The 72,089-nt window shown below is 43.8% G+C and overlaps 2 long non-coding RNA genes across 13 annotated transcripts; both read left to right on the top strand.

Annotated features, from left to right (window-relative positions):
• Positions 1-35,064: 35,064 nt before the first annotated feature.
• On the top strand, positions 35,065-36,693 carry LOC147975334 (uncharacterized). Its single transcript, XR_015602026.1, has 3 exons — positions 35,065-35,246; positions 35,330-35,557; positions 36,617-36,693. It is a non-coding gene; the product is annotated as an uncharacterized LOC147975334 (long non-coding RNA).
• A 7,814-nt stretch (positions 36,694-44,507) lies between these two features.
• LOC125551300 (uncharacterized) lies at positions 44,508-48,977 on the top strand. 12 transcript variants are annotated; one of them, XR_007302401.2, is made up of 8 exons: positions 44,508-44,731; positions 44,831-44,903; positions 45,004-45,112; positions 45,222-45,328; positions 46,326-47,147; positions 47,432-47,528; positions 48,345-48,497; positions 48,591-48,977. It is a non-coding gene; the product is annotated as an uncharacterized LOC125551300 (long non-coding RNA). The 12 variants fall into 12 exon arrangements; XR_007302392.2 differs by having other exon boundaries at positions 45,222-47,147; XR_007302395.2 differs by having other exon boundaries at positions 45,004-45,328.
• The last annotated feature ends 23,112 nt before the right edge of the window (positions 48,978-72,089 follow it).

Below are 72,089 nucleotides of genomic sequence, written 5' to 3'. Positions count from 1 at the left end.
TTTGTAGTTTGGATTTGAATTATGGACATTAAATGCCTAGAAAACTCAATTAATGAATAAAAAAGGTCAAACGGACCCTGAATAATTTCAAAGTTCAGCGTGAATCTCCCATTGTTCCATGTCGTGTGTAGAAGAAAATACGAGGCTAGAAGAGGGAGTGATTACCGTTTGGCCCACAAGGGGACACGTTTCCCTATCGAAACCACGAGGGTTCTTGCGACAGGCTGCAGTTTGTAAGAGGTTTGTAATAAAGCTTGGCCAAAATTGGCAATTTTTGTACTACGACATATATGTTCCATGACGTGACACCATGCCACCTCTGATGACTTTCTGGTGAGTTTTGGATTTATGGGGACTTAAAAACCGAGATTCGAAATGTTTAAGGACGAGTCAGGACATCGGTACGGTTGTAATTCCTTCCCATTCCTGGCATGGGACCTAAACATGCACCCAAGGACACATGTATAATTTTTCTAGCCATTTTGGTGAACTGGAGCATGTATTTGTAGTTTAGGTTTAAATTATGGACATTAAATGCCTCGGAAACTCAATTAGTGTATAAAAGGCCAAACGAACCCTGAATAAGTTTAAATTTCAGCACGGATATCATGTCGTTCCATGTTGCTTGTGGAAGAAAATACAAGGCGAAAAGAAGCAGTGAGTACATTTTGCCCACAAGGGGAACATGTTTCCCTATCGGAACCACAAGGCTTCTTTGAGGGAAGCTCAGGTTTTTGCAAGAGGTTTGTAATAAAGCTTGGCCCAAAGTAGACAATGTTTTTACCACGACATATATGTGCCATGACGTGACACCATGCCACCTTTGATGACTTTCTGGTGAGTTTAGGATTTACGGGGATTTAAAAACCGAGATTCCAAATGTTTGAGGACAAGCTCGGACGTGGGTACAGTTGTAATTCGTTCCCATTCCTAGCATGGGACCTAAACATGCACCCAAGGACACATGTATAAATTTTCTAGCCATTTTGGTGAACTGGAGCATGTATTTGAAGTTTAGATTTGAATTATGGACATTAAATGCCTAGGAAACTCAATTAGTGTATAAAAAGGCCAAACAAACCCTGAATAAGTTTAAATTTCAGCACGGATATCTTGTCGTTCCATGTTGCCCGTAGAAGAAAATACAAGGCGAAAAGAGGCAGTGATTACGTTTCGCCCACAAGGGGAACACGTTTCCCTATCGGAACCACGAGGCTTCTTTGAGAGAAGCTTCGGTTTTTGTAAGATGTTTGTAATAAAGCTTGGCCCAAATTGGACAATGTTTTTACCACGACATATATGTCCCATGACGTGACACCATGCCACCTTTGATGACTTTCTGGTGAGTTTAGGATTTACGGGGACTTAAAATCGAGATTCCAAATGTTTGAGGACGAGCCAGGACGCGGGTACAGTTGTAATTTGTTCCCATTCCTGGCATGGGACCTAAACATGCACCCAAGGACACATGTATAAATTTTCTAGCCATTTTGGTGAACTGGAGCATGTATTTGAAGTTTAGATTTGAATTATGGACATTAAATGCCTTGGAAACTCAATTAGTGTATAAATAGGCCAAACGAACCCTGAATAAGTTTAAATTTCAGCACGGATATCCTGTCGTTCCATGTTGCCCATAGAAGAAAATACAAGGTGGAAAGAGGCAGTGATTACGTTTCGCCCACAAGGGGGACATGTTTCCCTATCGGAACCACGAGCTTTGAGAGAAGCTCCGGTTTGTAAGAGACTTGTAATAAAACTTGCGCCACAATGGACAAAAAAAATTCCTCGACATATAAGTTCCATGTCGTGACACCATGCTTGGTTTCACGATTTTTGGCCTAGTTTTGGATTTACGGGGATTTAAAAACCGAGATTCTTCTCACAAAATGTTTTCAAATAGCACATGGTTCACTCACAAAAGCCGGCATTCAATGAAAACTTCGTGGAAACCATATTTTAAAGTTTCGTAAAAATCTGAAAAAAATGTGGGATGTTAAGAAGGTGATGTTTTATTGCGACACAAAATTTCAAGTTGAAAAAATTACGAGATGTGAGCTATGAAAAAGAAAAATTCAGCCCTGAATAGTGACATTACTATTCGGCACTATTGAACAATGATTTTTTCTTTTTCATAGCTCACATCTCGTAATGTGTTTCAACTTGAAATTTTGTGTGGCAATAAAACATCATCCTCTTAACATCCCGCATTTTTTTAATTTTTTTTGAAACTTCAAAACTTCTTTTTCTCGTGGTTTTCACTGGTTTCCACCGAATGTTGGTTTTCGTATGATATTCTTCCCCCTGCTACGCACGCGATCTGAGTCGTGCATTCTGATTGGCCAGAACTCAAACCCCACGGATCGTACGTGTGCACCGTTGGATGCTCCCAGATCGAACGGTAACCCTGAGCCCTTTCGACAGCACATGCAGTACATGGGTAAGCACTGTGCGCATGCACCGTGCTAGCTCACGCTTCCTTCTCTACTAGGTTTTCAAAACAGGCCACCGTTTCTTGCCACTCCTCACATCAGTTTCTCGCCTCTTCTTCCATCGTTTCCGCTACCATTGTCAGTGCTCATTGAAGGTTTGAGTCATATATGCATGATGTAGATGTTCATTTAATTCTGATAGTTCATCTCATCCAAAATCAATTAGTTTTATAAAAAAATCTATTTTAAGATTCATTGAATTGTGCATTGTAAAGGTCAAAACAAAATGTGACAATTCATTTAGAAAAAAAAGTTTGGGCAATTAAGATATGGAAGATTCTAGAGAAGAAAGGAGAAGTACTTCTGTTTTGAGGTTTGTGCATTATGCTTAAGTTCAACCATGGAGTCTTCCAGATTGTGCATGTGGCAGAATCTGGTGGAATGTAGATGATATCCAATGGCCAGTAGTACTCGGATTTGCCATCTCTATACCGTTGGATTGGCTTCATCCAACAACCAACTTTCAAAGTTATTCGCACACTATATAGGTGCATAGATGTATAGATATATATATGTGTCCCATGCTAGACCAAATAAAGTTTGAGAGCATGCGTGGGATGACCCCCTCGGCCGCCGCCTCGAAGTTGGGAAACTGACATCGTACGTATTGAACCAGGCTTGGAGTCAGGTACAGTGTTCGATTTGTAATGTAGTTGGTGTTGGAAATATGCCCTAGAGGCAATAATAAAAGCATTATTATTATATTTCCTTATTCATGATAATTGTCTTTATTCATGCTATAATTGTGTTATCCGAAAATCGTAATACATGTGTGAATAATAGACACCAACATGTCCCTAGTAAGCCTCTAGGTAACTAGCTCGTTGATCAACAGATAGTCATGGTTTCCTGACTATGGACATTGGATGTCATTGATAACGAGATCACATCATTAGGAGAATGATGTGATGGACAAGACCCAATCCTAAACATAGCACAAGATCGTATAGTTCGTTTGCTAGAGTTTTCCAATGTCAAGTATCTTTTCCTTAGACCATGAGATCGTGTAACTCCCGGATACCGTAGGAGTGCTTTGGGTGTACCAAACGTCACAACGTAACTGGGTGACTATAAAGGTATACTACGGGTATCTCCGAAAGTGTCTGTTGGGTTGACACGGATCAAGACTGGGATTTGTCACTCCGTATGACGGAGAGATATCACTGGGCCCACTCGGTAATGCATCATCATAATGAGCTCAAAGTGACCAAGTGTCTGGTCACGGGATCATGCATTACGGTACGAGTAAAGTGACTTGACGGTAACGATATTGAACGAGGTATTGGGATACCGACGATCGAATCTCGGGCAAGTAACATACCGATTGACAAAGGGAATTGTATACGGGGTTGCTTGAATCCTCGACATCGTGGTTCATCCGATGAGATCATCGAGGAGCATGTGGGAGCCAACATGGGTATCCAGATCCCGCTGTTGATTATTGACCGGAGAGTCGTCTCGGTCATGTCTACATGTCTCCCGAACCCGTAGGGTCTACACACTTAAGGTTCGGTGACGCTAGGGTTGTAGGGATATGTATATGCAGTAACCCAAATGTTGTTCGGAGTCCCGGATGAGATCCCGGACATCACGAGGAGTTCCGGAATGGTCCGGAGGTAAAGAATTATATATAGGAAGTGCTATTTCGGCCATCGGGACAAGTTTCGGGGTCACCGGGACCACCGGAAGGGTCCCGGGGGTCCACCGGGTGGGGCCACCTGCCCCGGGGGGCCACATGGGCTGTAGGGGGTGCGCCTTGGCCTATATGGGCCAAGGGCACCAGTCCCAAGAGGCCCATGCGCCTAGGGTTCAAGGAAGGGAAGAGTCCCAAAGGGGAAAGGCACCTCCTAGGTGCCTTGGGGAGGAGGGATTCCTCCCTTGGCCGCACCCCCCTAGGAGATTGGATCTCCTAGGGCTGGCGCCCCCCCTTGGACTCCCTATATATAGTGGGGGAAGGAGGGCCTCTCATAACACATCTTTGGTGCCTCCCTCTCCCTCTCCAACACATCCTCCTCCTCCATAGTGCTTGGCGAAGCCCTGCCGGAGTACTGCAGCTCCATCAACACCACGCCGTCGTGCTGCTGCTGGAGCCATCTTCCTCAACCTCTCCTTCCCCTTGCTGGATCAAGAAGAAGGAGACGTTACGCTGACCGTACGTGTGTTGAACGCGGAGGTGCCGTCCGTTCGGCGCTAGGATCTCCGGTGATTTGGATCACGTCGAGTACGCCTTCCTCATCCCCGTTCTTTGAACGCTTCCGCGCGTGATCTACAAAGGTATGTAGATGCAATCCGATCACTCGTTGCTAGATGAACTCCTAGATGGATCTTGGTGAAACCGTAGGAAAATTTTTGTTTTTCTGCAACGTTCCCCAACAGTGGCATCATGAGCTAGGTCTATGCGTAGTTCTCTTGCACGAGTAGAACACAATTTGTTGTGGGCGTTGATGTTGTCAACTTTTTTGCCGCTACTAGTCTTATCTTGCTTCAACGGTATTGTGGGATGAAGCGGCCCGGACCAACCTTACACGTACGCTTACGTGAGACCGGTTCCACTGACTAACATGCACAAGTTGCATAAGGTGGCTGGCGGGTGTCTGTCTCTCCCACTTTAGTTGGAGCGGATTCGATGAAAAGGGTCCTTATGAAGGGTAAATAGAAGTTGACAAATCACATTGTGGCTTTCACGTAGGTAAGAAAACGTTCTTGCTAGAACCCTACTTCAGCCATGTAAAACTTGCAACAACAATTAGAGGACGTCTAACTTGTTTTTGCAGCAAGTGCTTTGTGATATGATATGGCCAAAGTTGTGATGAATGATGAATGATCTATATGTGATGTATGAGATGTTCATGCTATTGTAATAGGAATCACGACTTGCATGTCGATGAGTATGACAACCGGCAGGAGCCATAGGAGTTGTCTTTATTTTTTGTATGACCTGCGTGTCATTGAAAAACGCCATGTAAATTACTTTACTTTATTGCTAAACGCGTTAGCCGTAGTAGTAGAAGTAATAGTTGGCGAGCAACTTCATGGAGACACGATGATGGAGATCATGATGATGGAGATCATGGTGTCATGCCGGTGACAAGATGATCATGGAGCCCCAAGATGGAGATCAAAGGAGCTATGTGATATTGGCCATATCATGTCACTATTATTGTTTGATTGCATGTGATGTTTATCATGTTTCTGCATCTTGTTTACTTAGAACAACGGTAGTGAATAAGATGATCCCTCATAATAATTTCAAGAAAGTGTTCCCCCTAACTGTGCACCGTTGCGACAGTTCATTGTTTCGAAGCACCACGTGATGATCGGGTGTTAGATTCTAACGTTCACATACAACGGGTGTAAGACAGATTTACACATGCAAACACTTAGGTTGACTTGACGAGCCTAGCATGTACAGACATGGCCTTGGAACACAGAAGACCGAAAGGTCGAGCATGAGTCGTATAGAAGATACGATCAACATGAAGATGTTCACCGACGTTGGCTGGTCCGTCTCACGTGATGATCGGACACGGCCTAGTTAACTCGGATCATGTTATACTTAGATTACAGGAGGGATGTTTATCTAAGTGGGAGTTCATTGAATAATTTGATTAGATGAACTTAATTATCATGAACTTAGTCTAAAATTTTACAATATGTCTTGTAGATCAAATGGCCAACGTAGTCCTCAACTTCAACGCGTTCCTAGAGAAAACCAAGCTGAAAGACGATGGCAGCAACTACACGGACTGGGTCCGGAACCTGAGGATCATCCTCATAGCTGCCAAGAAAGATTATGTCCTACAAGCACCGCTAGGTGACGCACCTGTTCTCCCTGCAGAACAAGACGTTATGAACGCTTGGCAGGCACGTACCGATGACTACTCCCTCGTTCAGTGCGGCATGCTTTACAGCTTAGAGCCGGGGCTCCAAAAACGTTTTGAGAGACACGGAGCATATGAGATGTTCGAAGAGCTGAAAATGGTTTTCCAAGCTCATGCCCGGGTCGAGAGATATCAAGTCTCTGACAAGTTCTTCAGCTGTAAGATGGAGGAAAACAATTCTGTCAGTGAGCACATACTCACTATGTCTGGGTTGCATAACCGCTTGACTCAGCTGGGAGTTAATCTCCCGGATGACGCGGTCAGTGACAGAATCCTTCAGTCGCTTCCACCGAGCTACAAGAGCTTTGTGATGAACTTCAATATGCAGGGGATGGAAAAGACCATTCCTGAAGTATTTGCAATGCTGAAATCAGCAGAGGTAGAAGTCAAAAAGGAACATCAAGTGTTGATGGTGAATAAAACCACTAAGTTCAAGAAGGGCAAGGGAAAGAAAGCCTTCAAGAAGGACGGCAAGGGAGTTGCCGCGCCCGGCAAGCAAGCTGCCGGGAAGAAGCCAAAGAATGGACCCAAGCCCGAGACTGAGTGCTTTTATTGCAAGGAAAGTGGTCACCGGAAGCGGAACTGCCCCAAATACTTAGCGGACAAGAAGGCCGGCAAAACAAAAGGTATATGTGATATACATGTAATTGATGTGTACCTTACCAGTACTCGTAGTAGCTCCTGGGTATTTGATACCGGTGCAGTTGCTCACATTTGTAACTCAAAACAAGAGCTGCAGAATAAGCGGAGACTGGCGAAGGACGAGGTGACGATGCGCGTCGGGAATGGTTCCAAGGTCAATGTGATCGCCGTCGGCACGCTACCTCTACATTTACCTTCGGGATTTTAAACCTTAATAATTGTTATTTAGTGCCAGCTTTGAGCATGAACATTGTATCAGGATCTCATTTAATTCGAGATGGCTACTCATTTAAATCCGAGAATAATGGTTGTTCTATTTATATGAGAGATATGTTTTATGGTCATGCTCCGATGGTGAATGGTTTATTCTTAATGAATCTCGAGCGTAATGCTACACATGTTCATAGTGTGAGTACCAAAAGATGTAAGATTAATAGTGATAGTCCCACATACTTGTGGCACTGCCGCCTTGGTCACATAGGTGTCAAACGCATGAAGAAGCTCCATGCTGATGGACTTTTAGAGTCTCTTGATTACGAATCATTCACGTGCGAACCATGCCTCATGGGTAAAATGACCAAGACTCCGTTCTCAGGAACAATGGAGCGAGCAACCAACTTATTGGAAATCATACATACTGATGTGTGCGGTCCAATGAGTGTTGAGGCTCGCGGTGGCTATCGTTATGTTCTCACCATCACTGATGACTTGAGTAGATATGGGTATGTCTAATTAATGAAACACAAGTCTGAGACCTTTGAAAAGTTTAAGGAATTTCAGAGTGAGGTTGAGAATCAACGTGACAGGAAAATCAAGTTCCTGCGATCAGATCGTGGAGGAGAATACTTGAGTCATGAGTTTGGCACACACTTAAGAAAATGTGGAATAGTTTCAAAGCTCACGCCGCCTGGAACACCTCAGCGTAATGGTGTGTCCGAACGTCGTAATCGCACTCTATTAGATATGGTGCGATCTATGATGTCTCTTGCCGATTTACCGCTATCTTTTTGGGGGGTATGCTTTAGAGACTGCCGCATTCACTTTAAATAGGGCTCCGTCGAAATCCGTTGAGACGACACCGTATGAATTATGGTTTGGGAAGAAACCTAAGCTGTCGTTTCTGAAAGTTTGGGGATGCGATGCTTATGTCAAGAAACTTCAACCTGAAAAGCTCGAACCCAAGTCGGAAAAATGCGTCTTCATAGGATACCCTAAAGAAACTATTGGGTATACCTTCTACCTCAGATCCGAAGGCAAGATCTTTGTTGCCAAGAATGGATCCTTTCTAGAGAAGGAGTTTCTCTCGAAAGAAGTAAGTGGGAGGAAAGTAGAACTTGATGAAGTATTACCTCTTGAACCGGAAAATGGCGCAACTCAAGAAAATGTTCCTGAGGTGCCTGCACCGACTAGAGAGGAAGTTAATGATGATGATCAAGATACTTCTGATCAAGCTCCTACTGAAATTCGAAGGTCCACAAGGACACGTTCTGCACTAGCGTGGTACGGCAACCCTGTCTTAGAAATCATGTTGTTAGACAACGGTGAACCTTCGAACTATGAAGAAGTGATGGCGGGCCCGGATTCCGACAAATGGCTAGAAGCCATGAAATCCGAGATAGGATCCATGTATGAAAACGAAGTATGGAATTTGACTGACTTGCCCGTTGAGCGGCGAGCCATAGAAAATAAATGGATCTTTAAGAAGAAGATAGACGCGGATGGTAATGTGACCATCTATAAAGCTCGGCTTGTCGCTAAGGGTTATCGACAAGTTCAAGGGGTTGACTACGATGAGACTTTCTCACCGGTAGCGAAGCTGAAGTCCGTCTGAATCATGTTAGCGATTGCCGCATTCTATGATTATGAAATATGGCAAATGGACGTCAAAACGGCATTCCTTAATGGTTTCCTTAAGGAAGAATTGTATATGATGCAGCCGGAAGGTTTTGTCGATCCTAAGAATGCTGACAAGGTGTGCAAGCTCCAACGCTCGATTTATGGGCTGGTGCAAGCATCTCGGAGTTGGAACATTCGCTTTGATGAGATGATCAAAGCGTTTGGGTTTACGCAGACTTATGGAGAAGCCTGTGTTTACAAGAAAGTGAGTGGGAGCTCTGTAGCATTTCTCATATTATATGTAGATGACATACTTTTGATGGGAAATGATATAGAACTCTTGGACAGCATTAAGGCCTACTTGAATAAGAGTTTTTCAATGAAGGACCTTGGAGAAGCTGCTTATATATTAGGCATCAAGATCTACAGAGATAGATCAAGGCGCCTCATAGGTCTTTCACAAAGCACATACCTTGATAAGATATTGAAGAAGTTCAATATGGATCAGTCTAAGAAGGGGTTCTTGCCTGTGTTGCAAGGTGTGAAATTGAGCTCAGCTCAATGTCCGACCACGGCAGAAGATATAGAAGAGATGAGTGTCATCCCCTATGCCTCAGCCATAGGTTCTATTATGTATGCCATGCTGTGTACCAGACCTGATGTAAACCTTGCCGTAAGTTTGGTAGGAAGGTACCAAAGTAATCCCGGCAAGGAACACTGGACAGCGGTCAAGAATATCCTGAAGTACCTGAAAAGGACTAAGGAAATGTTTCTCGTCTATGGAGGTACGAAGAGCTCGTCGTAAAGGGTTACGTCGACGCTAGCTTTGACACAGATCTGGATGACTCAAAGTCACAAACCGGATACGTGTATATTTTGAATGGTGGGGCAGTAAGCTGGTGCAGTTGCAAGCAGAGCGTCGTGGCGGGATCTACATGTGAAGCAGAGTACATGGCAGCCTCGGAGGCAGCACATGAAGCAATTTGGGTGAAGGAGTTCATCACCGACCTAGGAGTCATACCCAATGCGTCGGGGCCAATCAAACTCTTCTGTGACAACACTGGAGCTATTGCACTTGCCAAGGAGCCCAGGTTTCACAAGAAGACCAGGCACATCAAACGTAGCTTCAACTCCATTCGTGAAAATGTTCAAGATGGAGACATAGATATTTGTAAAGTACATACGGACCTGAATGTAGCAGATCCGTTGACTAAACCTCTCCCTAGAGCAAAACATGATCAACACCAGAATTCCATGGGTGTTCGATTCATCACAATGTAACTAGATTATTGACTCTAGTGCAAGTGGGAGACTGTTGGAAATATGCCCTAGAGGCAATAATAAAAGCATTATTATTATATTTCCTTATTCATGATAATTGTCTTTATTCATGCTATAATTGTGTTATCCGGAAATCGTAATACATGTGTGAATAATAGACACCAACATGTCCCTAGTAAGCCTCTAGGTAACTAGCTCGTTGATCAACAGATAGTCATGGTTTCCTGACTATGGACATTGGATGTCATTGATAACGAGATCACATCATTAGGAGAATGATGTGATGGACAAGACCCAATCCTAAACATAGCACAAGATCGTATAGTTCGTTTGCTAGAGTTTTCCAATGTCAAGTATCTTTTCCTTAGACCATGAGATCGTGTAACTCCCGGATACCGTAGGAGTGCTTTGGGTGTACCAAACGTCACAACGTAACTGGGTGACTATAAAGGTATACTACGGGTATCTCCGAAAGTGTCTGTTGGGTTGACACGGATCAAGACTGGGATTTGTCACTCCGTATGACGGAGAGATATCACTGGGCCCACTCGGTAATGCATCATCATAATGAGCTCAAAGTGACCAAGTGTCTGGTCACGGGATCATGCATTACGGTACGAGTAAAGTGACTTGACGGTAACGATATTGAACGAGGTATTGGGATACCGACGATCGAATCTCGGGCAAGTAACATACCGATTGACAAAGGGAATTGTATACGGGGTTGCTTGAATCCTCGACATCGTGGTTCATCCGATGAGATCATCGAGGAGCATGTGGGAGCCAACATGGGTATCCAGATCCCGCTGTTGATTATTGACCGGAGAGTCGTCTCGGTCATGTCTACATGTCTCCCGAACCCGTAGGGTCTACACACTTAAGGTTCGGTGACGCTAGGGTTGTAGGGATATGTATATGCAGTAACCCGAATGTTGTTCGGAGTCCCGGATGAGATCCCGGACATCACGAGGAGTTCCGGAATGGTCCGGAGGTAAAGAATTATATATAGGAAGTGCTATTTCGGCCATCGGGACAAGTTTCGGGGTCACCGGGACCACCGGAAGGGTCCCGGGGGTCCACCGGGTGGGGCCACCTGCCCCGGGGGGCCACATGGGCTGTAGGGGGTGCGCCTTGGCCTATATGGGCCAAGGGCACCAGTCCCAAGAGGCCCATGCGCCTAGGGTTCAAGGAAGGGAAGAGTCCCAAAGGGGAAAGGCACCTCCTAGGTGCCTTGGGGAGGAGGGATTCCTCCCTTGGCCGCACCCCCCTAGGAGATTGGATCTCCTAGGGCTGGCGCCCCCCCTTGGACTCCCTATATATAGTGGGGGAAGGAGGGCCTCTCATAACACATCTTTGGTGCCTCCCTCTCCCTCTCCAACACATCCTCCTCCTCCATAGTGCTTGGCGAAGCCCTGCCGGAGTACTGCAGCTCCATCAACACCACGCCGTCGTGCTGCTGCTGGAGCCATCTTCCTCAACCTCTCCTTCCCCTTGCTGGATCAAGAAGAAGGAGACGTTACGCTGACCGTACGTGTGTTGAACGCGGAGGTGCCGTCCGTTCGGCGCTAGGATCTCCGGTGATTTGGATCACGTCGAGTACGCCTTCCTCATCCCCGTTCTTTGAACGCTTCCGCGCGTGATCTACAAAGGTATGTAGATGCAATCCGATCACTCGTTGCTAGATGAACTCCTAGATGGATCTTGGTGAAACCGTAGGAAATTTTTTGTTTTTCTGCAACGTTCACCAACAGTTGGTGGCCCATCGAAGTTGTGCATTTTGGATTTAAACACATCCCACACCACCGTACCCATACATATTTTCGGTCCGCATGCAGTGTATGCGGGGTCTTCTGATCGACCACGTCTCCCTTGTGTGTGTTTTTGTGACGACACACCTGTCTGTAGGCTCCCCGAGTGTATATATATCATCCCTTTGACCGATAATGAGGGGTATGTGTTGGCCATGAATGGATTCCTCCTAGTTCGTGTTAGGGCCGGTCACCATCACATGTCGCTCAACCAAAGCTCGAGCTCATACATTGTCAGGATTCCCTCCCACATGCTCGGATTGCTGGGTTCGACCTACATCAAACCCTGCGTATCTCGTCCTTAACTACCTTGCATTCATGGTTGTTGTCTGTATCGAGAGGTAGGCACCACATCTAAATTGTACATTATTCTATATTGAAAACACACATCACCCCTTCCCAACGTACACCATTTTGGGCCGCATGCAAGAGGTGCTAGTTTTATGGTCCCTCTCGTGCGATTTTTATGATGGTTCAATCTATTGTCCCAAGCGGTTTATCAACAACAACACCTGTCATTTGACCAAACGATAGATTCATTGGTCCGTCTTATGGTAGGTCATGGCGGCATGCATGTATGACCAAAGTATCGATCATTACGTGCATCCACCCCGCTGACACGAAGTGGGAGGTTGTGGGACAAGCATCCTAGCTAGGTACGATATATATATCCAAGGGTGCTTTCGGGTTTACGAGGAAGGTGCCACCAAAGTTATGCATTGTGTATTTAAAGTTTTAAACATCCCCAATATTCCTACATATATTTGGCCACTTCCATGTTGACTTCTGGCCCCTCTCATCGATCTTCCACGACACGCCCAACCGTGGGCCCACGCGGTCAAAGTTGTGCATTGGAATTTTGAACATCACATACCACCCTTTTCACTCATATATATTTGGGCCACATGCTGGTGTGGCTGTCTTCTGACCCTCTCTAATGTTATTTTTTGCTGCAAAGACTCTGATGACGCTCAACGAACACGGGTATAATATCTTAACCGTGTGCGATACAAGTGCACTGTGAATCACCACGCCTGCGCAAGCGCGAGCAAAGGTGGAGGTAGTACCTCAACCATGTGCGATGCAAGTACGCTATAAAATCACCACGAGTGCGCAAGCGTGAGCAAAGGGTCAAGGTACTGGCTTAACCGTGTGCGATGCAAGTGTGCTGTAAAAACAACACATGTGCAAGCTAAAGGCATGTAGGTTTATTTGGAAATTAGGACGAACCATGTGTGATAGACCAACTAGCTAGAAATATAAAAACAAACTACCCGCCTTGAGCATTGCAAAAATCAGCGGTTCCACGCCACTTTTCCTTATTATCATACACGCATATTGTTACTAGACCGTGTGCGACCTTGGGCACTCGCGCCCCGCATCAATTCCTTTACCCAAATTTTAGTAGCCGCCGTACTTCAACCGTCGCCCACACTACTCCAGCACCGACCTTATAGTAAAATTGCAGTAGCTGAGGCATTTGAACCGTCGCCCTCCCTCGTCCACCACCATCTCCACCAACCATTACTAAAATTTTCAGTAGCCACGACGTATCCTCAAACACCAACCCCCCCTCCACAGTCCCCCACCCGCTGCCCCCCTCGAACCCTAGCTCACGGCTGCCGCCGGCTGTCGGTGCAAACGACACCTATGGGATCACTGGGATCCCTTCTACGATCGGCGGGCGCGGGGTCGTGAGAAGAGCAGGTTTAGGAGCAAGCACATGGATCGTTTACCCAGGTTCGGGCCGCGAGGATGCGTAAAACCCTAGTCCTGCTTTGGTGGATGTATTGAGTGTTCTTGAGCTTTCCGAACTAGCTATGGTGGTTGTCTCGTTTCAAAAAGCCGAATCCCTCTCCTGGTCACCTCGGGCCTCATTTTATAGGAAAAAGGGGCTGCCACAACGGCACACAAGAGGTGGAAAGGCCTACAGTGCGTGAGCTTATCGCACGGCATTACGGGACAAAGTGCATTAAATGCACTATGTAGATGTCCATTAGCTTTATCGGGGACGGGAACGAGGCCCGTCCCGTCCATCGCCGCTTCGCCTCACTTCGACACGCGCCCAGGCTGGCAATGCATGCAACGCATTGTAGGCAGGCAAGCAGCTGAGGTGGCGTGGTGGTACGGCCTTTAGGAAGATCTACATGCCGCCACACAGGTGCTTGCTGATTTGGCCTGGAAGATGCATGTTTCCACACAAGTGCCTTCCCAGCTGGTTGGGCTGGCAGCTGCATGCGAACGGCAGTGGAGTCTTGGCTGGTGCGAGCCTGGCAGTGGCCCTGCTGACACCCTCGGCAAGCGTCTTGTCGGGGGCTCAGCAAGGGTCTTGTCGTGGCGCTGTTGTCATCCCCAGCAAGGATCTTGCCAGGGGTCTTGTGGATTTCCTCGGCTAGGATCCTGACGAGGGTCGCCGTCTTCTAGTCCTCATCTGAACTCATATATTTATGAGCTTGACAAAGATTTGCATGCCACCACAGAGGCGCCTCCTGAGCCTTGGTTCCAATGCAGTTGGTTAGGTTGGAGCTGGTGGGCTCAAGGGTGGTTCACTCTGCTGGCATCGGGCAAGTTGCCCCGGCAAGGCTGTTGCCAGGGCTGCGGGGGGCCGCCTCGGCAAGGATCTTGCCGAGGGAGTCCAACTCGCCCTCTTGCCCTCTTGTGCTCCCGGTCTTGGCGTCGCCTTGGTCGTCTTGTGCCTTGGCTTCTCTCCAGCTTCCCTCCTCTGTCGTGTTAAGTGTGGCCGCGGCGCGTGGCTCTGACTTCCCATGCACAAGTAAAGGGGTCAAAGGAGAGCCCCTACTTTTGTACACCGACAGGAGCCCCCGGGCCTGGGCCACACATAAGCGCGACGCGTTGTTGGGCTAGGCCCAGAACGGTGCGCGGACACGTGGGGCAGATTTTACCATAGTAATTTCTCGTCCGCTGCGCTTCCCCACGACCCGCGTTGAACGCGCGATGTGGAGGGTCGTGCGTGACATGGAAGTCATGCGTGGGGAGGTTCCTGCATGCATGCATCACATCGTGGTAAAGAGGCGGCTCGCGCCTTCCCCATAAAAGGAGGGAGGCACAGAGGCATGACCAATTTACTCAGGTGGACTCGGGTCGTGGCCTTCAAGGCACCCGCGCCCCACGATCATGGGGTGGGGAGCGGCCGCTTCGCCTGTCCCTTCAATGCTGCTCGCTCGCCATGTGTCCATCATGCAGGTGGTAGGAGGTGGAGGCAGGAAACCGGGCCGTCACTGATTGGGGCAGCGGGCCAGTCCTGATTCCCTGCGCCATCGATGAACGGATTGGTCGAGTGGGGCGGCCGAGCCCCGACTCCGCCCCTTTATACGGAGGGGAGGGGGGGCGACATTCCACATTCTTCCATCATCTGTCTCTGTCACATCCCTAGCTTCTGGTAATGCACTAGGCTAGCCTCATGTGTGCATCATGTTTAATCTTGAAAGAAACTTGAAATGGGGATTGCCTAAACCCCTAGCATCAAAGAATTCACTAGGTTCACCAAAAATATTTTCAGTAAATCTAAATGGCTTTCAAAAATGTTCACCCGTTTCCTCAAGGTCTCCATCAGGAATTTGCAGCCTTTTGATCACAATGGGCAAGATCAAGTTCAGGCCGGCCCCGCTGTCAACTAGCATCTTATTCACCTTGAGGTTGCGTATCGTTGGTGAGACCAACAACAGCAAACACCCGACCACAGTCGTGCGGTCAGGGTGGTCCTCGGCGTCAAAGATGAGGGGCATGCTGGACCACTTCAGTGGCTTCTGAGCGTCGAACGATGGCTCTACTGCTGTAATCTCACGCGCCCACAGCTTGAGCTGGCGGTGAGAAGTGTGCAGCGAGGCGCCACCATCGACGCACATGGCCTCCATAGCCTACTGGAACTCGTGCTCACCAGACTCGTCGTCCTCGTCACAATCATCGTCTTCCTGCTTCTTGTCGCGGCCCCGGGCGGGCCTCTCTTGCTGGTTATCCTTGCCGTGGCGACCTCCTTGGCCGCCACGCTTCTTGCCGGATCCTTCGGCACCATCCCAACCCTTCTCCTTGTCCCGCCTCTCATATTAGGCTTTTTGCTTTTTAGCAAGCAGCTCAACTTGTCGGCAGTTCTGGAGGTCGTGGCCCTTGGTGCGGTGGATCTTGTAGTACTGCTTGTCGGAGCCCCTGGCTTGTCGGCAGCCGCCAAGGCTCGGCAAGCGGCGCACCCGGCAATCTCCTTGCCGGGGTCGTCTGCCTTGGCCTTCTTGGCGGCGCTGGTGTCGCCGGACCCCTCGATGGAAAGCACGGTCTTGTCCTTGCGTTTCCTGTTGTGACGCTGGCCCTTCTTCGTCGGGGCGGTGGTGTCTTCATCGGTAGAGTCGGTTTCTGCACCGGCGTCTTCGCCGGGGTACTTCCTTCCCTCTTCAGCCCGGGCGCATCTATCGGCCAGAACGTAAAGTTTCGCCACGTCCTTGACCTTGTTCATTGCCAGCTCTTCACGCATCTTGCGGTTATGCACATTCTAATGGAATGCACTGATCACGGCGGCAGGATGAACATCCAGGATGTTGTATTGCACTCGGCTGAACCTCTGTATGTACTTGCGTAGGTTTTCACCTTCCTTCTGGGGAATGATATGCAAATCACTCGCCTGGCCATGAGCTTGGTGGCCTCCAGTGAAGGCACCAACGAACCCGTGGCACAAATCTGACCAAGAAGAAATGGAATCCGCCGGCAAGTGCATCAACCAAGACATGACATTGGGTTTCAGGGCCAACGGGAAGTAATTGGCAAGCACCTTGTCGTCACGAGCTCCAGCGGCTTGCATCGCGATGGTGTAGATGCTGAGGAACTCTGACGGGTGGGTCTTGCCGTCGTACTTCTCGCCGACGTCGGGCTTGAACGTGCGGTGGGACGGCCACTGGAACTGCCGCAGCTCACGGGTAAAGGCTGGGCAACCCACCTCGTAAGGTAGGACGCCGGAGCCTCCCGGTGCTGGGTGGTCCATAGCGGGCCTCGCCCGCCTGTCTGACTGGTGGCGCGTATCGCGCCGGCGCTCGATGGTGGTTCGAGCGTCTTCATGGGCTCGCTCCTGAAGAACCTGGCATTGATCGCGGCGGGTTCGTGGGTCGGACGATGCTATGGAAATGTCATCACAAGCGTCATCATGATGGACCGACATCCGCGGTGGCTGGCGTGGAGGAGAAGAGTGCACCGTGGCCGCGGCGCCTCCGGCCCCTCCACAGCCAGCATGCCGTGGCTCGATGGAGCGCCGACCTGAGGGCCTCGCCGGCCGTGGCTCGTCTTTGTTGGCGACGCCGACGAGGCTCTGGATAGTGGCTCTCCACTCGTCGAGCTTCTACACGGCGGGAGGGAAGTCGAGGAGCAGCTACGTGCATGCCAAGGCTTCTACTGGCGTGGGCGGTGGCGAAAGCTGCATGGACCGTAGCGCGCTTCGACTTCTAACCATGTTAGAAGGAGCTCTGTCACGGCCCATCGGCTGTGCGCCGTCCTCGCCAGCACTTCGGCTAGCATGCTGGCCTCCTTCGTCCCGCGGATGACGCACATGACTCTTCCTACGGCAGCGTCCAGGGTCACCGACGTGGTGACGCTGCTCGTCTTGCACAACCTGGGAAGAGCGCCCTATGGGCGCCGGAGTGGGCGTCTTGGAGGTCGCCGCGCCGCCCGTGGGTGGTACGGCGACGCCCCTAGAGGGTCCCGCGCTGTCTGCGGGGGGCTCACCGTCTCTGGATTTCGCGACGTGTGGCCCGTCGCCTTGCGCACGAACGACGCTGCTTGCCAGGCTCTGACTGCCAGAGCAATGTTGGTGCCCGCGGGTCGTGCCTCGGGTTCTGTCCGCGACCGGCCCGCTGCTCGCCCGCACCGGTACAGGCCGTCCGGCCCCTGACGAACCGACCGCCGTGGCCTTCTTATTCTTGGGAGCCATGGCGACGAAGAACCGCTAGGCTAACTGCTAGACCAAATTCCCACAACTGCATTCCCCTACCTGGCGCGCCAAAGATATCGGTGGGAACGACACCTATGGGATCACTGGGATCCCTTCTATGGTCGGCGGGCGCGGGGTCGTGAGAAGAGCAGGTTTAGGAGCAAGCACACGGATCGTTTACCTAGGTTCGGGCCGCGAGGATGCGTAAAACCCTAGTCCTGCCTTGGTGGATGTATTGAGTGTTCTTGAGCTTTCCGAACTAGCTACGGTGGCTGTCTCATTTCAAAAAGCCAAATCCCTCTCCTGGTCGCCTCGGGCCTCCTTTTATAGGAAAAGGGGGCTGCCACAGCGGCACAAAGGAGGTGGAAAGGCCTATAGTGCGCGAGCTTATCGCACGGCATTACGGGACAAAGTGCATTAAACGCACTACATAGGTGTCCATTAGCTTTATCGGGGACGGGAACGAGGCCCGTCCCGTCTCGTCGCCGCTTCGCCTCGCTTCGACACGCGCCTAGGCTAGCGATCCATGCAACACCATGTAGGCAGGCAGGCAGCTGAGGTGGCGCGGTGGTAGGGCTTTTAGGAAGATCTGCATGCCGCCACGCAGGTGCTTGCTGATTTGGCCTGGAGGCTGCATGTTGCCACGCAGGTTCCTGCCCAGCTGGTTGGGCTGGCAGCTGCATGTGAACGGCGATGGAGTCTTGGCTGGTGCGAGCCTGGCAGTGGTCCTGCTGACGCCCTTGGCAAGGGTTTTGCAGGGGGCTCGGCAAGGGTCTTGCTGTGGCGCTGTTGTCATCCCCGACAAGGATCTTGTCGGGGGTCTTGTGGATTTCCTCGGCTAGGATCCTGCCGAGGGTCGCCGTCTTCTAGTCCTCATCTGAACTCATATATTTATGAGCTTGACGAAGATTTGCATGCCACCATAGAGGCGCCTCCCGAGCCTTGGTTCCAACGCAGCTGGTTAGGTTGGAGCTGGTGGGCTCAAGGGTGGTTCACTCTGCTGGCATCGGGCAAGTTGCCCTGATACGTCCATTTTGCATCATGCTTTTATATCGATATTTATTGCATTATGGACTGTTATTTCACTTTATTTCACAATACTTATGGCTATTCTCTCTTATTTTACAAGGTTTACATAAGGAGGGAGAATGCTGGCAGCTAGAATTCTGGGCTGGAAAAGGAGCAAATATTAGAGACCTATTCTGCGCAACTCCAAAAGTCCTGAAACTCCACAGAACTTCTTAAAATAAATAAAGAAAAATCCTCGCCAAAGATGAAGGTCAGGGGGCCCACACCCTTCTCACGAGGGTGGGGGGCGCCCCCCCCCTAGGGCGCGCCCCCTAGCTCGTGGGCCCCCTGGTGGCTCTCCGATGCCCATCTTCTCCTATATGAAGTCTTTCGATGAGAAAAAAATAAGAAGGAACTTTTCGGGACGAAACTCCGTCGTCACGAGGCGGAACCTTGGCGGATCCAATCTAGAGCTCCGGCAAAGTTGTTCTGCCGGGGATACTTCCCTCCCGAAGGGGGAAATCATCACCATCGTCATCACCAACGCTCCTCTCATCAGGAGAGGGCAATCTCCATCAACATCTTCACCAGCACCATCTCCTCTCCAAACCCTAGTTCATCTCTTGTATCCAATTCTTGTCTCAAAGTCCAGGATTGGTGCTAGTAGGTTGCTAGTAGTGTTGATTACTCCTCGTAATTGATGCTAGTTAGTTTATTTGGTGGAAGATCATATGTTCAGATCCTATATGCATATTATTACCCCTCTGATTATGAACATGAATATGCTTTGTGATTAATTACGTTCGTTCCTGAGGACAAGGGAGAAGTCTTGCTATGAGTAGTCATGTGAATTTGGTATTTGTTTGATATTTTGATAAGATGTATGTTGTCTAGCCTCTAGTGGTGTTATGTGATCGTCGACTACATAACACTTCACCATTATTTGGGCCTAGAGGAAGGCATTGGGAAGTAATAAGTAGATGATGGGTTGCTAGAGTGACAGAAGCTTAAACCCTAGTTTGCGTTGCTTCGTAAGGGGCTGATTTGGATCCATATGTTTCATGCTATGGTTAGGTTTACCTTAATACTTTTGTTGTAGTTGCGGATGCTTGCAATAGAGGTTAATCATAAGTGGGATGCTTGTTCAAGTAAGAATAGCACCCAAGCACCGGTCCACCCACATATCAAATTATCAAAGTATCGAACGCGAATCATATGAACGTGATGAAAACTAGCTTGACGATATTCCCATGTGTCCTCGGGAGCGCTTTTCCTATTATAAGAGTTTGTTCTGGCTTGTCCTTTGCTACAAAAGGATTGGGACACTTTGCTGCACTTTATTTACTTTTGTTACTTGTTGCTCGTTACAATCTATCTTATCACAAAACTATCTGTTACCACTTATTTCAGTACTTGCAGAGAATACCTTGCTGAAAACCACTTATCATTTCCTTCTGCTCCTCGTTGGGTTCGACACTCTTACTTATCAAAAGGACTACGATAGATCCCCTATACTTGTGGGTCATCAAGACTCTTTTATGGCACCGTTGCCGGGGAGTGTAGCGTCTTTGGTAGGTGGAATTTGGTAAGGAAAAATTTATATAGTGTGCTGAAATTTACTGTCACTTGTTACTATGGAAAGTAATTCTCTGAGGGGCTTGTTCGGGGTATCTTCACCCCATCCAGTAGAGCAAAGAGTTTCTCCTCAACCTACTGAACCTATTGAAAATGAAACTCCTTTTGAATTTCCTTCGGGTATGATGGAAAAACTGCTAGCTAACCCTTTTACAGGAGATGGAACAAAGCATCCTGATGAGCACTTAATATATGTGGATGAAGTTTGTGGATTATTTAAGCTTGCAGGTATACCCGATGATGTTGCTAAGAAGAAGGTCTTCCCTTTATCTTTGAAGGGAGACGCATTGATATGGTATAGGCTATGTGATGATATGAGATCATGGGACTTTAAAATATTGAAGTTGGAATTTCATCAAAAGTATTACCCTATGCATCTTGTTCATCGTGATCGCAATTATATATATAATTTCTGGCCTCGCGAAGGAGAAAGCATCGCTCAAGCTTGGGGGAGGCTTAAATCAATGTTATATTCATGCCCCAATCATGAGCTCTCGAGAGAAATAATTATGCAAAGTTTTTATGCTCGGCTTTCTGAAAACAATCGCACCATGCTCGATACTTCTTGTGCTGGCTCTTTTATGATGAATACTATTGAATTCAGATGGAATTTATTGGATAGAATTAAACGCAACTCTGAAGATTGGGACCTCGACGAAGGTAAGGAGTCAGGTATGACACCTAAGTTTGATTGTGTTAAATCTTGTATGGTTTTAGCTATTTTCCGTAAGTTTAGCACTAAATATGGACTTGACTCTGAGATAGTAGCTTCTTTCTGTGAATCTTTTGCTACTTATGTTGATCTCCCTAAGGAGAAGTGGTTTAAATATCATCCTCCTATAGAAGTAAAAATAGCTGCACCTATTAAAGTTGAAGAAAAGACTGTCACTTATAATGATCCTATTGTTCCTACTTCTTATGTTGAGAAACCACCTTCCCTATTAGAATAAAGGATCATGCTAAAGCTTCAACTGTTGTTCGTAAAAGCAATATTAGAACTTATACACCTCCTGAGCAAGTTAAAGTAGAACCTAATATTGCTATTGTTAAAGATCTCTTGTCTGATAATATTGATGGGCATGTTATTCAGTTCGAAGGTGAAACTGCTACAATTGCTAAACCTTGTGATAAAGATAAACATAGACCTGTGGTAGGCGTGCCTGTTATTTCTGTTAAAATAGGAGATCATTGTTATCATGGCTTATGTGATATGGGTGCTAGTGCTAGTGTTATTCCGCATACTTTATATGAATAAATTAAGAATGAAATTGCACCTGCTGAATTAGAAGATATTGATGTCACAATTAAACTTGCCAATAGAGATACTATTTCAGCGATGGGAATTGTTAGAGATGTTGAAGTCTTGTGTGGGAAAACTAAATATCCTGCTGATTTTCTTGTTCTTGGTTCCCCACAAGATAGCTTTTGTCCCATTATATTTGGTAGACCCTTCTTAAATACTGTCAATGCTACCATACAAAGAATGTTGTTACTGTTGGCTTGGATGATATGGTTCATGAGTTTAATTTCTCTAAATTTAGTAAACAACATCGTGAGGAAGAATTATCTAGTAAGGATGAAATTATTGGTCTTGCTTCCATTGTCATACCTCCTAGTGATCCTTTAGAACACTATTTGCTAGACCATGAAAATGATATGTTCGTGAATGAAAGAAGGGAGTAGATGAAGTATTCTTTAAACAGGAACCTATTCTGCATCACAATTTGCCTGTTGAAATCCTAAGGGATCCTCCTCCACCTAAGGGTGATCCCGTGTTTGAGCTTAAACCGTTGCCTGATAATCTTAAATATGCTTATCTTGATGAAAAGAAGATATATCCTGTTATTATTAGTGCTAACCTTTCAGAGCATGAAGAAGAAAGATTATTGAAAACTCTGAAGAAGCATCATGCTGCTATTGGATATACTCTTGATGATCTTAAGGGCATTAGTCCCACTCTATGTCAACATAAAATAAATTTGGAAGCAGATGCCAAACCAGTTCGTGATCCTCAACGACGTCTGAATCCTAAAATGAAAGAAGTGGTAAGAAAAGAAATACTCAAGCTTCTGGAGGCAGGTATAATTTACCCCGTTGCTGATAGTGAGTGGGTAAGTCCTGTCCATTGTGTCCCCAAGAAGGGAGGTATTACTGTTGTTCCTAATGATAAAGATGAATTGATTCCACAAAGAATTATCACAGGTTATAGGATGGTAATTGATTTCCGTAAATTAAATAAAGCTACTAAGAAAGATCATTACCCCTTACCTTTTATTGATCAAATGCTAGAAAGATTATGCAAACATACACACTATTGCTTTCTAGATGGTTATTCTGGTTTCTCTCAAATACCTGTGCCGGCTAGATATCAATCAAAGACTACTTTTACATGCCCTTTTGGTACTTTTGCTTATAGACGTATGCCTTTTGGTTTATGTAATGCACCTGCTACCTTTCAAAGATGCATGATGTCTATATTCTCTCGCTTTTGTGAAAAGATTTGTGAGGTTTTCATGGATGACTTTTCCGTCTATGGTTCCTCTTTTGATGATTGCTTGAGCAATCTTGATCGAGTTTTGCAGAGATGTGAAGAAACTAATCTTGTCTTGAATTGGGAAAAGTGCCACTTTATGGTTAATGAAGGTATTGTCTTGGGGCATAAAGTTTCTGAAAGAGGTATTGAAGTTGATAAATCCAAGGTTGATGCTATTGAAAAGATGCCATGTCCCAAGGACATCAAAGGTATAAGAAGTTTCCTTGGTCATGCCGGATTTTACAGGAGGTTCATTAAGGACTTCTCAAAAATTTCTCGGCCTCTGACTAATTTATTGCAAAAAGATATACCATTTGTCTTTGATGATGATTGTGTAGAAGCATTTGAAATACTTAAGAAAGCATTAGTATCTGCACCTGTTGTTCAGCCACCTGATTGGAATTTACCCTTTGAAATTATGTGTGATGCTAGTGATTATGCTGTAGGTGCTGTTCTAGGTCAAAGAGTTGATAAGAAATTAAATGTTATTCATTATGCTAGTAAGATTCTAGACAATGCTCAAAGAAATTATGCTACTACTGAAAAAGAGCTTTTAGCAGTTGTATTTGCTTGTGATAAGTTCAGATCTTATATTGTTGATTCTAAAGTAACTATTCACACTGATCATGCTGCTATTAAATATCTTATGGAAAAGAAAGATGCTAAACCTAGACTTATTAGATGGGTTCTCTTGCTACAAGAATTTGATTTGAATATTGTTGTTAGAAAGGGAGCTGAGAACCCCGTTTTAGACAACTTATCTAGGTTAGAAAATATTCTTGATGACCCACTACCTATTAATGATGACTTTCCTGATGAACAATTAAATGTTATAAGTACTTCTCGTAGTACACCATGGTATGCTGATTATGCTAATTATATTGTTGCTAAGTTTATACCACCTAGCTTCACATACCAACAAAAGAAAAAGTTTTTCTATGATTTAAGACATTACTTTTGGGATGACCCACATCTTTATAAAGAAGGAGTAGATGGTGTTATTAGACGTTGTGTACCTGAGCATGAACAGGAACAGATTCTACGCAAGTGTCATTCCGAGTCTTATGGAGGACACCACGCTGGAGATAGAACTGCACATAAGGTATTACAATCTGGTTTTTATTGGCCTACTCTCTTCAAGGATGCCCGTAAGTTTGTCTTGTCTTGTGATGAATGTCAAAGAATTCGTAATATTAGTAGACGTCAAGAAATGCCTATGAATTATTCACTTGTTATTGAACCACTTGATGTTTGGGCTTTGATTATATGGGACCTTTTCCCGCCTCTAATGTATACACACATATTTTAGTTGGTGTTGATTACGTTACTAAGTGGGTAGAAGCTATTCCAACTAGTAGTGTTGATCATAACACCTCTATTAAAATGCTTAAAGAAGTTATTTTCCCGAGGTTTGGAGTCCCTAGATATTTAATGACTGATGGTGGTTCACACTTTATTCATGGTGCTTTCCGTAAAATGCTTGCTAAATATGATGTTAATCATAGAATTGCATCTCCTTATCACCCACAGTCTAGTGGTCAAGTAGAATTGAGCAATAGAGAGCTCAAATTAATTTTCCAAAAGACTGTTAATAGGTCTAGAAAGAATTGGTCTAAGAAACTTGATGATGCATTATGGGCTTATAGAACTGCATACAAAAATCCTATGGGTATGTCTCCGTATAAAATGGTTTATGGAAAAGCATGTCACTTACCTCTCGAACTAGAAAACAAGGCATATTGGGCTATTAAAGAGCTTAACTATGCTTTGAAACTTGCCGGTGAGAAGAGGTTATTTGATATTAGCTCACTTGATGAATGGAGAACCCAAGCTTATGAAAATGCCAAGTTGTTTAAACAAAAAGTTAAAAGATGGCATGAAAAAAGGATACAAAAGCGTGAGTTTAATGTACGTGATTATGTATTGCTATACAACTCTCGTTTAAGATTTTTTGCAGGAAAACTTCTCTCTAAATGGGAAGGCCCCTATGTTATCGAAGAGGTCTATCCTTCCGATGCCATAAAGATCAACAACTTCGAGGGCACAAATCCGAAAGTGGTAAATGGTCAAAGAATTAAACATTATATCTCAGGTAATCCCATAAATGTTGAAACCAATATTATTGAAACCGTAACCCCGGAGGAATACATAAGGGACACTTTCCGGAATGTTTCAGACTCCAAAAAGGAATAGGTATGTGGTACGGTAAGTAAACCGACTCCAAAACAATTTTTAAGGCAATATTTCTCCGTTTTGGAATATTTAAAAAATAGAAAAATAAGTAGCAGTCCGGGAAGGACACGAGGGGCCCACATGGGTAGTGGGCGCGCCCTACCCCCCTGGGCGCGCCCCCTACCTCGTGAGCACCTCGTGTGCCTTCCGGACTCCGTTTTCTTGCACGTTACATATTTTGGTCGGTAAAAATTCATTATATAATCTCCTGGAGGTTTTGACTCCCTATCACGCAAAAATCTCCTGTTTTTGTTTCGAGCTGTTTTTCTGACAGATCTAGGTTATCATGACGGCCCCAAGCGCCTCCAAGGACAAGTTCTTCGAGAAGGTCATCAACCCTTACCTCGTGGAGGTGCTGCGACACCCTCAAACCATTGAGTTGCGTGATGGGTTGCTGCACATCCGCGATGAAGAGGGACCAAAGGGGACCGGAAGCATAGAGACGAGGCTCGGAGCATTGGAGCAACAAGTTTTCAAGTGCCAGGGGATGGTGGAGTGTGGAATCAACGCTAGCCACACGATGCTCGCGGAGTTCACTAACAACTACAAGCCGGATGCCAAGAACACCGAGGAAGCCATCTTCAAGCTATATGAGAAGATCGAGCACCTCCAAGCCCAAGTCTATGACCTTCAAAACCAAAACCGTGAGTATGAATATAGATTCAAAAGAATGAGTTTGGCTGTAGATTTGAGGATTCCGGAGACTCGATCATCTTTCTATGATGGTGAACCTATGCCTTGGAAGATGGATGACAAGCCCGCATAATCAACAACACCTCCACCGTCTCCTCCAACAAAGAAGAATTGAGTATCTGGGTATGGGCACTCCCCTTGGCAACTGCCAAGCTTGGGGGAGGTGCCCCGGTATCGTATCACAATCACAACTCCTATCTTTATCGTTTTTCTTAGTTTGATCCTATTAGTAGTATCTTGATCTAGTAGAATGAAGTTTATGGCATGATCTAGTTTTGAGTTTTGATTTATGATCTCTCTATGTAATATAGTCTGTGAGCTATATATAATAAAGATTAGTGTTGAGTCAAGGGCTTGATTATTTTGCCATGATCTTGGGTGAATAAAAGAAAAGAGAAAAAGAATAAAAAGAAACAAAAAGTTCATATTGACCTTATTGAGAGTAATGACTTCACATAGAAAGAGTATGATGATTAAAAGTTGTTGGGAATTGGCATACATAGCTTTGGTCATTGTTGCAATTAATAGGAAGTAATAAGGAAAGAGAGGTTTTCACATATAGATATATTACCATTGACATCTTTTATGATTGGGAGCACTCATTAAAATATGACATGCTAAAGAGTTGATGTTGGACAAGGAAGACAACGTAATGAGTTATGTCTTTCTTATATCTGAGATAAAGTATGTTGTCATGGATCCTCTAACTTGTTGAGCTTGCCTTTCCCCCTCATGCCAGCCAAATTCTCAGCACCAAGTAGAAATACTACTTGTGCTTCCAAAATCCCTAAACCAGTTTTGCCATGAGAGTCCACCATATCTACCTATGGATTGAGTAAGATCCTTCAAGTAAGTTTTCATCGGTGCAAAGCAATAAAAATTGCTCTAAATATGTATGATTGATTGGTGTGGGAGAAATAAGCTTTATACGATCTTGTGATGTGGAAGTAATAAAAGCGACGGACTGCATAATAAAGGTTCATATCACAAGTGGCAATATAAAGTGACGTTCTTTTGCATTGAGATTTTATATGTCCAACCATAAAAGCGCATGGCAACCTCTGCTTCCCTCTGCGAAGGGCCTATCCTTTATTATTATTGTAACATCCCAAAATTCTAAATTTTGGAATGTTATATTAAATAAATATTTATGATTGTTTGTTTGATTGTTGTGTGACTGATTGTGTGAAATTGAGTGGCATTTGGAAATTTGAGAGGCATTTGAATTTTATTTGAATTTGGATTCAACTTGGCATTCGAAATTTATTTCATATACCCCTGACAAATACTTGTTTAAAAGTATGAGAGGAGCTAACATGACACTCCAAAAAGTCAGGAGAAATTAATGCCAAAAGTTTTTGAATTTAAATTGGAGTTTATTTGGAATTTATAAAAAAAATGCTTTTTCCTTAAGTTTGGATTTTTGCCTCTGGAAAAATGTACACGGTGTAGGATTTATTTTTCTGAGTTTTTCGATATATATATATATGTCCTATACACAAGTATTTTTCTTTTCTCTCTGTATATTTTTTTCTGACTTTATTTCAAAATAATAATAATAATAATAATAATAATAATAACGCCTCAGCCAGGCGCCAGGCCAGCGAGGCCCAGCCACAAGCCAGGCAAGGCCAGCGCTAGCAAGGCCGAGCCCCCAGGCCAACCGCCCCAGCACCCCCACGTGCAAAAAAGGAAAAAGGAGACCGAGCGCCCCACGTCCTCTCCCCTCGTTCTCTCTCCCCTCCCTCACGTAACCCTCTCCCCCTCGTTGACTTCCCACCTGGCGCATGGGCCCCACCTCTTCTTTCTTTTTCTCCACGAAGAACAGAACTCCACGCGTTCACGCTCCCGCCGCCGCCGCCGCTGCGTCCGATCCTCTTGGAAACCCTACCCCGAGTCGATCCCTTCCCCAAGCCTCATGTCCTATAAATACCCGAGGTTGTCCTCTCCCGTTTCCCCTCGAAAACCCTCGCCAAATCCCACCGTATCACACGCCCTCGTCGTTTGGATCTCGCCGGAGTTCATGCAGTTCACCGATTGACTCCGACGCGTGTAAGCATCTACAAAAAAATTTCCTTACGTAGACTACTGTCCCTCATGGTTGTGAACCTCTTTGACATGTTTCGGACATCTAGGAAGCACCGGAGCCACCGCCTCGAGCTTGCAACGCTGCCGGAGTTCATCCAGAGCACGAGAGTTTACGGCGACGCCCGCTCGACCCCGACATCCCTTCGCCTCACCATCCACAGAAAATCGGACGCCCTCGACCTTCGGCATCGCCTGGACATCCTCGCCAACGCCGTCGACAACCGGTGCCTCGCCACCCACCGGCCTCTTCTTCCCTGCCACACACGTTCTTCTCTATAAGCATGAGCGCATCTCCTCTGTTTGTTTTTTCCTTCTTTAGATCAAACCGTTAAGTTAGATTAGATTGGTTTAGTAGAACTTTGGTATACTTCGGTTAAGTTACAGTTTAGTCTAGACCGGACCGATCGGTTTTTTTAGTTATTCGCACGCGCAGGTTTCTGTTAAGTTGAGCCTGAGCGCTGTATAACTTCAGATCGCACAACCCTTAGGCCCAAGAGCGCCTGTTTTTGTTTTTCTTATGTAATTTCATTTCTGTTTATAAAACAGAATAGTTTCAATCTTGTAAAATCCGCAATTAATTATCTACGAGGTATTTTTGAGTGATTCCAACTGCCTTGGATCACAAATTTTTATGAAGTTTCTGTTAGTTCAATTGTATTTCATATCTGAGCAGTTTAAATTTGAGTTTGTATGAATTTTCTCAAAGCACTAGATTTGAGCTATTTTGAGTTAGGAATATTATTTTTGACCGATTCTTTTTGCTACCGGTTACTTATTAGACTAGCTACGCAGTAGTGTTTAGTTTGCATGTTAGTGAGTTAGTTAGATTAGCTTTTTATTGTAAATAGTACTGTTTACTCTGTTTTTAGTACTTTTTGTAGTTTAATTATTATTAATTAGTTTCTTTTGCTAGTTTTCGCCAGTGTGTCATATATTCTATTGTTTAACATTAGGTGATTTCTAGGGTTTATTAGACTTAGTCTTCTTGAGGTTCTAGGTGTTGTTTGTTGTATGACTAGTTGCTAGCAATAGGAATAGTGTTAGAGGTTCTAGGTACTGTTAGAATTTTATTATAGGAAAAATACTTTATGTTACTTAGCGAATAATTATTTCTACCTTGTGTTAAGTATTTTTGTTTTAGGATTTTTACTTGTTGTTAGGTAGAGTTGTTGTGGTGTAGATTAGCCCTATAAGTTTAATTGAGTGATTTGGAGTTTTATTTGGTTTTTACCTTCGATCCTATTTCAATTTCGTTGTTATTTTGATTGTTATGATTGAGTGCTAGAATTATTGCTTATGTGAATACTATGCTTGCTTGTATAGATTTCATCGGAGAGTGACAACTAGCTTATCAAGTTTTTAAGAGCGATAATAACTTCATCAACATACCAGGCAAGTTCACTTTGACCATGTTTTTCATACCCATATTTTTATTGCATTTAGTGTCATCCTTGCAACAACTTCTCCAGTGGTGATGTTGATTCTTGTAGTTGAGTAGAATGCATGAGGTAGGAACCCACCTCCCTGTTACCAAGCCCGGGACGTATATAGTTTTAATGCTACGCTGTAGTAGACGGGGTTTGGTATGAGTGCTCGGGAGTGGTGTGAGAATGAAGGACTTTATGTCAAAGATGACAACTTCATGATGGCATCTGCAAGGACTGCATCTTCAGGACTCCTCAAGATTTCGAGACTCGAGCAAGAATTCAATACACACTACTGGGTGAAGGACGGTTGACGGGCACCCTGGAGAAACCAGTGGTTGGCCGGGATGCATGGAGAAGCGCCATGACATCTTGCGGAAAGCTTCACCCAGACTCAAAGAGACGGAAGAATACTTCATGCCCGGAAGCTTACCTGTGCAGCCGCAAGTCACTATGGGCTCTGGCTGGGTTGACCTTAGTTGTGACTCTGGCTGGGACGGTGCTAACAGATGTAGAACTACGGTAGGATTGGATGAGCACCGGACAGTGGTCAGAGGAACTCTTCGGAAGACCATGTTTCGGTCATCTTGTTCTCAAACACCCTGAAGTACGAGAATGTAAAGAGAGGGATCGAATCTTGCGGGTAAAGTGTACAAACCTCTACAGAGGGTTAAAAGCTAATCGATTAGCCGTGTCCCCGGTTACGGACAATTTGAGCCTCTAGACTTGGATCTATCTCGGAACTCTCAACACCGGACTGATAATTTAATTGTGGGCAACTTATGATGATTTGGGCTATGAGACATCGGTTGGCGGAACCATGTCATGATAGAAAACTCCGTAGTACAGACTCCAGTTAATTACTTTGTTGTAGGGAAAATAAAACCAACTTTTACGCAAAAACATCAGACACAGAGCCATAAAGCCATATTGCATATAGAATAGTTTTATCATCTGCTTTCCTCATATTGTGATCTTGCCGGTACATTCAATGTACTGACCTACATGGCTGCAACATCTCATGTTGCAGATATGTTCCTTCCGACGAGTAAGAGTATGGTACAGGGTTACGGTCTACACTCAACCTGCCGATGGCGTTGATGGGACTCCACACCCGATTATTTGTTTCCGCTGAGACTTATGAGGTATATATCAGTTTTATGTTATTTATACATGTGATTGCACTTTGATATATACATTGATGTACTGTGTGTGCCAGCATACCGATCTAGGGATGGCACAGATACACAGAGACTTGACCATCTGAGGTCGGGTCGCTACAGATATGGTATCAGAGCACATGTTGACTGTAGGACGTGACCCTAGAAATTGGAAATCCCTTAGGACAGGATATCTCTAAAACTTTATTTTCAAAAGGATCCACTACTTACCATCTTTTCTGATTTTATCAAATATCATCTCCTACCTCAAATAGTTAGAGTATACCCCTTTCCCTTTTGACCACATGGAGGAATCAACCGAAGTCACTCCAAGAAGTACAAGATATCGGACAACTGATGCCATTTCAGAGTAAAGAGGATTTCACCATGCATTAGAAGAGTTGAAGCTACAACAATTGAAGACTCCGAAGACTTGAAGAACTTGAAGAATCTGAAGTAATATTTGACCCTTAAAAGACCAAACCCATATTATATACTTACGTTAGATGCGACGATTTGTGAGCTGTCATTTGTTTGGTGTTTTTCTGACAGCCACAAAATAAAACCCGTTTCTTCAAAAACTATTTTTTGTTTTGTGTGTATCCCTTCCCACCTCTCTCTTATCTCACCCTAAAACCCTTGGACCGAGTAGATGATGAATGAAGTTGGACTGGTATTCTCTGGACCGAAAACCCAGCCAGAGGCAGAGCTATGGATTCAGAACATGGAGAATCACTTCGGGAGCAATTTGGTTTCAAGGAAGAATGAAGTATCATATGCTCTTCAGTACTTTGAAGGAAGTGCTGCAACATGGTGGCATATGCATCAAGCTATACAGGGATGGAATGGAGCAAGGACTTGGGAAGAATTCAAGAAGACTCTGACAAGATCTCGTGTCATCCGGAAGCACCATGATACCCCAAGAAATAAACTTTGTGCCTGCAAGATTTGCGGAAAATAGGACACACCCAGGAGGAACACAAGTATGAATGCCCTCATTGTGAGGAGAAACACCCAGTTGAGGAATGCCCAACTAGTCAGGTGACTTGTTTCTTGTGTGAAGGAACCACCCACTACCCAGCTCAGTGTCACATTTACCCCATGGTGCAACAAACTATTCAGAAGCAGGAAGAAGGAATGAAAGAAGCCCTCCGAGAAGTTATGAAAGAACCTGTGATTAAGGGAAGTGTTGAAGACCCTGATGGAGAAAGCCTCAACAGATTTTTCTCCAATGCATGTTATTCATGTGGAGAAGAAGGACATTTTTCACAGTATTGCACCAAGGAAAGAAAAGAGTATCTAGGATACTTCCCGACAGAAGCAGTGGAGTTTGATCCACGGGGAATAGAACGTTTGATCAGAACGAAGAAAACCAGGAAGAGAAAACAAAGACACCCCCAAAACAACCCAATTTCTGCAAAGAGGGACAAGAGTCATATTAGCTGTTTTGAATGTAAGGACGTCGGGCATTATGCCAATGATTGTCTCGAAAGGAAGCAAGGAACTCAAGGAGCAGGCACCATCACCAAGAAGCCTCGAGACATGCCGGAAGTTATTTGTTTTCGTTGCAAGGAAGCAAGACACTTTGCTAGGGATTGTTCAAATCATGAGAAAGTTGGAGCTGAGTAGTGGAGATGTTGATATCAGTAATAAGGGTAGTATGGAAAACACTTTTCATGAGAATGCGGGGTTGAGTTATGTAATAGATTACTCAAAGATTGTAATAATTCATGACTCAATAAAGTTGATATGTCATATGCTGAAAGGTTTTAAGGAGTTGTTATGTTTTATCTTGGAAATTAATATTCTGGGTGAACATGGAAGAAAATGAGTTGTGATGCATAAACAGGATGTTGGAAATTGAGTTTGAAGTTTTGTTTGGATGATATGAATGTGTACCCAAGGAGATATGTGCCTTATTCTGAGCACCATTTTTGTTTTACAACCGCAGATGACGACCCTTTATGAGTCTTTCCTTAAAGGTCCGGAAACGATTATGACCCTGACCAGTGATCATGATTACCCGAAGATCCTGAAGGACATGATGAAGCATATTCACCTTGAAGGAGATGCATTCTACAAAGGCTACCCCTTCATGCAAAAGGGAGTGGAACTTTGGTATGTGGAGGTACACCTCCACTGTATGAAAGGAGTTTGCCCAAAGATGATGGGGCAGTACTTTTTCATCTCACGTGTACCACAAGCAACTTTCTTCGACGCTGTTCGTGAAGCAGCCATGGAAGCCATACGCCAGATCGGAGAAATACTTGAAGCAAGACTCCGTTATACTCAGGAATACCTAAGAGAAGTGCATGCAGAGATGATGGAGGTGAAGCTCAAGGCCACCACGATGAAACAGAAGACTGAAGATTTCAAGGCGCATGTCGCACAATTCCAGTGGGACTGAAGAATCCTCAAGGAGGAAAAATGAATAAAGTAGGAAGTAATGTCTGACCATACCAAACCATGTGGGTGGCAGCATTTGGACAAAGTACTTTTGGATTTGGATTTACGAAAAATGGTTAAGGATGTAATAAAAGATTTGATATGAAAATAATATGATTTATGGATAAATTAGTGCATTTTTTTGGTGTGGTAGTACTCCGTGAAGCCACCAGATCAATGAAGAAAGAAATGTGTTATTCATGACGGTCCATAGAAGGGAGCGGGACCAAATAAGTTGGAGTTTTGTATGATCGTCACCACAAGGGTATGAAGGAAGAAGTACTATTGGATTTAAAGGAGATGTAATGTTGGAATACGGAATGATAATCCTCGAAAGGATGAGTTAAATTTTACAAGAGTTGAAGTGGGCCATAACCCACGGGCCCCAGAGTTAATAAGAAGCAAGCACACTCTTGCTGAAGGAAGATATTTCGGAAGAAAACTTTGAGTTAATCAGCCGACATTTTTAGGAGGATACAAAAACCCGAGGGTTGTGAAGAAATGCTAGATGTCTCGTTTAGCTTGCAGAAACAATGGATTTATTCGAACTCAGTTCGTCGACAAAAGAATTTTTGCAATGCTTGTGAGTATGCCCAAGTGTTAGAATACGTGATTCGATGTCTGCATATGTAGTAATGGTTCAAGTACGGGATGGATTGGCCCCCATTCCGGAGACTCCTATCATGAACTATCATATGTTGATGGAGAATCGGAGAGCCATGAAAACCTTAGAAGAGTGTCGACACGATAAGCCAAAAACCTTAGAATGGTAGGGCGATGGAATCCTTTACAGGCAACCATTGCCAATCGTAGGACATACGATGAGATTCAACACAGACCAATTTCCTGCAGGAACCAGAAATTGTTGACCACCATGAGAATCTTGATAGTTGTTTAGTATTGGCGACAGACCCGTCAACTGAGAAGACCCTGTCTCGGAAGAACTTTAATTATCACGAAGGACTCATGATTTTGAGAAAAGAGGTTATGCCCTTACCGGAAGAGCACCAGTGAAAGAGTTATTCCGGAGAATATGAGAAGACCGACACCGTCAACCCAAAGGATGGAGTACATGAATTTTATCAGAACCATAGCCTTGCTTTTAAGTGTGGTAGCACACTAGACCAGTCCAATCAATGGCATTGCTAGAAGACCCCCAAACCCTAACCTTTTCTTGCTAGCCTCTTCGAATTTCGAGGACGAGATTCATTTTAAGTGTGGTAGGTTTGTAACATCCCAAAATTCTAAATTTTGGAATGTTATATTAAATAAATATTTATGATTGTTTGTTTGATTGTTGTGTGACTGATTGTGTGAAATTGAGTGGCATTTGGAAATTTGAGAGGCATTTGAATTTTATTTGAATTTGGATTCAACTTGGCATTCGAAATTTATTTCATATACCCCTGACAAATACTTGTTTAAAAGTATGAGAGGAGCTAACATGACACTCCAAAAAGTCAGGAGAAATTAATGCCAAAAGTTTTTGAATTTAAATTGGAGTTTATTTGGAATTTATAAAAAAATGTTTTTTCCTTAAGTTTGGATTTTTGCCTCTGGAAAAATGTACACGGTGTAGGATTTATTTTTCTGAGTTTTTAGATATATATATGTCCTATACACAAGTATTTTTGTTTTCTCTCTGTATATTTTTTTCTGACTTTATTTCAAAATAATAATAATAATAATAAAAACGCCTCAGCCGGGCGCCAGGCCAGCAAGGCCCAGCCACAGGCCAGGCGAGGCCAGCGCTAGCAAGGCCGAGCCCCCAGGCCAACCGCCCCAGCACCCCACGTGCAAAAAAGGAAAAAGGAGACCGAGCGCCCCACGCCCTCTCCCCTCGTTCGCTCTCCCCTCCCTCACGTAACCCTCTCCCCCTCATTGACTTCCCACCTGGTGCATGGGCCCCACCTCTTCTTTCTTTTTCACCACGAAGAACAGAACTCCACGCGTTCATGCTCCCGCCGCCGCCGCCGCGTCCGATCCTCTTGGAAACCCTACCCCGAGTCGATCCCTTCCCCAAGCCTCATGTCCTATAAATACCCGAGGCTGTCCTCTCCCGTTTCCCCTCGAAAACCCTCGCCAAATCCCACTGTATCACACGCCCTCGTCGTTTGGATCTCGCCGGAGTTCATGCAGTTCACCGATCGACTCCGACGCATGTAAGCATCTACAAATTTTTTTCCTTATGTAGACTACTGTCCCTCATGGTTGTGAACCTCTTTGACATGTTTCGGACATCTAGGAAGCACCGGAGCCACCGCCTCGAGCTTGCAACGCTGCCGGAGTTCATCCAGAGCACGAGAGTTTACGGCGACGCCCGCTCGACCCCGACGTCCCTTCGCCTCACCATCCACAGAAAATCGGACGCCCTCGACCTTCGGCATCGCCTGGACATCCTCGCCAACGCCGCCGACAACTGGAGCCTCGCCACCCACCGGCCTCTTCTTCCCTGCCACACACGTTCTTCTCTGTAAGCACGAGCGCATCTCCTGTGTTCGTTTTTTTCCTTCTTTAGATCAAGCCGTTAAGTTAGATTAGATCGGTTTAGTAGAACTTCGGTATACTTCGGTTAAGTTACGTTTTAGTCTAGACCGGACCGATCGGTTTTTTTTAATTATTCGCACGCACAGGTTTCTGTTAAGTTGAGCCTGAGCGTTGTATAACTTCAGATCGCACAACCCTTAGGCCCAAGAGCGCCTGTTTTTGTTTTTCTTATGTAATTTCGTTTCTGTTTATAAAACAGAATAGTTTCAATCTTGTAAAATCCGCAGTTAATTATCTACGAGGTATTTTTGAGTGATTCCAACTGCCTTGGATCACAAATTTTATGAAGTTTCTGTTAGTTCAATTGTATTTCATATCTGAGCAGCTTAAATTTGTGTTTGTATGAATTTTCTCAAAGCACTAGATTTGAGCTATTTTGAGTTAGGAATATTATTTTTGACCAATTCTTTTTGCTACTGGTTACTTATTAGACTAGCTACGCAGTAGTGTTTTGTTTGCATGTTAGTGAGTTAGTTAGATTAGCTTTTTATTGTAAACAGTACTGTTTACTCTATTTTTAGTACTGTTTGTAGTTTAATTATTATTAATTAGTTTTAATTAGTTTCTTTTACTAGTTTTTGCCAGTGTGTCATATATTCTATTGTTTAACATTAGGTGATTTCTAGGATTTATTAGACTTAGTATTCTTGAGGTTCTAGGTGTTGTTTGTTGTATGACTAGTTGCTAGCAATAGGAATAGTGTTAGAGGTTCTAGGTACTGTTAGAATTTTATTATAGGAAAAATACTTTATGTTACTTAGCGAATAATTATTTCTACCTTGTGTTAAGTATTTTTGTTTTAGGATTTTTACTTGTTGTTAGGTAGAGTTGTTGTGGTGTCGATTAGCCCTATAAGTTTATTTGAGTGATTTGGAATTTTATTTGGTTTTTACCTTCGATCCTATTTCAATTTCGTTGTTATTTTGATTGTTATGATTGAGTGCTAGAATGATTGCTTATGTGAATACTATGCTTGCTTGTATAGATTTCATCGGAGAGTGACGACTAGTTTATCAAGTTTTTAAGAGCGATAATAACTTCATCAACATACCAGGCAAGTTCACTTTGACCATGTTTTTCATACCCATATTTTTATTGCATTTAGTGTCATCCTTGCAACAACTTCTCCAGTGGTGATGTTGATTCTTGTAGTTGAGTAGAATGCATGAGGTAGGAACCCACCTCCCTGTTACCAAGCCCGGGACATATATAGTTTTAATGCTATGCTGTAGTAGACGGGGTTTGGTATGAGTGCTCGGGAGTGGTGTGAGAATGAAGGACTTTACGTTAAAGATGACAACTTCATGATGGCATCTGCAAGGACTGCATCTTCAGGACTCCTCAAGATTTCGAGACTCGAGCAAGAATTCAATACACACTACTGGGTGAAGGACGGTTGACGGGCACCCTGGAGAAACCAATGGTTGGCCGGGATGCATGGAGAAGTGCCATGACATCTTGCGGAAAGCTTCACCCAGACTCAAAGAGACGGAAGAATACTTCATGCCCGGAAGCTTACCTGTGCAACCGCAAGTCACTATGGGCTCTGGCTTGGTTGACCTTAGTTGTGACTCTGGCTGGGACGGTGCTAGCAGATGTAGAACTATAGTAGGATTGGATGAGCACCGGACAGTGGTCAGAGGAACTCTTCGGAAGACCATGTTTCGGTCATCTTGTTCTCAAACACCCTGAAGTGCGAGAATGTAAAGAGAGGGATCGAATCTTGCGGGTAAAGTGTACAAACCTCTGCAGAGGGTTAAAAGCTAATCGATTAGCCGTGTCCCCGGTTACGGACAATTTGAGCCTCTGGACTTGGATATATCTCGGAACTCTCAACACCGGACTGATAATTTAATTGTGGGCAACTTATGATGATTTGGGCTATGAGTCATCGGTTGGCGGAACCATGTCATGATAGAAAACTCCGTAGTACAGACTCCAGTTAATTCCTTTGTTGTAGGGAAAATAAAACCAACTTTTACGCAAAAACATCAGACACAGAGCCATAAAGCCATATTGCATATAGAATAGTTTTATCATCTGCTTTCCTCATATTGTGATCTTGCCGGTACATTCAATGTACTGACCTACACGGCTGCAACGTCTCATATTGTAGATATGTTCCTTCCGACGAGTAAGAGTACGGTACAGGGTTACGGTCTACACTCAACCTGCCGATGGTGTTGATGGGACTCCACACCTGATTATTTGTTTCCGCTGAGACTTATGAGGTATATTTCAGTTTTACGTTATTTATACATGTGATTGCACTTTGATATATACATTGATGTACTGTGTGTGCTAGCATACCGATCCAGGGATGGCACAGATACACAGAGACTTGACCGTCTGAGGTCGGGTCACTACAATTATCTTCTGCCTTATGCAAGAGTCATGGTGATCTTCACCTTTTCTTTTTCATTTTATCCTTTGGCAAGCTCGGCATGTTGGAAAGAACATGATATATATATATATCTAATTGGATGTAGGGGAGCATGAACCATTATTGTTGACATTACCCTTGAGGTAAAAGGTTGTGGGGCAAAACTATAAAGCCCCTATCTTTCTCTGTGTCCGATTAAAACTCTGTAACACAAGTATCGCGTGAGTGTTAACAATTATGGAGGACTAAATGATAGTTGAGTATGTGAACTTGCTTTTTAGCTCTGACATAGACTCTTTCCGATGTTATGATAAATTGCAATTGCTTCAATGACTGAGATTATAGCTTGTTGGAGCCCAATAAGGTTTATGATTTATACTTTTGCATTATGAATAGATCATCACTTGAACATAAGTAATCATATGACAAAATCTATATATGTTGTTGTTATGAGAATAATCATGATGCCTTCATGTCTGTATTTTATTTTTATCGACGCCCCTACCTCTAAACATGAGGACATATTTATTGTTATCGGCTTTTCGCTTGAGGACAAGCGAGGTCTAAGCTTGGGGGAGTTGATACGTCCATTTTGCATCATGCTTTTATATCGATATTTATTGCATTATGGACTATTATTTCACTTTATGTCACAATACTTATGGCTATTCTCTCTTATTTTACAAGGTTTACATAAGGAGGGAGAATGCCGGCAGTTGGAATTCTGGGCTGGAAAAGGAGCAAATATTAGAGACCTATTCTGCGCAACTCCAAAAGTACTGAAACTCCACGGAACGTCTTAAAATAAATAAAGAAAAATCCTTGCCAAAGATGAAGGCCAGGGGGACCACACCCTTCTCATGAGGGTGGGGGGCATGCGCCCCTAGGGTGCGCCCCCTACCTCGTGGGCCCCCTGGTGGCTCTCCGATGCCCATCTTCTCCTATATGAAGTCTTTCGATGAGAAAAAAATAAGAAGGAACTTTTCGGGACGAAACTCCGCCGCCACAAGGCGGAACCTTGGAGGATCCAATCTAGAGCTCCGGTAGAGCTGTTCTGCCGGGGATACTTCCCTCCCGGAGGGGGAAATCATCACCATCGTCATCACCAACGCTCCTCTCATCGGGAGAGGGCAATCTCCATCAACATCTTCACCAGCACCATCTCATCTCCAAACCCTAGTTCATCTCTTGTATCCAATTCTTGTCTCAAAGTCCGGGATTGGTGCTAGTAGGTTGCTAGTAGTGTTGATTACTCCTTGTAGTTGATGCTAGTTGGTTTATTTGGTGGAAGATCATATGTTCAGATCCTATATGCATATTATTACCCCTCTGATTATGAACATGAATATGCTTTGTGAGTAATTACATTCGTTCCTGAGGACAAGGGAGAAGTCTTGCTATGAGTAGTCATGTGAATTTGGTATTCGTTTGATATTTTGATAAGATGTATATTGTCTAGCCTCTAGTGGTGTTATGTGAACATCGACTACATAACACTTCACCATTATTTGGGCCTAGAGGAAGGCATTGAGAAGTAATAAGTAGATGATGGGTTGCTAGAGTGACAGAAGCTTAAACCCTAGTTTATGCGTTGCTTCGTAAGGGGCTGATTTGGATCCATATGTTTCATGCTATGGTTAGGTTTACCTTAATATTTTGTTATAGTTGCGGATGCTTGCAATAGAGGTTAATCATAAGTGGGATGCTTGTTCAAGTAAGAACAGCACCCAAGCACCGGTCCACCCACATATCAAATTATCAAAGTGTCGAACGCGAATCATATGAATGTGATGAAAACTAGCCTCATGATATTCCCATGTGTCCTCGGGAGTGCTTTTCCTATTATAAGAGTTTGTTCCGGCTTGTCCTTTGCTACAAAAGGATTGGGCCACCTTGCTGCACTTTATTTACTTTTGTTACTTGTTGCTCGTTACAATCTATCTTATCACAAAACTATCTGTTACCACTTATTTCAGTACTTGAAGAGAATACCTTGCTGAAAACCACTTATCATTTCCTTCTGCTCCTCGTTGGGTTCGACACTCTTACTTATCAAAAGGACTACGATAGATCCCCTATACTTGTGGGTCATCATGCCCCGGCAAGGCTCTTGCTGGGATTGCAAGGGGCCGCCTCGACAAGGATCTTGCGGAGGCAGTCCACCTCGCCCTCTTGCCCTCCTGTGCTCCCGGTCTTGGCGTCGCCTTGGTCGTCTTGTGCCTTGGCTTCTCTCCTCTGTCCCGCTAAGTGTGGCCGCGGCGCATAGCTCTGACTGCCCGTGCATAAGTAAAGGGGTCAAAAGGAGAGCCCCTACTTTTGTACACCGACACTGCCGCTGCCGCCAACCCTTGCCGGTCTGCCCGTTCCTCCTAGCTTAGATAATAAAGTTCAGGTTACCCCGCGATTCCCATACCGTCGCCCCACTCCCTTGAGTTTTTAGATGAGGCCTGCGGTGTCCCTCCCCGCCAGATCCACATCCCCTGCTCTAGAATGTTGCAGCCTAAGCTCGACCACGTATCCCGGGGAGCCTGACGAGCGTTCGGCCAAGAAGAGGTTTATCATGGCCTCTCCGGCGGATGTTGGCGAGGTAGCCACGGTTCGCCCCGACCTGTCGATCCCAGAGCAACACGTCGCCGCGGAAGCCGGTGAAAACAGTGACTACGTTGCCATGCCGAAGGCTTCATGTCAGCGGGCTAGCGTATTACTGTATCTCGGGAAAGCTGGCTACGACATCAAGCTCGTCCATAGTGATGGCTTCACACGGTCCATGTCACAGGTTAAGTGGTCCATCCCCAACCCCTCTGGTTCAACCATCGTCGATCTGTTTGACGGCCCTGCCACTGATCTCCTCTACCAAGCAGTCAAGGATTTGCGAGCTTTATACGCCATCGAGCCCATTTTGTCATTTCTGAACGACACGTTCTACCCCAGCGGCTTGGGATCCTCAATTTCCAAGTCATATCTCATCGACCACAACCACGACCATGAGGAGGGCACCCACGAGGGTTCTCCCAAGGTGAAATAGCCCATCTGTGACATCAGAGAGCGCACCATGGGTCTGTGCTCTTCCAACTGGAAGGATCCCGTCCATGAAATGTGAGGCAACATTCTATAAGCAAATCTTATGTTTTTCTATCTTGCCAACCGGTACCCTTTGTTGTAGTAGCATTTGCCATGCGATGCTTTAACTGTGACGTGTTTAATTATTTCAGTTATGCAAAAATGTTTTGTTCAATAGGGTTATGTGATGTTCAAGTATGAATTGTCCACTTCAGTTTCACGAATGGCTATATTTGGTTGTTTATAGTGAGTAGATGCCTTGTTTATCTATATTTGGTTGTTAGGTTGGTTGGAGTGAGAACTTTTCTAGTTATCGAGCAGATGCCTTGTTTATATGTATTTGGTTCTTAGTTTGGTTGCAATGAGCGTTTGTCCAGTTATCAAGCAGATGCCTTGTTTATCTGTATTTGGTTGTTAGGTTGCTTTTTTTAGCATTTGTCCAGTTATCAAGCAGATGCCTTGTTTATATGTACTTGGTTGTTAGGTTGCTTTTTTAGCATTTGTCCAGTTATCAAGGAGATGCCTTGTTTATCTTTATCTACTTGTTAGGTTGGTTGCAGTGAGCATTTGTCATGTTTTCAAGCATATGTCCTGTTTATCTGTATTTGCTTGTTAGGTTGGTTGCAGTGAGACTCTATCCAGTTTTCAATGGCTATATTTGGTTGTTATACTGGTCATTTATGCCTTGTTTATTTCAATCATTCACAATGTGTTGTTCATTATGTGCAAGTCGGAACTGTGCCGCTCGACTACATCAATACTAGTTTGAACGGCTATATTTGGTTCCAGTTATTCCTGGTGTAGTTAACACATGCCCTTTATTTCAGTTTTACACATTTATTCAGTGTGATGTTTAAGTATTACCTACATTCTATTCATTTTCAAGAATACCAGTTTGAATTGCAATATTTGATGGCTGTTAAGCCTGCTGTCGGTAACATTGCCTTTTATTTTATATCCGCTTTAATAGCATGCTGAAACCAACACATTCAAGCTATCATTTGGAGATAATGTTGTTTACCTTTGCTATATTTGTTTGATGTTAAGGTTGTTGTACTTATCATGCCTTTCCACTACTTATGCATGACAACAACAGGAGTGGCCACCATTTTCCGCTAAGGTTAGCTTCATCCCTCGACTTGTACTCCCCCCGACGTTCCATAATGTAGTGCATATAGATCCAGGCCTAGACACTTGTTAGCTTCTAATATTGCCTTGTTGGTTGTAAGTACATATGCCCTTGGTAAGGATCCATGCATCGACCCTTTTTGCGTATGGGGCAATGAGATATTCGTGAACAAGCATCAAGTGAGGAAACTGGTAAGGATTGTTAGCAAAAATATACGAATGGTGGCAAGCAAATTATTTGTTTATGCTCGATCCAACACAATAGTGAGTTATAGGATAGTAATTACAAACTCTGCAGCCTTCTCTTTTTACTACCCATAATGAGTTGTTAGACAACAATGTCTGAATCTTTTTCGTTCCCAGTGGTTCCCGAAGCAGTTCACTCAAGATTACCTCGCAAAGTACATGATTGGTGGACACACAATGAAGGTTAAAGTATTTCATCCAGACTACAATGAGCATCGAGAAGTCGTAATGAAGACAGTGAAGGATGGACGGGCAGCCATCACAAGGGGTTGGCCTAGAGTCGTGCGTGCATTACGCATGGTGGAGGGCACAATATGGACATTCCGCTTCACCTTCTCCAACAACGAGAATGTCTTTCGCCTCTCTCTTTACAGTCTTTAGTACAACTGTGGTTCATCATTCTTTACTTGATGCTTCTGTAGTTCTTCAGTATATGTACATGTGCATCAAATTATGCATTCGTGGTTGAACCTATATTTATAATAAACATGGTTGGATAGGAAATAAGTTATTGCCTACTTTCAAATTCAAAGCATGTGATTTTTAAATTAGGGATTAATTAGGGATTACAGTGCACATGGTTTGCGAAAACGAAACGTCTGCGATAGATATGGAGATCAGAAACGTTTCTAGGATCCACTATGTGTGCGATCAATCTCCACTGCACACACGGCATCCTCTTGAAAACTGTTTGCATTAGGCCACCTTGCACAAACGTTTACCACATAAAAAGTGTGTGTGATGGACAACCTTTGCCACACAGTTTCTTCTATGGACTATGTGTGATGCATTCAATAACACAAACGATAAAATTGTTAATATCGTGTGCAATGGCAATGCTATCACAAACGATTTAACGGGAAAAATTGTGTGTGATGTACGTGTGAACAGAGACGTTTTCCTTGGAGCGACTGTGTGGGATCTACATACGAACGAAAACGTTTAGCGGGGACTGACTGTGTGGGATGTACTTGCAAACGGAAACAATTTCACCTGTATAATTGTATTTTTAGCTCTACTGTACGTATTTCCGTATTTGAGCGCTCACTGGTCGCACACGAACTCATTTTGCCGAGCGTGTGTGCCAGGAGGGCCATATCCCCCACGGTTTCTGGGTCGTGTGGGAAGGACCCCCTATCGCCTTCACTCACTAGGCAACGGTTCCAAATGCCATCACGGAAAGGGGTTTAAAACCATTTGTATAACACCGATGCGTACTAGTGAATAGAGACAAATATTTCCCTCAGTTGTGGAACCAAGGTTATCAATCCAATAGGAGAACAAAGCAACGACTAGTGAACAACACGTGCACACAAACAACAAATACTTGCAACCCAACGCGAACAAGGGATTGTCAGTCCCTTGACGGTTACCAGCAAGATTAAATGGTATAGTTTTTGATAGATAGATCAGAAAAAATACAAAATAAAATAAATAAAAGAAAAATGTAGCAAAGTATTTTCAGTTTTAATAGATGATACTCTCTCCGTTCCTAAATATTTGTCTTTCTAGACATTTCAAATGACTACTAGATACGGATGTACGTAGACATATTTTAGAGTGTAGATTCACTCATTTTACTCCGTATGTAGTCACTTGTTGAAATGCCTAGAAAGACAAGTATTTAGGAATGAAGGGAGTAGAAAATAGACCCGAGGGCCATGATTTTCACTAGAGGCTTCTCTCTTGAAAATAGCATACGGTGTGTAAACAAATTACTCTTGGGCGATTGACAGAAAAGCAAATAATTATGACGACATCCAAGGCATTGATCATGTATATAGGCATCACGTATAAGACAAGTAGACCGAAACAATTCTGCATCTACTACTATTACTCCACACATCGACCACTCTCTAGCATCTATCTATCTATCTATCTATATCTATCTATATCTATACCTATATTAATTACAGACTTCCAAGTAATTACCACGTTAATCAGAAATTAAGAGCCGTCTATCTTGTGGGGCTGAGTTATAACGGTTTAGATTAGCTAACAAAAAAAAAAACAATAGATGACAGAATAATCAGATTCTAATCTCAATATGAAAAGTATTCTACCGTCCCTTCCTTTTTTTCCCTCTCCCCACGATGGAAAGTATTCCATCCGTCCATCTCTTTCCCCCATGGAAAACCAAATATCTTGCCCACGGTCCCTTCCTCTCCAATCTTTCTCTCTCAAATCTCTCTACCCTAGAAACCAAACTAATACAGAGCAAGCGCGGCGATGGATCTAAGAAACATATGGGGCCATGGATCTAGCGTTCCTGATCTAGATCAGGTTCGTTCCTCAATCTATTTTGCATTTTTTTGCTGATTTGTCATCCAAAATATTAATTTGGATTTAGATTTAATAGTTTTGCATCTCTATTTTGATCAGGTTGTCCTCGAATTCACCCTAATCACGATTTGGATCAAATCCTCAATCTTTTGAAGTACAATTTCTGGATCAGGTTCGTTCCTCAATCTATTTTGCAATTTTTTTGCTGATTTGTCATCCAAAATATTAATTTGGATTCAGATTTAATTGTTTTGCATCTCTATTTTGATCAGGTTGTCCTCGAATTCATCCTAATCACGATTTGGATCAAACCCAATCTTTTGAAGTACAATTTCTGTATGCCTTATGGAGATCGGACCGGAGCACAACTATGCCCATCAGGTGTACTTATAATTAATATATCTCTTGACTATATGCGACTACCTCGGGATTCACAAGTCGTCTAACACCCTAGCCTGGTTTCCCGGCCACATCTCTCATGGGAGTATAGGCAGCCCTTGCACAAGAGATGCCGGAGAACCGGGAGTAACCCCATCGCATGTAGCTCAGTATGCGTGCCATCCAAGAAGCTGCTTCGATCGCAGACTACATGCTCAGGTCCATGGCATAGCATATACATCATGTACGTCATGGATGCATGCATAAAAGTGAGCTAGGACGTCAGACAAGTTAGTATTCATTGGTGCAATCATATGCCGTGATAAACTGGTCAATGCAAGTTAGCAAACCGTCTGAGGAAAAATAGACAACTGATGGGATCTCAAAGATTGAAGATACTGTGATTCAGATTGAGCGAGTACATCAAAAGGAATTAAATGAGTACAAATACCGTGATTCCTAATATTTACAACTCTTGGAATATACAGGATAGAAAATTTTAATTTTAGACTACGGGGTGAGAAGGTCAACAATATTAATGTGGATTCTTTCTGTCGTGTTGTCATAGTAACATCAACAACTGTCTGATATTTGATTTTTGTGTATTTCATATTAAAAGGATGTAAGTATTGTTATATGCGTATATTTATTTATAGGAAAGTTAATATCAGGTGCATACAGAGTAGTCGATGTTATCTATAGGTGCATACAGAGTAGTCGTTGTCATCTGTAGGTGCAAACAGAGTTTATGTGGATTTGAATATCATCAGCTAATCGTGTCCCTTTACTTCTACTATGAAGATGGGGTGAAACATAAATTGATTTGCAAACAGGGGAAAGAGAGACCAAAGTAAAGATTTCACAGCTCCTATGGAGATGAGGTGCCAATTTGCTGTATGAAAAAGCATAATCTGGAGGAATACCAATTGTAGCACTAAATTATTATATGCACTGAACACCGAGCAGAACTCTATTGAAGAATGAAGATGCATGCTCTTAGCTTATTTCCTTGGAATAATGATGTACGATGCTTCCATTTGATTTTGATTTGGTGTAAACATATAGATACAAATCAATACGTTAATAGCAAATCCATATGCCATGGAATAGAATTTATGTTTGTAGATGCTCTATGTTAGGAGCTCCTTCTAATTAAAAAGTTGTTGAGTAAAGCCAACAGATGAGTAACTTCTAGATTATAATTTTTTTATTCCAGGTTAAATCTAACAAGAGACATCACCAACCAAAAACCTAACAACTCATCAACTTAGTTATAATGCTATCCTAACTGTTAAGAGACATAATAACTAAAGAAGATACAAATTCTCATTGGGATGAGCTCTACAAACAGCTGGTACATGACAATGTATGTGTGCTGGAATGAGAAACTCACACACTGCGAAAGGTACGGCCTCTGATGCTATGGACTCTGATGTTATAGAAGCTATGATTTGTGATGCTAATCTTGCATGTTCAGACCTGCTATGATCGAATTTGCTCAAATTATTCGGTGGTGTATTAAATAACATGCCCTTTTGTAGTTTGTATTTGCTGACATATATAAAATTTCATTTGGGCCATTCGTTACAGTACTTCAATTATGTGTTCTTGAGCGACGATTAATACATTAATACCGAGGGAGTCCTCTATCCAGTGATTTTGTCGTACGTAATATTATCTTACACAAGTTACTATCAATGGTATAATTTGATCAGTGTTGTATTCAGTTAGAAAGGAATTTCTTTTCAGTGACTACCCTTCCAAATTTTGTACCAATAATAGTTGTCTTTTGTAAAGATATTTCTCTAAATATTTTACTTCATGATCAGTGGTCTAGCTGGCACAATTCTCTAATATATTATATAAATCATTTTAACTTTTCAAAGTGACCGGATTCTATATAGATTGTTGGTTATTGTGTGCTATAGTTGTCTTAGTAGTGCTCGCACTCATTAATGGATGATTTTTTTACAGACCTCTCCTTCAATACTTTTTTAATATGGTGATGAAATTCCGAAGAACAATTCTTATGCCCATGGTATGACCTGGTAATTTCCTTAGTAAGGAGATTCTCCTTATCAGTAGTGAAATCTTAGGTTGTCTCTAAACTAGAAAGAAGAAACACATGATGGTGCTGCATAGGAACTCTCAGCTTTCCTTTTTGGGAAAATTTATTAGGTGGCACATGTATCAAACTTATAAGACATAAGTAATATTTGTCTGCTTCTTTTTGTACCTGATTCAGAATTACGAACGCATTAAATAAATTGTATTTTTTGGACATGGAATATCTCAACTAAGAGCCTTTCACAAAATATGCAGGGCACTGAGTAATGAGTAATGAGTAATGCAAGCTCGGGTCTTGGTAGTGGGATAAATGGAAAATCATATCGATTAATAACTAAATACAAAACTAAATGTAAGTTTCTATGATTTCCAAGTTTGCAATCTCTTCCTGATTTTTAGTCGTATAAGCTCACAAAAAGGATGCACATAGAGTCCAATAGTTCAGTCATCTGTCTACACACATGCCTTATATTTTATGCAAAAAACAAGCATAAGAAAATAATTGAGGTGAATGCGCCAAAAGAAATGAGATGTCATATTTTTTTGGCTTATTACTACCTCACCTTATAGAAAAGTTAAAAATTTATAGTAACTTTAGTGTCCATTCTTTTTACAATCCAGTGGCCACAAAATGTTTGTTCCTCTATTTGGTTCTTACATTTCATGTTTTATGTTACATTTTTCTGTACTAATACTTTTTTGTTATTTTTTTGGATTATTTGCCAATCTAAATAAGTTAGGTAACACAATATACAATTTAAGACTCTTTGTGGTACAGTGTATTCATCTATGAACCATTGAAAGGTCTAATTGTTCATTAATTTTTTATCCTATTTTGGGAAGAGATAAAAATGCCTTTTGTGTGTTTTCTTTCATTACTATAATTGTGATTTGATGTACCTCTGAATTTGGATCATTTTTCTTAGCATTTAGTATGACAAAATTTACATTCTTCTTAAGTAAACCGAAATTTGCATGTTTCCTTTCGATTGGTTCAAGAGACTGATATAATAATTTAGTTTATATATGTAAATATTGTGTATCTAATAAATGATTTTAGTACCTTTATCTTTAGGTGTTGTACAAAATGCTAGGACTTGCAAATAGATGGGTTGATGACTATCGTCTATGATGCTTATGTTCTTCTGATTGATCTATCTGGTAACAGTTGCAGGTTGGCCGGCGAGCGCTGGCACCAACCAGAGGATGCATTGGCGCACAGAGAAGTGCCAGTTCATGCCGATGAGCGATGATTGTCAATGGAGATTACATGTGGCTGCGGAAGCATAAAAAGCATGGTGATAAGAAAGGATTGATCAGGGTAAAGTACTAGCATTGAAGTTTTTGTATTGGCTCTTAATTTATTTGCTTTTTAATAGATACATCCTTGATTCTTGAAGAGAATTTTGTGCAGTTTGTATTGTCTGACGCATTTGTGCAAGAACCAAGTAATTGCTACAGTACCAGTTAGGTTGCTCTGGGAGGACTTCTTTCTGCCATAAGGATTACAGCACCTTGATTGATTCATGGAGGACGCACCAAACAAGGATTATTTACTATTGGATCTACCGGCCAGAAAAACAGAGCACACGCCCGTGATTGCCCAAGTCCAGAAGGGACAAGGCCACTATGTAATATATATCCCAGTTAGCTCCAACACTTAATTTCCCGTGCCTCCTGATGTTATTTACTAACTAGACTTAGGAATGTGAGAAACGTCATTTTGTAATATGCCTTGCTGGAGCAAGATTGAATTGCTGGACCAAGGTCTACATCTATATTCCCTTATGTTTTTCACTTACGTCCTTTTTTTCCTACCCATTTTTATGGCATTCCGAGCAAAAGAAAAAAATGAGGGTGCTTTTAAATTGCAAGCAAGAAAAATGTATTGACAGTATCCATGGCTTATTTCTTTGCTACCCAGATTTTGCTGCATCCAACATGACAACCCCAAAACATGATCAATGCATGCTAAACCAAATATGCAAAGCCGCTGCTTGCAAAACATGATGTATACAAACACGTTGATTTATCAGTCTATTTTTGTTTGTGGGTGTAATTACGGTTTTGTTGTTGTACTCGACAACTATTTTATTCTCACCTGTCTGCCTTCATGTTGTTAATTAAGATTTCACCCATTCTTAATTACTTTCATGCCCCTTATCAACAACATTTTCCTAAAACTACAAACCGAATCCATATAATCTCGCCTCTCACAACCTTTCCTTTCACGTACATTGTTGTCATAGAAAAACAGTTCTGAAATAAACAGTTTGGTTCCTCCAAATTTTGTAGCTCATAAAACTATAATGTGGAGAGTAAGTCAATAGAAATCATTACTGAAAGCATCATGGTAGGCATGGGTGCATGAACACTTTAATTGGTAACTTGGAAATTCTATATGTCATATGTAATCTCTACATGCTTACCTTGCAATAGTGCCACTATCAGCTATAAAGCGACACAATACATCTAATGATTTTTATCAGCCTCTTCTCTTATCTACCAACATTTCTCAATGATATACATCCCCCAAAAATATATTATTTTATATTTACAATCCAAAATTCATGATGTATTTAAATTCAAAATAACTTTGCAAATGAATATTTAATTATAATATATAAACTTTATTGTGCTTAAGTGTAACCTAGAGTGGAGCCCGTGCATCTGCACGGGTTGATGACTAGTTCATCTAGTGTATTAAATTCATGGAAGAACAGAGTAATGCCTTAAGCAAGATTAAATGATGTAGAAAATATAAACTCACATATTAAATAAATCCCATATTTTTACTCTTAATAGCAATGATACATGCGTGTCATGTCCCTTTCTGTCACTGGGATTGAGCACCGCAAGATCGAACCCATTACAAAGCACCTCTTCCCATGGAAAGATAAATCAATCTAGTTGGCCAAACGAAACCAATAAATCAGAGAAGAAATACAAGGCTATGACAATCATGAATAAAAGAGTTCAGAGAAAACTCAAATAATAGTCATGCATAGATTTGATCATGAACTCACAATTCATCGGATCCTAACAAACACACATCAAAAAGTGTATTAAAAACATCCAAGATTGATAATATAATAGCATGGAACAATAAAAAATTATAAATACATTTGAGACATCTCAGTGTGTACCCAGGGTCAGACCCTCTCGAAGAGGTAAAACACTACGTCCTGCTTCTGATATATTGATTATGAGGGGTTACATAGTACAATATGATCTACCTGAAGATCATATGGAGTATTAAGCTCTAGACTTTGCAATCGTGCCTCTATAGACATAACCCCATGTCTTATATAGGCACCAGGGGTATCTAGGGTTTATCACATGGTCGGTTGCAATATAGGGATAAGCATGTCGATCATTCAAATATGCCTTGAAATGTATGCCCAATCTTCAAAGATCTTCATCTTGATTATGCTGAGGGCTTGCATGGCCCATTCACCAGTCATTGGTGGGTCCTTAGCCTGGCCCATCATTGGCGGGCTGCTACTTCTTGAGGTTGCCTTGGTTTTTACCTTGAAGAGGGAAGGGTGATGCATCAAAGTAAAGATAAGTATTTACCTCAATTAAGAACCAAGGTATCAATCAAGTAGGAGGAACACACAAGTCTCCAATGATAACACCTGCATGAACAAACAAATACTTGCATCCAACGCGATAAAGGGGTTGTTAATCCCTTCACGGTTACTTGCAAGGATGATATCTGATAGAGATAGGTATAAAACATAAATAAAAATGCAAAATAAACTAAAGGTAAATAAATTGCAGCAAGGTATTTTGGGTTTTTTGGTTTTATAGATCTGAAAATAATATGATAAGAATAGACTCGGGGCCATAGTTTTCACTGGAGGCTTCTCTCTTGATATAATGCATACGGTGGGTAAACAAATTACTGTTGAGGAATTGATATAAAAGCGAATAATTATGACAATATCTAAGGCAGAGATCATGAATATAGGCATCACATCCATGAAAAGTAGACCGACTCCTGCCTGCATCTACTACTATTACTCCACACATCGACCGCTATCCAGCATGCTTCTAGTGTATTAAGTTAACAAGAACAGAGTAACACCTTAAGCAAGATGACATGATGTAGAGGGATAGATCCAATCAATATGAATAAACCCCACCTTTTATCCTTAATGGCAACAATACAAATACGTTTCATGTCCCCTTCTGTCATTGGGATTGAGCACCGCAAGATTGAAACCATTACAAAGCACCTCTCCCATTGCAAGAAACATAAATCTAGTGGGCCAAACCAAATCAATAGATCGGAGAAAAATACAAAGCTATCTTAATCATGCATAAAATAGTTCAGAGAAGACTCAAACAATATTCATAGATAATCTGATCATAAACCCACAATTCATCGGATCTCAACAAACACACCGCAAAAGAAGATTACTGATACGTCCATTTTGCATCATATTTTCCTACTGTTATTTATAGTGTTTTATGCTTTATAACACTTTATGGAGTAATTCTAATGCCTTTTCTCTCTCGTAATATGCAAGGTTTACACAAAGAGGGAGAATCCCGGCAACTGGAATTCTGGACCTGGAAAAGCTATGTCAGAGATACCTATTCTGCACATCTCCAAATGGGCTGAAATTTTATGGAGAATCATTTTGTAATAAATGAAAAATACCGGAGAAAAGAACTACTAGAGGGGGGCAGCCAAGTGGCAACAAGGCACCAAGGCGCGCCCTGGTGAGTAGTGGGCACCCTTGCCCACCTATGGTGCCCATCTTCTGCTATACTAGGTCTTTTGACCTAAAAAAATAAGGAGAGGACTTTAGGGATGGAGCGCCGCCGTATCAAGGCGGAACTTGGGCAGGAGCACTTTTGCCCTTCGACGGAGCGATTCCGCCGGTGAAAAATCCCTCCTGTAGGGGGAAATCGAAGCCATCGTCATCAGCAAAAACCCTCTCATCTTTGGGAGGCCAATCTTCATCAACATCTTTAACAACACCTCTCATCTCATAACTCTAATTCATCTCTTGTGTTCAATCTTTGTACCAGAACCTCAGATTGTGGGTTACTAGTAGTGTTGATTACATCTTGTAGTTGATGCTATATGGTTTATTTGGTGGAAGATTCACTAGTGGAAAAAGTGTTAGCCACAACTTTCGTTGGTAGCGTGGCATTTTACATCCGTGCCAACACTATTTTTTTTCAAATAGTGCTGGCGTAGGCCAAATCTAGATGCCAGCTTTACAAGCATACAGCTGGTGTTGCTTGTTTTATAAATGCCACAATTCTATTGGCCCATATACACTCACCGTTTGGAAACCACTGGTGATGTTGGTTTTCTTTGCACACCATAGTTATTTTGTGAGTGCTGGCGTTCTTTTTCTTTGCACGCCAAAAACACTTTTCCCATTTGATCAAGTGTTTTAAGTATATAATTATATTATGCTTTTTTGTCATCATTATTTTTACAGTTTTTATCATTTTAGGAATTTTATTTTTTACCACCAGTTCAAATTTTCAGTCTTTTATTTTGTCAAGTCTTTCATTAATTTCAGTCTGTTTTTATTTGGCCTATGATTAGCTATGGCATTGCCATTTTATCCAACGCCAGCAATAACCTACCCATTTCAACTTAGTAAAATACCTAAGTCCACCGCTCTCTCTCATTTCACACCCACTCGGCCCGGTCGTAGACACAACTCCCCCTGGACCAAAGCCGTCGCCGCCCCGTCGCCGTCCCTCACCGACACCAAGGTTAGATGCACTAATCCTCCATTTGCGGACACACCAAATGGCCAGGACTTGCTTTATGTCTGTATATTCCAAAGTTAGTTGCACGGATTGCTTTGTGTAGAAATTGTAGTGATAATCGTCCGATTGCTATCGCGTCTCCCCTCCGTTGCCGGATTTGAGCTACTTTAGTACAAATTTATAGAATGTGGTATGTTTAAAAATCAGGGCAATTTGCTATTGTAGGGCCAGTCTTGTATGGGAATCTTATACATTCATACAGTATTTGATTCATCCAAATTTAATACTTATCCGCTGCTGGCAGTCGACACTAGACTTCCATCTCTATATTCCACAAAGTTATCATTTTAGTTTTCTTTGCACATTTATGTATAGGTTTACTGGTATATGTAAATCAAATAGCTTTGCATACAAAAGTTATTCTTATATATGATAGTATGTGTATGTATAGAAGTAAGTTTGCTATATCTTATTTATCAAAATAGATTCATAATTTTATCTATTCTACTTAATTAACAAAATCATGTATTTCCAACACATGCACTATTCACTATAGAAGTATCAGACTTTGTTTTGATACAGCTCAGACCAAGTATTTGATAATGAAACTTTACAAATCATATCTTTCCAACACATGAACTATTTTACATTGCATATTATCTTGATCGTATATATAAGCGATGTGTTTGTAGGTCATGGCCAATTCTGGAGGCAACAACGAGTCCGTGTGTGATGTGGACATGGCCAACAATGAATTCTTAAACACTTTTGAGTATGTCATCAAGAGCGTGCAAGGGGAAAATGACGATCTAAAGGGACGATTAAAGAGCTAGGCAAGGACGTTGTTCAGCTCGTTCAGGAGACTAATCAGCTTAGGGACGAGAGGGATAAGCTCATCGAGAATCGGGATAAACGGAAGGATGATAGGAGACCCTCAGGGCTTAGGGAATTGACCTGAATATGGACATAGATCATTTTAGAAGAGAAGGAGAGGCAGATAGAAAGAAGCTGATCCAGCTGGGCATACTCCTTGCTGAAGATTAGTTTTTTTTAAGTAGCTAGCTATCTCATCTTATTAGTTGATGATGATCGAGTAACTAGAGTACTTGAGTGAACTTTAGTGAAGTTTAATATCAACTTGTCGAGTTCATGAGCCTCTTTATGTAATGATTATCTACTAAGTAAGTACCTAGTGTTGATGAGTATATTGTGTTCAGTAGTATCTGTTAAGTAAGTAGCTAGTGTTGATGAGTAATTTTTTTATTACCAAAAAAACCATTTGCTGGCGTTGGACGAGCAGGCACGCCAGAGTTATGATGAATTTAGTGCTAGCGGTGGACTCGTGATACGCCAACACAATGTAGGATACTGCTGACATCTCCTCCAATGACACCACTACATTTTAGCAATAGTGCCATATTAGTGGCGTCGTGTGTCTACGCTAGCAAGGCTATTTTTTGGCACGCCATAGCTAGGATTTTCTTCACTAGTGATTATATGTTCTGATCCAATGTGCTACTTAATATCCCTATGATCTTGAGCATGAATATTATTTGTGAGTAGTTGTCCTTGTTCTTGAGGCTATGGGATAAGTCATGTTGCAAGTAATCATGTGAATTTGATATTCGTTTGATATTTTGATGTTATGTATGTTGTGATTCCCTTAGTGGTGTTATGTGAATGTCTGATGACCCACTAGTATAGGGGATCAATCGTATTCCTTTCGATAAGTAAGAGTGTTGAACCCAACGAGGAGCAGAAGGAAATGACAAGCGGTTTTCAGCGAGGTACTTTATGCAAACACTAAAATTGTCAGTAACGAGTAGTTTGATAGCAAGATAATTTGTAACGAGAAAGTAATGGTAACAATAACAAAAGTACATCAAGGTAGCCCAATCCTTTTGTATCAAAGGACAGGCCAAAACAATCTCTTATAACAAGCAAAGAGTTCTTGAGGGCACACATGAATTTCATCTAGTCACTTTCATCATCTTGGTTTGATTCACGTTCTCTACTTTGATAATTTGATATGTGGGTGGAGCGGTGCTTGGGTGTTGTTCTTACTTGAACAAGACTTCCACTTATGACTAACCCCCTCGCAAGCATCTGCAACTACGAGAGAAGTGTTAAGATAAAATCTAATCATAACATTAAACATATGGATCCAAATCAGTCCCTTACGGAATAGCGCATAAACTAAGGTGAAGTTCTGTCACTCTAGCAACCCATCATCTAATAACTACTCCACAATGCATTCCCTTAGGCCCAAAGATGGTGAAGTGTCATGTAGTCGACGTTCACATAACACCACTAAGGGAATCACAACATACATATCATCAAAATATCGAACGAATATCAAATTCACATGATTACTTGCAACACGACTTCTCCCGTGGCCTCAAGAACAAAGTCCACTACTCATAAATAATATTCATGCTCAAGATCAGAGGAATATTAAATAGCATAATGGATCTGAACATATGATCTTCCACCAAATAAACCATATAGCCTCAACTACAAGATGTAATCAACACTACTAGTCACCCACATGTACCAATCCGAGGTTCCGCTACAAAGGTTGAACACAAGAGATGAACTAGGGTTTGAGATGATATGGTGCTATTGAAGATGTTGGTGAAGATTGGCCTCCCAAAGATGAGATGGTTGTTGGTGATGACAATGACTTTGATTTACCCCTCCGGGAGGGAAGTCCCCCCTGCGGAATTGCTCCGTTGGAGTGCAAAAGTGCTCCTGCCCAAGTTCCACCTCGAGGCGGCAGCGCTTCGTCCCGAAAGTACTCTCCTTATTTTTTGTAGGTCAAAAGGCCTCATATACTAGAAGCTGGGCACTGGAGGTGGGCCGGGCTACCCACCACCCACCAGGGCGCCCTGGTGTCTTGTGGGCACCAGGGAGCCCCCTCCGGTAGCTCTTTCTCCAGTATTTTTTATTTATTCCGAAGTAATTCTCCATAAAATTTCAGCTCATTTGGAGATGTGTAGAATAGTATCTCTGACATAGCTTTTTCAGGTCGAGAATTCCAGTTGTCGGTATTCTCCCTCTTTGTGTAAACCTTGCATATTATGAGAGAAAAGACATTAGAATTACTCCATAAAGTGTTATAAAGCACAAAAGCATTATAAAGAATAGTAGGAAAATATGATGCAAAATAGACGTATCAGTAGGCCCCATAATGCTCAGGCGCACACATCGATCTTGCCGGGAACGGCATAGTGTCTTGAGATCTTCTTTGCTTCTTCATTGATTTGGACTCAGGCCAGCCCCCAGTCTCATCCTGATACCCTCGAGGTTCAGATGACGTGCGATGTCCATGTCAAAGACTAGGGGTGCTCACGCCCATATGATGCCATTAGGGAACCCGCGTGTGATCCGGGGTAACTGCCAATTTACCCTTAGCTCACCCACCACCCCTGCCGTTTCTGCCACGCATACTGCATGCATTTGCGCAGAGTTGGTTGTGGGCGAGCAGGCTCGGGAACATGCGTCTTGGCAGAAGATGCAACACCTTAGATTGGTGTAGTGGGACGGTTGATGAAGCGGGACGCCATCCAAGGATGCAGAGAGATGGATTGGCGGAGCGGAGCGGTTACTCTAGTGTAATGGAGAGCCAGCCTCCCTCGCCTCCGCTATAAAAGGAGGGGTGCGAGGGTAGCGATGCTCATCCATCTCCTCCTTGTTCTCCTTTCTTGCTTCTGTCTTCCATCATGGTGATAGGATTAGGCCGGCTCGTGCTCCGACCACAACGGCGAGGGCCTTTCCTCGACACCATGCCTCGGCTTCAGCCACGGCCGTAGAGGTCAATTCTGGTGCACAGGAGCCGTGGGGCACGGTCGGGGTCGAGGCGGCGCACGTGGCCGAGGCGGATGAAGCGGCGCGCTCGTCATTTCTCCTCCAACTGCTCCACCCCCGGCAGAAGGTCATGCGATGGATACGTTGCTTGGGTTCATCATCAAGCTACGCGATCCTCCCCGTAGTCGTCTGCGGCTCCCCCGTCCTTTTTACTAGGGTGATGGAGGTCGATCAGCCGCTGGGGCTGTGGTTGCGCATAAGTGGCTGCTGCAATGGCGCCATGTGGGTGAATGTTGAGTTCCCCATGCACTGCGTCAAGCTCCTTAGGAGTGGGTGGTAAAGCTTCGCCCGCGCCCACTACCTTGCAGTGGGGTATGTCCTTGGCTTCAAGTTGGTGGAGTTTAGCATGCTCTCTGTCAAGGTCTTCGTGCATTCAGGTGCTCGTCTCGGGTGCTGTGTAGAAAGCTCGAGTGACGGCGAAAGCTCCTCCTCGAGTGACAGTGACAAGGAGGACATGGATGGTGATGACGATGACGGCGAGTACCCGGTCACCAAGCCTGAAGTCAGTGACTCGAACTCCATCTGAACATCAACGACACCATCATCTCCAACTGGGCACCGGCAGCACCATCATCTGAAGCCGGACCTTGGCAGAGCGATTTGCCGGGGGTGCTTGGCCCGGATGCCATCGCCACCTCCCAGCTAGACTCCAGCAGGCTCATGGATTCCATCTTCATCTTCCTTGTGGGTGTCCCTGCTGAGCCCCGTCCTTTTGGTCCTGGCAGGGGTGACTAGGCATCGCCTAGCTGCTCCCTTCGTCCCTGGCATCATCTTCCCTGCCGCAGAGGCGCTCTTCGGATCTTGTTGGGCTGCGCCCCTCTGGTCCTGGCAGGGTGACCAGGGAGTTTCCTAGGTGCTCCTTTTACCCTCCTTGCTCTCGAGGTCAACCCTAGGAGGAGAGGGACAAGAAATACATTATGGAGCACTTCCCTCTTTTTTCTTAAAAATGTAAGCATTTGCCATATTTGAATCAAATTTGAGCATTTACTCATCCATGTTAGCACCTGTATGATTTGTACTTGTTATTTCATGCAATTTTAAAAGAAAATCTTGCTGGGAACTCATGCATGCTTTTGATGATTTGAAGGCTCCGTCTGCTGCACTCTCTCACAAGCAAGGTTTCCGGCAAGCCTCTTGCCGGCCTTTAGCGTAGCTACTACTAACGTTCGTCGAGTAGACTCAAAGCGAGTTAGGAGCCGAATAGAGGCTGATTCCTTACTGGTCTTTTGCAAATGCAGCTGCAACTGATCCTGTCGAGTGGAGTTGAGGGGAGGACTGGAGCGCAAATGACAGACACGACAAGGTTTCCTCGTGTGTAAGTTTCGCATACGTGGTCGTAACATGGAATGATGGGAAATTTAAAATGAAACAACTTATCTTCCTTTGTTGTAGTTCTTATCACTTGGACAAGGCAGAGTAGCCGCATGACCAAATAAACGAGCCCGCTTCTGTCTTCCCCCGGGAAAGTTGCTCGCGAGGGACTCTTCTGCCTTTATTAGAAAAAGAAAGATATAAGGAATACAAAGCTTTTAGCAGCATGTTAGTTATTTCACCTAAAACTAGTATAAACACATCAATATCATGCTTAAGTAAGCAAGAAAACATGCATGCAAGTTTTTGTAAAACATTTAGTTTTATTTAGCTATGCACAGGGTCTGCGCGTGGCTTTGTACAAAAGGTTACATGTCTTGGAGACTATGCTTGTACAAAATGGATTGTGTTTTGCATGAGTTTTATGGGTAGATGTCGTGGGAAACCACGACTACCTATGGGACCCAGAGTCCCTTTCTGGTTCGGCGGGAGGATGGCACGTTGCACAAAGTGTAGAGGAGCGTGGAACAACACAACAAAGATCACGCGGGTAATCTTTACCCAGGTATGGGCCGCCGTGTGGTGTAAAACCCTACTCCTGCTTTGGTGGATTGATGGTGGAAAAATGGTGGTGAGCGTAGCAAGCTTGCCTGGCAGGGTTGCCTTAGGGAAAAAATGGCTATGCGCATGAGTATGTGAGGGTGTGGGTTAGCCACCCGACTGTCCAACCCTTTCTACGATTGCCATGGGCCTCCTTTTATAGATCAAGGGGTCACCACAGTGGCAAATCAGTCATTATGCACTGATTAGATAGCAAACAATGCTATCATACCTAACTCTGTAGGCTAACAGAGCGCATTAAATGCGCCGCTCAACATCACATCACAGCTCGCCCAGCAGGCCCTACCGGGCTGTTTTGCCAGCTTCACGCCTGATTGCTTGACACGTCGCGGGACAGGTGTCGCTTGGAGGTATTTTTTGTAGGAAGTGGCTACCATGTGGTGAATAACAACCAGTTAGTCACTTTGGAGCTTGACACCGCACTGATCGATGATGTGCGTCGTGATGAGGTGGTGCGATGGAGTGGTTCTACTCGCATAAGCCCCGGCAGACTTGCTTCCGGGGGTAACCCCGTCCTTGCCAAGTTCGCCTTCCCAGCAAGGGAGATGTTTTCCATTAGCAATATTTGGCCTTTCTAGTTAGTCTTGGTCCTCTTGTGCTGCACACTGGTCCTTCGATGAACTGATCCCTTGCGTTCCAATCTGACTTTCGTGCTGTGATCTTGTTCTCGTGCCTGTGGACAGCCTGGGCAATGGAACTAGGGTTTGTTGCACCGTCAGAAGGCCCCGAGCCTGGCCCGAACATGCTGCTGGGCGTCGTCGGGCTAGGCCCTAATCAGCGCACATGAAGGGGCGTGGAAGTGGCTGGCCCCTTGAGATCTTCTTTGTTTCTTCATTATCTTGAGTTCGGGCCAGTTTCTAGTTCTCCCACACGTCGTGTAAAGCCAATCGGGGTGGGGCCACTCTTGTAATGCCCCGTGAATGACTTTAACACACGGGGGAGTAACTGTTATTCACTCTCCCCACCACGCCCTTATCCTCAACCACGTATGCTGCATGCATCGCGCGGGGTAGGTAACAGAGGCGCGTGGTGTGGCAGAGCATCAAGGCAGGGGCCGGACCTTCTTGAATTGGTAGAGGGTGGCGCCGGTTTACCCGCCGAGAGATCGGCTCTCTTCCCCAACCCGCCTATAAAAGGAGAGGCGAGGGAGGAGCGAAGTCATTCATCCTCGCATCCCTTCTCCTCCATCCTTTGCTTTCTGCTGCTTATGCTGAAGGGAAGACCCTGGAGCCAGGCCCTAGGGAGTAGCTTGAGGTCGGGATACCGAATGCTCGTGCCAATGCTTGGGGAGTGAGTCTGGTCCAAGCCCATACGAGGCGTGGTTACGCCTTTGTTGGGGCGGGGTCCCTTCCCCATCTTCCTGCAAATCTTGGGAGGACGCGCGGGCAGCGCGGCGGTAACACCAAAGGTGGCGACTCCGGTGTGCTTGTCGCGGGGCCACCCGAGGCTTCAATTCTAGTGGGAGGCGACGCAGGCGACACCATGTCGAGGTCCGTAATGGACGCAGGGTTAATGGACGCAGGGTGCGGTAGTCGATCGTGGCCCATTCCTCCTTCTCTCGCGGTGCCAGAGAGGGGTTGCAGAATGGGTTTGCCATCAACAAAGTTGAACCTGGGCCCCTCCTAGGAACCGCCCGCTGTCCTGCAGGAGGGCTCTTTGCTCCCATACACGTCTTCTGAATGCATGGTGGCTTCTGATATCAGGGCCGTTTGGGACGTCCATGCTCTTTGTGGGGGTGGTGCCTCGGTTCCTCCAGCAGCCTTCCAGCTGGACCCCGACAGGCTTCCCCGCGGGCTGCAGTTCCGTTGGCCTTGCCGCGCCCTGCTAGCCCTGGTGGCGGCGGTCGATGGGTCGTCTCCACCATGCTCTTCATCGTCGCCTTCGTCGGTGCCCTCCCGCCCCCGCCAGGCTGCCTCTCCTGGGGCTTGATAGGGTCAGGCTGGGCTTCTACCCAGGCACTCCTTCTGCCCTCTTCACCTCTTGCCGCAGTGCCTAGGAGGAGAGGGACAAGAAAGGGCATCACGGGGCACTTATCTTTTTTCAATCTTAAATCTCTAGGCACTTGCCAAAATTTAGTTCAAATAATGTAATCTCTTGAATCCATGTATGTGTTTTGTAAGGTCTATACTTGTTTGATCATCATATTAATGAAGAAGATGAACCTTGTCGGGGACTCGTGCATGTATATGTCCATGCAAAGGTGGAGTGCCTCTTTATTTTTAAATAAACGAGTTTCCCCCGGCAGGCTATCCTGCTAGTACCCTCTATTTTGTTGCCAGGGAGTTAAGCCTACCGGGAAAATATTGTGATGAGGGACCAGCCCCCCGCCAATCATTTTTCAACAAAGGCCACTGCGACCATCCCGACCGAAGTATCGTTCGAGTCAAGGGATGGGAGCACCTAAGTTTCAAAAAGCGGCGAGGTTCTCTTATGCACAAGTTATTGTTTACAGAACACGTATGGACAAGAGGAAGTACTTACCGATTTGGCTTGCCGGGGATCGCAGTGTAGGCTTCATACTTCCATCTCCTTTAGGAGGCAAAAGTTCTTGGCAAGAACCTGCAGTTTTATGAAGATGGAAATGATGCCAGATGCGATCTTATCTACATGAACATGTGATGCTCAGGAAATGCTTATGCATGCATCCAACTTGTCGGGGGCCCCAACGCTTCATTTATTTCTCTGTTGCTTAGGGTTTGCGCCTGGCTTTGTATAAGGGGTTACATGCAACCGAGGCAAGGCTTGTAGAAAAGGGTGGCTGCCGGGCAGGGCCCGATAGCCGCGCCTTACGGGTAGAACTTGTGGAGATGCTCAATATTCCATGAGTTTTGCAATTGAATGCCATCTCTGATCTCCAGACGGACTGCGCCAGGTCTGGTGACTCAAACTACCCGGTAAGGGCCTTCCCACTTTGGCGTAAACTTGTTTGCACCCTTGGATGATTGAACGTGCCTAAGGACAAGGTGGGCTTCCTCAAAACACCGGGCATGAATCCTGTGGCTGTGATAGCGACGCAGGGCTTGCTGATAGCGTGTAGCACGCGTAGCAGCCCGGAGACGGTTCTCCTCGAGAAGCACAGCGTCATCATGCCGACGCTGATCCTCTGCTACTTCATCATAGGCAAGAACTCGAGGTGACCTGTAAATGAGTTCCATGGGGATAACTACTTCTGCCCCATAGACTATACTACTAGGGAAAACCCTAGCAGTAACGCGGGTTAAATGCTTAGCAGTAGCATGGCTGGCCATGCTACTGATATGCCGCTACAACTAATGCTTATCAGTAGCACGGTTTGACCCGCGCTACTGCTATCTAGGGATAGCAGTAGCGTCGGTCTCCAACACGTGCTGCTGCTAATAGCTGTAGTGCCCTTCAACAAAGAGCGCTACTGCTAAGAACTCGCTGCTGCTAAAGCCATACCCAACGCTACTGTTATTGTTTTTGAATTTTTTTTGCTCCATATTTTGTGCTGCTGTATTTTGTTTAGGGCTTTATACAATAAACTCTAGCATGTCATACACATGCAAATGTAATCATAGCATATACATACAAATAGTCTCATCAAATCATGTCATCATCATAATCATCATCCAACACTGTAGCGACCCAACCCGAATGGATCGAAGTCTCTATGCTTAAGTGTCATCCCTGGATCAGTATTGCTCACACACACAATACTCGAGGATTTATAACAGAGTTCAATCACACACTTATTAACTCGTGAGTCTCATAAAGTGTACTTATTACAATAATATGGCTAAAGGCCATCTAAACAAAATAACTGCGGAAGCTTTGAAGGTAAATGAGTCCATCCAACTCCATGGCAAAACTAAGTGCATGACAATGACCTATCGCACCTTACTCTTCATGTGAAAAATTTCTGCAACATGAGACGTTGTAGCCGTGTAGGTCAGCACATGGAATATATTGGCAAGATCACACTATAGAGGAATGTTGAAATAATAGCTATCACTACATGCACATGTGGCTGGTGGAGTCTCTACGTTTAACATGTTCATAAAGCTAATTTTTTTCCTACAACAAAGGAATATATTTTATTTAACTACCAAGTTTATGCCATTATTGAGAAGGTTCCCCCAACTCAATCCCAAATTACCATGTAATAATATTAATAACCCAACAAATTCATCCAGTAAAGTGATGAGATCAATCAATAATTCAAATATCGGATACTCAAGATGTCCATAACCGGGGACATGGCTAACCATGATTAGTTTATACACTCTGCAGAGGTTTGCACACTTTTCCCCACAAGACTCGACCACCTGCATGATCGGAAGATCGAGACATAGTCTTTCTGAAGCATTTACTCTTTACTCTAGGAAGACAATTACACCTAATTTCCCCTACATTTGCTAGCCTACCACCGAAAGAGGTCCACAACTTACTCAACTATGCTAGAGCCCATAATGGCTTGTGGCTGCACACATAAGTTTCTAGCATGAATAATCTTATGATCCCTTTGAGGCTGGGTGGTATTCCATAGGATGATCACACGGGTACTCCGGGATATCCTAGGACAACACTGGATTCTCCAGGTGCCCGCAACCAATCCACCCAGATGTGTATTAAAGTAGCCACCTTAAGTTTCCCTTAGTTAACATTAATCTCACAACTTTCATGATTCTCACATACCAATCCCCGTCTACGAGCGTGGCTAAGCAATATGAGCATAACGTATATTCCCGGGGCGAATCAAAGGTAATAGGTTCCTACCTCATGAACTACATAACAATAACCACAAGTTCCCAATCCTACTCATGCAATCTTTGAGGGCTGAAACTAATGCATAAAACTGGGTAATAAAGGGGTCTGATCAAAGTGTAACTTGCCTTGCTGACGATCGGTAAACCCTAGAGATTCGTAGTTGCAAGCTTCCCACTCCGGAAAATCTATCGTAGACAAACAATAGCATACATAAGCACTCAAGAATAATATGCAAAGGTAAAACAAAATAAAAAGATCTAAACAGAAAGTTCAAGTGAAGAGCTTTGGTTTGCAAAAAGAATCAATCAAATCGGAGAGACGAAACTCAAGTTACGATCAAAAGAAGCTCAAATTCAAATTTGTTTGAAACCAAATTTTGAACTTTCAAAAACATGTTTAAGTTGATTACCTAAACAAAGGAGATCATAACGAAGAATTTGGCGTTGGTTTCGTTGGATTTGGATAAACGAGCAAAAAGTTGTGAGGGTTTAAAGATCAGGGACTAATTTGCAAAGAAAATAATCACGGATGGGTCCCTGGCCAAAAATAAACAGAAAAAGAAAAATCTATCGGATGAACGTCCGCTACGAAAACTTAACAAACGAAAATGTTCTCTGAAACTAACTAAATAGAAAACGTTCGCTACATAACTAACTATAATAAAAATGGGTTTTAAACGAAAACCGAAAACCTAAAAAGAAAAACCGGTGAACCGGGGCGGTTTATTACCGGACTGGGAAAACCGGCGGGTCGGGCGGCGGATCGGGCGGTCTTCGGCGGTGTCGGCGAGGCGGCGGCTCGGCGAACGATGGCGGGCGCGGCTAAGCAGCGGCGGCGCTGCTGCTGCTGTTGCGAGGGGCGGCGGCTGACGAGGGGAGGAGGGGCGGCGGGCGTGGCTTATAAAGACCCGAGGGGGGGGGATGAACGGCTTGGGGGAGGGGGTGCTGGCGGCGGGGCGTGCTCGGACTTCGGGAGGAGTCCGGCTCGGGCACAGGATGAAGGCGGCGGCGGCTTTGGGCCGGCTGGGCTTCGGCCTAGTTCGATGCGAGAGTTTTTTCTCTAAAAATACGAAAAATAGGAAAAACCTAATAAAAATATTTTCAAAAATTCCAGAAAAAATTCACACAGTCCCTCCTAATTAAATGAGCTAAAGTGAACATTTTTCTGGACCTAAATGCCTAAAATAAAATAAACATTTTTAGTACTACTAAAAATAAATAAACTTGCAAACAAAATCCAAATAAAATATATTTTTATTCAAAATTAAATTTCCGCTATTTCTTTGCGGTTTTGAAGAAGTCATATTATCTTCTCTCATTATTTTATTTATTTTGAAATAATTGAAAAATAATTTCGAATAAAACACTTTGATCCAATTTGCCAATTTTGAAAAATTCAAAAATGGATTTTTGTGAAAACCTCCAACTCTCTCAATTGGTCCTTGTGTTGCTTAAGGTTTCTAGGATCGAAATTCCAAATAAAACAAATGCAAAAATGCAGAAATTATGGATGCATATGATGATATAATGAATAACATCCAAATTGAAAGTTGGGATGTAACAAACCTACCCCCCTTAAGATGAATCTCGCCCTCGATGTTCGGGTTGGCTAGCAAAAAGGTGTGGGTGGTATTTTCGGAGGTCTTCTTCTCGCTCCCAGGTGGCTTCCTCCTCGGTATGGTGGCTCCACTGAACTTTGCAAAACTTGATAACCTTGCTGCGAGTAACTCGAGTGGCGAACTCGAGAATCTTGATGGGTTTCTCCTCATACGTAAGGTCACTCTCCAACTGAATTGCTTTTAGGGGCACTGTATCTCTCAGTGGAATATCGACAATTCCTGCATGGCACTTCTTCAACTGGAAAACATGAAACACATCGTGAACTCCTGACAAACCTTCGGGTAATACCAACTTGTAGGCAACTTCACCCATATGTTCAAAAACTCTGTATGGCCCTACAAATCATGGCGCTAACTTTCCTTTGACTCCAAATCATTTAACTCCTTGAAGTGGTGACACACGAAGGTATCCTCTGTCCGGCTTCATAGGCTACCTCCTTGCGTTTAGTATCGACATAACTCTTCTGCCTGGACTGGGCTATCTTGAGTCTATCACGAATCAACTTGACCTTCTCCTGAGACTCTGTCGGGGATATACCCCGCAGTATGACCCGGCCGGATGTATGACCCGGCCGGACTTGGCGACTCACTGGTGACCCGCCCTGACTTGGCGACTCACTAAGTGACCCGCCCGGATCTCTCCACTCACTGATGACCCGACCAAACCAGGTGACTCATTGGTGACCCGGCCGGTGGGTCAGAGGAGCGACAAGACCCGGAGGCCAGTAGGCGGTTCATGGAAGGCCGACTCATGTTATGGTGAACCGGCTTAAGATGAAAGGCATAAGGAATATTCTCCTACAAAGAAAGCAAGACTAGGACTCTACTTTTAATAGAGTAGTCCTAATCCTAGTAGGACTCCACATGTAACCCGCCCCTCCAACTTATATAAGGAGGGGCAGGGCACCCTAAGAGGGAGAAGTTTCACAAGTTAGGTTTAGACAGACAAGTCAATAGCTCTCGAGATAGAGCCCTCTTGTAACCGTGATCATCATCATCAATATCAATGAAGCAGGATGTAGGCTTTTACCTCCACCGTGAGGGGCCGAACCTGGGTAAAACCTCGCGTCTCTTGTCCCACTCAACCCCTCTCAAGCTACCACATAGATGCACTGGCCTCAGGACTAAGTCCTGACACTAAGGACATCTGCCATGACAATTCCACGACAGTTGGCGCCCACCATGGGGCCTGCGCACAGTGGTGATGAGTTCTTGGAGGGATCTACCCATGGATGGAGGAGTTTGCAATTTTTTCAGATGAAGATTTTTGAGATTGAAGTCGAGGAAGAAATTAGGGTTTGGTACTCTGTATGCCGCCGACACTACATGAGCTGTCGAATCGGATAGGAGATCGATTTCTAGTGCTGATGTCGCCAGTCGCTGAGATCAATAAGAATCACAAGTCGCTGAGACAATCAAAGTTTTGCTACCCATGCACTATTACGTTGTCTTGAGTCCAGATGGCGTCGACTCATACTTTGGTATTAATTCCTTCGCGAGAAACCCACCGGCCGACTAGTACTACCGATTCCAGATGTGAAGGAAAAAAGTGATCCATCCAATGATCCATCAGCACGAGAGAAAAAGTCAAACCAAGAGCGACCCTGACGAGGACATGGACGAGATTGGATTCAGACTACGTGGTCGTGGCTTCATTCCGAGCCGGCCCGCATAGACCTCTCATCAAGCCACCCCGCCGTTTCTGCCTGCCGTTACCTTGACTCGCCGGTGCCTCGTTGACCGCCCAGCCTCTGTCGCTGTGACACACACCTCGTGCTGCTCCGTGAGCCGCGAGCCTATGTCAAGTTGCCATCGCACCTTGCCAATCAACCTGCCTCGGGCCGCCAGACGCCGTTACCGCGACCAGATCAATGGACTTCTCTGATCCGCCATCATGGCGAGTTGCCATCGCCGGTAGCCTCTGAAACTGCACGACCTCGCTGCTCCTCGAGTGGCCGGCCTCGGTTCACTTCATACCACCGTGAACCGCCGTTCCATGAAGACACCGTAGTGGCCTCGGCCGAGCCGCCCGGCTGATCTTGTTGGAGTGGCCACGAGCTGCCCACTACCTCCGCGGCCTCCTGTACTGGGAACCCGCCGAGCTGGTCTAAAACACACCTGAGAAACCGAATCTGTGAAAAATCATTGTTTGATGACGCAAAGATGAGTTGCTAGTGTTATTCATGAAGTGTTACGTGATAGCCCATATTATATGCCAAGAGTTATTGCAGATGATTTCCAACAAGAATATGGGTTGTGCTAAAATTACTCACAGGTTTGGTGTGGAAGATCAATTGCTCAGAAAGAACTTTGTAGCGCACAAGATGGGCAGTTAAAAGGTAATTGGATGATGCAAGGATTAGCAAGAGATGCTATGGTTGAACTGGGCCATATTTTCATGCACAGTTGACGGGTTCAGTCAGCATATGGAGCAAATTAAAGTAAATCTGATAAGCTTGCTGAATTTTTTTTGGAGATCAAACCTAAGCAGTGGTCAGATGCCCTTTCTATGAGGCCATGGTGCTAGAGTCGCGTCAAACATTTTCTATGCTTTTATCATCAGCATCCACATTCATCTGGCAAAAAATACCAGGTGTTGTCTTTTCTATATATTTTTATGCTGTTTTCATTAAAGAACAATTATTTTTGTCTATGTATTTTTTGTATGCAGGACAATTTGTTCACTACAAGAGTGATGGTCATGGATATGTAGCTCGCGCCAACATTATCATGCGCCAGCATCTGACTGTGCCATAATGAATATGTATGCAAGCCGCGACCTCTGCGGTCCAGTCTGCATCAATACGACGCAGATAACTCGCCCGTCCGTGCGGCTTACCGCACCAGCGATTGACTTGCCCATCCGTGTTGGCTTACAACACTGCGACTGACTCATCTGTCCATACCGCCTCTGATGCCGCGGTCGTCTTTGTCGTCCGTCTCTCGCAGTCTGGTATACATCAACATACCGGGCCGCACCTATGTGCATGAGCTGTTTATTGAGTGCAAGCAAGTCACTACTTGCTTCCTCTTGAGCACTGCGTTGGATTTCCTCGAAGAGGAGAGGATGATGCAGCAAAGTAGCGTAAGTATTTCCCTCAGTTTTTGAGAACCAAGGTATCAATCCAGTAGGAGGCTACGCGCGAGTCCCTCGTACCTACACAAAAACAATAGCTCAACGCAACCAACGTGCTTAGGGGTTGTCAATCCCTTCACGGTCACTTACGAAAGTGAGATCTGATAGAGATGATAAATAATATTTTTGGTATTTTTGGTATAGAGATGCAAAGTAAAAGGTAAAAACAAAGTAAAAGCAAAGCAATAATAAAGTGATGGAGATTGATATGATGAGAAAGAGACCCGGGGGCCATAGGTTTCACTAGTGGCTTCTCTTAAGAGCATAAGTATTCTACGGTGGGTGAACAAATTACTGTTGAGCAATTGACAGAATTGAGCATAGTTATGAGAATATCTAGGTATGATCATGTATATAGGCATCACATCCGAGACAAGTAGACCGACTCCTACCTGCATCTACTACTATTACTCCACTCATCGACCGCTATCCAGCATGCATCTAGAGTATTAAGTTAAAAACAGAGTAACACCTTAAGCAAGATGACATGATGTAGAGGGATAGTTTCATGCAATATGATAAAAACCCCATCTTGTTATCCTTGATGGCAACAATACAATACGTGCTTTGCTGCCCCTTCTGTCACTGGGAAAGGACACCGCAAGATCGAACCCAAAGCTAAGCACTTCTCCCATGGAAAGAAAAACCAATCTAGTAGGCCAAACCAAACTGATAATTCGAAGAGACTTGCAAAGATAACCAATCATACATAAAAGAGTTCAGAGAAGATTCAAATATTATTCATAGATAGACTTGATCATAAACCCACAATTCATCGGTCTCAACAAACACACCGCAAAAAGAAGATTACATCGAATAGATCTCCACGAGAGAGGGGGAGAACATTGTATTGAGATCCAAAAAGAGAGAAGAAGCCATCTAGCTACTAACTATGGACCCGTAGGTCTGAAATAAACTACTCACACTTCATCGGAGGGGCTTGGATGATGATGTAGAAGCCCTCCATGAACGATGCCCCTTCTGGAGGAGCTCTGGAACAGGCCCCAAGATGGGATCTCATGGATACAGAAAGTTGCGGTGGTGGAATTAGGTTTTTGGCTCCGTCCCCGATCGTTTGGGGGTACGTAGGTATATATAGGAGGAAGAAGTACGTCGGTGGAGCTTCGAGGGGCCCACGAGGCAGGGGGGCGCGCCCTAGGGAGGGCGCCCTCCACCCTCGTGACCGCCTCGTGGCTTTCTTGACGGAGGGTCCAAGTCTCCTGGATCTTATCTGATGAGAAAATCACGTTTCCAAAGGTTTCATTCCGTTTGGACTCCGTTTGATATTCTGTTTCTCCGAAACATTGAAATAGGCAAAAAATCAGCAATTCTGGGCTGGGCCTCCGGTTAATAGGTTAGTCGCAAAAATAATATAAAAGTGGAAAATAAAGCCCAATATAGTCCAAAACAGTAGATAATATAGCATGGAGCAATCAAAAATTATAGATACGTTGGAGACATATCAAGCATCCCCAAGCTTAATTCCTGCTCGTCCCCGAGTAGGTAAATGATAAAAACAGAATTTTTGATGCGGAGTGCTACTTGGCATAATTTTAATGTAATTCTTCTTAATTGTGGTATGAATATTCAGATCCGAAAGATTCAAGGCAAAAGTTCATATTGACATAAAAATGATAATACTTCAAGCATACTAACTAAGCAATTATGTCTTCTCAAAATAACATGGCCAAAGAAAGTTCATCCCTACAAAATCATATAGTTTAGTCATGTTTCATTTTCGTCACACAAGAATGCTCTCATCATGCACAACCCCGATGACTAGCCAAGCAATTGTTTCATACTTTAGTAATCTCAAACCTATAAAGTTTCACGCAATATATGAGCGCGAGCCATGGACATAGCACTATGGGTGGAATAGAATATAATGAGGGGGGTTATGTGGAGAAGACAAAAAAGGAGAAAGTCTCACATCAACGAGGCTAATCAATGGGCTATGGAGATGCCCATCGATTGATGTTAATGCAAGGAGTAGGGATTGCCATGCAACGGATGCACTAGAGCTATAAATGTATGAAAGCTCAACAAAAGAAACTAGTGGGTGTGCATCCAACTTGCTTGCTCACGAAGACCTAGGGCACTTGAGGAGGCCCATTGTTGGAATATACAAGCCAAGTTCTATAATGAAAAAATCCCACTAGTATATGAAAGTGATAACATGAGAGACTCTCTACTGAAGATCATGGTGCTACTTTGAAGCACAAGTGTGGTAAAAGGATAGTAACATTGTCCCTTCTCTCTTTTTCTCTCATTTTTTGGGCCTTTTCTTTTTTATGGCCTTTCTATTTTTTTAATTTATTCCTCACTTGGGACAATGCACTAATAATGATGATCATCACACTTCTATTTATTTACAACTCAATGATTACAACTCGATACTAGAACAAAGATGACTCTATATGAATGCCTCCGACGGTGTACTAGGATATGCAATGAACCAAGAGTGACATGTATGAAAGAATTATGAACGGTGGCTTTGCCACAAATACTATGTCAACTACATGATCATGCTAAGCAATATGACAATGATGAATGTGTCATGATGAACGGAATGATGGAAAGTTGCATGGCAATATATCTCGGAATGGCTATGGAAATGCCATAATAGGTAGGTATGGTGGCTGTTTTGAGGAAGATATAAGGAGGTTTATGTGTGAAAGAGCGTATCATATCACGGGGTTTGGATGCACCGGCGAAGTTTGCGCCAACTCTCAATGTGAGAAGGGCAATGCACGGTACCGAAGAGGCTAGCAAGGATGGAAGGGTGAGAGTGCGTATAATCCATGGACTCAACATTTGTCATAAAGAACTCACATACTTATTGCAAAAATCTACAAGTCATCAAAAACCTCGGCACTACGCACATGCTCCTAGGGGATAGATTGGTAGGAAAAGACCATCGCTCGTCCCCGACCGCCACTCATAAGGAAGACAGTCAAATAACACCTCATGTTTCAAATTTGTTGCATAACGTTTACCATACGTGCATTCTACGAGACTTGCAAACTTCAACACAAGTATTTCTCAATTTCACAAGTACTCAACTAGCATGAATTTGATATTATCACCTCCATATCTCAAAACAATCATCAAGCATCAAACTTTTCTTAGTATTCAACACACTCATAAGAAAGTTTTATTATTAATCTTGCATACCAAGCATATTAGGACTTTAAGAAAATTACCATGCTAATAAGACTCTCAAAATAATCTAAGTGAAGCATGAGAGATCAATAGTTTCTATTAAAAAAATCCACCACCGTGCTCTAAAAGATATAAGTGAAGCACTAGAGCAAAACTATAAAGCTCAAAAGATATAAGTGAAGCACATAGAGTATTCTATCAAATTCCAAATCATGTATGGCTCTCTCAAAAGGTGTGTACATCAAGGATTATTGTGGTAGACTAACAAGCAAAGACTCAAATCATAAAAGACGCTCCAAGCAAAACACATATCATGTGGTGAATAAAAATATAGCTCCAAGTAAAGTTACCGATAGAAGTAGACGAAAGGGGGGATGCCTTCCGGGGCATCCCCAAGCTTTGGATTTTAGGTGTCCTTAGATTATCTTGGGGGTGCCATGGGCATCCCCAAGCTTAGTCTCTTGCCACTCCTTGTTCCATAATCCATCAAATCTATACCCAAAACTTGAAAACTTCACAACACAAAACTTAAAGTAGAAAATCTCGTGAGCTCCGTTAGCGAAAGAAAACAAAAGACCACTTCAAGGTACTGTAATGAACTCATTCTTTATTTATATTGGTGTTAAAACTACTGTATTCCAACTTTTCTATGGATTATAAACTATTTTACTAGACATAGATTCATCAAAATAAGCAAACAACACACGAAAAACAGAATCTGTCAA

Source organism: Triticum urartu, chromosome 4A, assembly GCF_056163025.1.
Source record: "Triticum urartu cultivar PI428250 chromosome 4A, HENAU_Tu73, whole genome shotgun sequence".
Taxonomy (NCBI): Eukaryota; Viridiplantae; Streptophyta; class Magnoliopsida; order Poales; family Poaceae; genus Triticum; species Triticum urartu.
This window is presented reverse-complemented; position numbering and strand designations above follow the sequence as displayed.